Consider the following 72089-nt stretch of genomic DNA (forward strand, 5'->3'; position numbering starts at 1 on the left):
CCACCAAAATTGCAAATAAATTCATTAAAAATCCTACAATCTGATTTTCTGGAGAAAAAAAAACTCAATTTGTCTGTCATAGTTGACGTGTACCTATGATGAAAATTACAGGCCTCTCTCATCTTTGTAAGTGGGAGAACTTACACAATTGGTGGCTGACTAAATACTTTTTTCCCCCACTGTATACACTACCGTTCAAAAGTTTGGGGTCACTTAGAAATTTCATTTTTTCCCCCATGAAAACATACATGAAATGAGTTTGAATAGGAAATATAGCAACATGAATAGGAAATGTAGTCATTGACAAGGTTAGAAATAATGATTTTTAATTGAAATAATAATTGTGTCCTTCAAACTTTGCTTTCATCAAAGAATCCTCCATTTGCAGCAATTACAGACTTGCAGACCTTTGGCATTCTAGTTGTCAATTTGTTGAGGTAATCTGAAGAGATGTCACCCCATGCTTCCTGAAGCACCTCTCACAAGTTGGATTGGCTTGATGGGAACTTCTTACGTATCATACGGTAAAGCTGCTCCCACAACTGCTCAATAGGGTTGAGATCCGGTGACTGTGCTGGCCACTCCATTATAGACAGAATACCAGCTGACTGCTTCTTCCCTAACTAGTTATTGCATAGTTTAGAGCTGTGCTTTGGGTCATTGTCCTGTTGTAGGAGGAAATTGGCTCCAATCAAGCGCCGTCCACAGGGTATGGCATGGCATTGCAAAATGGAGTGATAGCCTTCCTTCTTCAAGATCCCTTTTACCCTGTACAAATCTCCCACTTTACCGCCACCAAAGCATCCCTAGACCATCACATTGCCTCCACCATGCTTGACAGATGGCATCAAGCACTCCTCCAGCATCTTTTCATTTGGTCTGCGTCTCACAAATGTTCTTCTATGTGATCCGAACATCTCAAACTTCGATTCATCTGTCTATAACACTTTTTTCCAATCTTCCTCTGTCCAGTGTCTGTGTTATTTTGCCCATCTTAATATTTTCTTTTTATTGGCCAGTCTGAGATATGGCTTTTTCTTTGCAACTCTGCCTAGAAGGTCAGTATCCCGGAGTCGCCTCTTCACTGTTGGCATTGAGACTGGTGTTTTGCGGTTACTATTTAATGAAGCTGCCAGTTGAGGACCTGTGAGGTGTCTGTTTCTCAAACTAGACACTCTAATGTATTTGTCCTCTTGCTCAATTGTGCACTGGGGCCTCCCACTCCTCTTTATATTCTGGTTAGAGCCAGTTTGCGCTGTTCTGTGAAGGGAGTAGTACACAGCGTTGTACGAGATCTTCAGTTTCTTGGCAATTTCTCGCATGGAATAGCCTTAATTTCTCAGAACAAGAATAGACTGACGCGTTTCAGAAGAAAGTTATTTGTTTCTGGCCATTTTGAGCCTGTAATCGAACCCACAATTGCTGATGCTCCAGATACTCAACTAGTCTCAAGAAGGCCAGTTTTATTGGTTCTTTCATCAGCACAACAGTTTTCAGCTGTGCTAACATAATTGCAAAAGGGTTTTCTAATGATCAATTAGCCTTTTTAAATGATAAACTTGGATTAGCAAACACAACGTGCCATTGGAACACAGGACTGATGGTTGTCGATAATCGGCCTCTGTACGCCTATGTAGATATTCCATTAAAAATCTGCCATTTCCAGCTACAATAGCCATTTACAACAGTAACAATGCATACACTATTTCTGAACAATTTGATGTTATTTTAATGGACAAAAAAATTGCTTTTCTTTCAAAACTTTCTAAGTGACCCCAAACTTTTGAACGGTAGTGTATATGTACAGTTGTGGTCAAAAGTTTTGAGAATAACACAAGTATTGATCTTCATAAAGTTTGCTGCTTCAGATGTTACTATGGTGTACTGAAGTATAATTACAAGCATTCCATAAGTGTCAAAGGCTTTTATTGACAATTACATTACGTTTATGCAAAGAGTCCCTTCTTTTTTCTTTTTTCAAGACCTCTGCAATCCGCCCTGGCATGCTGTCAATTAACTTCTGGGCCACATCCTGACTGATGGCAGCCCATTCTTGCATAATCAATGCTTGGAGTTTGTCAGAATTTGTTCTTGGATGGTTGGGAGAAGTTGCTCTCAGAAGTTGGAACCATTCTTTATTCATGACTGTGTTCTTAGGCAAAATTGTGAGTGAGCCCACTCCCTTGGTTGAGAAGCAACCCCACACATGAATGGTCTCAGGATGCTTTACTGTTGACATGTCACAGGACTGATGGTAGCACTCACCTTGTCTTCTCCGGACAAGGTGTTTTCCGGATGCCCAAAAAAATTGGAAAGGGGATTCATCAGAGAAAATGACTTTACCCCAGTCCTCAGCAGTCCAATCCCTGTACCTTTTGCAGAATATCAGTCTGTCCCTGATGTTTTCCCTGGAGAGAAGTGGCTTCTTTGCTGCCCTTCTTGACACCAGGCCATCCTCCAAAAGTCTTCGCCTCACTGTGCGTGCAGATGCACTCACACCTGCCTGCTGCCATTCCTGAACAATCTCTGCACTGGTGGTGCCCTGATCCCGCAGCTGAATCAACTTTAGGAGACGGTCCTGGCGCTTGCTGGACTTTCTTGGGCGCCCTGACGCCTTCTTCACAACAATTGAACCTCTCTCTTTGAAGTTCTTGATGATCCAATAAATGGTTGATTTAGGTGCAATCTTACTAGCAGCAATATCCTTGCCTGTGAAGCCCTTTTTGTGCAAAGCAATGATGACGGCACATGTTTCCTTGCAAGTAACCATGGTTAACAGAGGAAGAACAATGATTTCAAGCACCACCCGCCTTTTAAAGCTTCCAGTCTGTTATTCTAACTCAATCAGCATGACAGCGTGATCTCCAGCCTTGTCCTTGTCAACACTCTCACCTGTGTTAACGAGAGAATCACTAACATGATGGCAGCTGGTCCTTTTGTGGCAGGGCTGAAATGCAGTGGAATTGTTTTTTGGGGATTAAGTTCATTTTCATGGCAAAGAGGGACTTTGCAATTCATCTGATCACTCTTCATGACATTCTGGAGTATATGCAAATTGCCATCATCAAAACTGAGGCAGCAGACCACACAAATTTCTTCTTAACAAACTATAGTTTTGGCAAGTCGGTTAGGACATCTACTTTGTGCATGACACAAGTAATTTTTCCAACAATTGTTTACAGACAGATTATTTCACTTATAATTCACTGTATCACAATTCCATTGGGTCAGAAGTTTACATACACCAAGTTGACTGTGCCTTTAAACAGCTTGGAAAATTCCAGAAAATAATTTAAAAATAATTCATGGCTTTAGAAGCTTCTGATAGGCTAATTGACATCATTTGAGTCAATTGGAGGTGTACCTGTGGATGTATTTCAAGGCCTACCTTCAAACTCAGTGCCTCTTTGTTTGACAACATGGGAAAATCAAAAGAAATCAGCCAAGACCTCAGAAAAGGAATTGTAGACCTCCACAAGTCTGGTTCATCCTTGGGAGCAATTTCCAAATGCCTGAAGGTACCACGTTGATCTGTACAAACAATAGTACGCAAGTATAAACACCATGGGACCACGCAGCCGTCATACCGCTCAGGAAGGAGACGCGTTCTGTCTCCTAGAGATGAACGTACTTTGGTGCGAAAAGTGCAAATCAATACCAGAACAACAGCACAGGACCTTGTGAAGATGCTGGAGGAAACAGGTACAAAAGTATCTATATCCACAGTAAAACGAGTCCTGTATTGACATAACCTGAAAGGCCGCTCAGCAAGGAAGAAGCCACTGCTCCAAAACCGCCATAAAAAAGCCAGACTACAGTTTGCAACTGTACATGGGGACAAAGATCGTACTTTTTGGAGAAATGTCCTCTGGTCTGATGAAACAAAAATAGAACTGTTTGGCCATAATGACCATCGTCATGTTTGGAGGAAAAAGGGAGTTCCTTGCAAGCCGAAGAACACCATCCCAACCGTGAAGCACGGGGGTGGCAGCATCATGCTTTGGGGGTGCTTTGCTGCAGGAGGGACTGGTGCACTTCACAAAATGGATGGCATCATGAGGAAGGAAAATTATGTGGATATATTGAAGCAACATCTCAAGACATCACTCAGGAAGTTAAAGCTTGGTCGCAAATGGGTCTTCCAAATGGACAATGACCCCAAGTATACTTGGTGGCAAAATGGCTTAAGGACAACAAAGTCAAGGTATTGGAGTGGCCATCACAAAGCCCTGACCTCAATCCTATAGAAAATGTGTGGGCAGAACTGAAAAAGTGTGTGCGAGCAAGGAGGCCTACAAACCTGACTCAGTTACACCAGCTCTGTCAGGAGGAATGGGCCAAAATTCACCCAACTTATTGTGGGAAGCTTGTGGAAGGCTACCCGAAACGTTTGACCCAAGTTAAACAATTTAAAGGCAATGCTACCAAATACTAATTGAGTGTATGTAAACTTCTGACCCACTGGGAATGTGATTAAATAAATAAAAGCTTAAATAAATCATTCTCTCTACTATTATTCTGACATTTCACATTCTTAAAATAAAGTGGTGATCCTAACTGACCTAAGACAGGGAATTTTTACTAGGATTAAATGTCAGGAATTGTGAAATACTGAGTTTAAATGTATTTGGCTAAGGTGTATGTAAACATCCGACTTCAACTGTATATATATTTTTTAAAATATATTTTCCTTTATTATTTTCCCCTAACCCTACCATCCCTCCGCTAATTGGAGTAAACTAATGGACAACTCTTAGGCTTCTACTTCCAGCTTATACATACTATATACATTTTACCGAAACTGGTATACTTTTTTATTTATCACAAGTTTCTTTAGCCAATTTTGGTCTTTAATGCAAGGCTGACAGACAAGTTCCTTAGTTTCTCCCCCTTCCACTTGCCTCTTCCATTGTTGCGGTAATGCTGCAATTAGTTGGTTGTCATTTTGAGTAGAGCATACATTTCCATATATTTTTGTTAACTGCATGTGTGATATAACTCCACCAGTCCTATTTATGATATCATTTACAAAGATTATACCTTTTTTAAACATTTATTCCAAAAATATTTTTTTTTTTATCAATTAGTATATTTGAGTTTAACAATAGTATTTGTTGTAATATTTGTTCTGTCTTTTCTGCTGGATTAAACTGAACTCAGTGTTTGTGTTTATTCAAGGAGCCCGGAGCCTGGCAGCAGATTTCACTAGATTTTAGCTGATTACACTTCAGTGGAAGTGCTGCCGAACCAATGGCAGCCACAACGACATCCAACTATAATAGAGATTAAAATGAAAAAGCAGATCAGGAGAATCTAATTAATTTGACAGTGGAAAGATTGCGTATTTTGGGGGAGTTTGAGGGGCTATCGGAGCTCCTCTCCTCTGCATGCAGAATTTCTAAGAGTCTCAGTGAGGAAGATGTTCCTCCCTAAACAATGAGTTCCTCCAGGGATCATCTTCTCTCATTTAGCCTGGAAATACAATCAGCCTCCCATTCTCCACACGCAGAGATAATGCCATTTGCTTCCTGACGCTTTAATGCTAATCTTTTTATTGCAGCGAAACAGAGAGAGGGAAATTACCCCTGTGCTTCAGAGCGCTTATATTGAGGAACAGGCAGCTTTGTGGAGCGAGCTTTGATGAAAAAAATACTCACTTTGTGGTTTTTAATCATCTCAGAGTATTAACAAGCTTTCCTGATAAGAAAACAAATGAAATATAAAATCAGAGAATAAACAAATGCAATTATCTATGGAAATGAATGTTGAAGCTGTTCAGATCACTCCTATTACTCGGGGGAGGGGGATTTGTAAACACTTACAGTGAATATTGTTATTTTATCATGGTAGGTTATAGCTTGTTTTTTCCTGTGCATCCCAGATAGCAGAGTCTCCTCCCTCGGGGATTCGGACAAACTGCCAGTCTGGAGTGAAGATCTAAAATGTCAGATCACACTTTCAGAATCTTTGATGCTGTATCCTGTAAGAGGACATACTTTGTCCTGTGTGTGTGCCTGCGTGTGTTTCACTGTCCATCCAAAGTGTGCGTGCAAGCTTGGTTGTGGATGAGTGTATTACTGTGTTGTTGGAGGATTTTCCCCCTCTTCCATCTTAAGCCTTTGAAAAGCCTTATGTTACAGACTGCACAGCAGGACTGACAAAGTCACAATAAAATAATCAGTCTTTTAGTTTTTGTCCTTCAAAGCTGCATGAATATTACTGTTGACCAGGGGGGTGGATGTCATACACATGGATGTGCATTGTTTCACTCTCAGCCACTATGAATGATGTCACAGTTTTGCAGCACGGGCCCATTCCCCACAGGACATCCTTTGTTATAATGCGTAGTTTGGATATGAGTGTGTGCATGATACAACTGTTTGGAATTGAAAGAAATGCCTTTCAATTATAATGGCTCACTAGCCAGAGGCTTACAGTAGTGGGGTTAATCAGTCCAAATGACAGCTTGAGGTTTAGTCAAACCATAATAATGATTAAATATCTATTTGAATTATGGAATACTAAAACCCACATTGTCATGGGCTAAGACTAAAATTAATCAAATCTCACTGTAGAATGGGCTCATTTAATGCTAAACATCACACACATTATTGAATAAGTCATTTTAAAGGGGTTAATTAAGTAATTAGTGATCAGCATGATTCACCATTGTGAGCTGGTTTTGGGGAGATGGTGGAGGGAGAGCTGGAGAGACTGTGGTCCTGCCCAGCAACAGCCCCAGTAGGACCTCTGCGCTTCCTGTGAATTCACAGAGAGACAGAAACATAACCTCAATTCACAAGGAAACAGGATTTCCATATTTCCATATTCACATTTGGTGAACTACATCTCTTGTCCTCCTCAATGATAAGTCTGTTCTGTCTGAGGATGGCGAAGGAGAGCCAGTGTTTTCAGGCATTTGTACAATGTGTGAGTGACAAAGGCTGCGTGCTGGCTGGAGCAGGGGGCCATGGGGGCCAGGGACCAGGGCTGTGGCGGGTGAGGCTGGGCCAGGAGAGGCGCTCAGTGTGTAGGTGTGAGGAATGCATGGGCAGTTGGACAGCCCTGGTCTGGACAACACCAGCACAGTGGACCCAGTGTTCTGCTGCACAACAACGACAGAACCCACAGACCCCAGATGCAAGCCATGCAGACCCACTTGGACTGAAGGTCTATGGGCACACATATAGAACTCACCACAGAGCTGAGAGATGTGTCTGAATTATGTGCAGCGGGTGCAACTGTCTGTGCCTGCGGTTAATGACGTGTAGTCCACTGTTATATATTTTTTGTTTGAGATATTTAGCCACCACAGCAGTATTCTCTGGTCAGGTTTACAGGTCTATGTGTGTACCATCATTGAATGTCTTTCTTTGTGCCATGCAGTATTTTGACAGGTAGTTAACCTGTAACTCTGGGCTCAGGCCTTCTCTCCTGGGCCAGGGGGATTGATTAGTGGGCCCAAGTGGGGGGGTGGCTCATTAGCTGAGTAGTGAGAGGGGGAGGAGGGGAGGGAGTCTAATTGAAGTAATGTCTGACTCTGATGTGATGGTCTAATCTCTGTGTCTGAACTGGCTCTCTGTTTAATTGATAGCTGTGATCTCACCGAGGGTCGGACGAGAGAGACTGGGACTGTTGTACGGGTCCCATGAGACCATGTAAAACTTTGAACTTCACACGTGTGCGTGTGTGAATGAGTGCTGCGTATGTGTGTATTGAGCACCAGAAGTTTGTCTACTTCAGTGAAACAGCTCAATCACCATGGAGATGATACGACTCAGGACCTCTGGCTTTTGAAAGGCTATATGTCAATTAGAATGCAAAATTCTCAGATCACATTAAGTCGTGGTTGAATGTTTTTGATGTGACACCAGCCTTCTCCTCATGCCCCCTAATGCTGCTCTGCTCACTCCATTTGAGGCAGTTTGTGTTCTGAGTTGTGAAGAACGGTATACCGATACTAGAACATGAAAAATGGTCCGGTACTAGAATTTTTGTTTTGTTTTGTTTCTTTCGGTACTTCTGTCAAATGTGTCTCACGTCGTATACGGATTGAGAGGATCAAGTCTGTCCACTTTTGAAAAGGAAGCGAGAGGAAAGAGAAAATGCGAGAAGGGTGCAATTGCTGCCTGCAAATCGGGGCGTTCCTGCAAGTGGGCATTCCTGCATCTGCAAAAAAACCTCTTTATACTTCTATTGGTCCATTTTTAAGCTAGGACTCCGGTACACAAGCGGGAGGCAGGGACGCTCCTGTACAGTAGGTGGCGGTAATGCACCATAACGTTGGATGCCAACCGCCAATAAACCCCACAGAAGAAGAGGCGGGGGCGACAACGGTAACTAGCTAGGACAACGGTAGACAGCAGGCGTGGGGCAGGATAGGTAGCTAGCTAGCACACCGGTAGACTGTGTCCTTCACCCCTGAAAAACTAAAATACTTTTATTTATCTTTTGACCCACATTTAAATCGCACAGATAGACATTCAGGGGAAATCCAGAATATCAAAAGTGTCACACAAGCATGAAGATGGTGTGCTCGTGGGAGGGTGTTCATGCAGGAACCAATGGGATCACACACTATTAGAAAATGCAGACAGCATGGCTTCATCTAATGAAAACATCATACTGTACCTCCACTCCCGCAGCTTGTTGACAAAATTGGCTCCAGAAGCGAACTATGGGAATACTTTGCTTACAGAGCAGATGATGGGAGCCAGCCCACCGAAACAACTATGTAAAAAGTATTACAAAGCAGTGCAGTGCAAGGGATGTTTAGTTGCAAAACGACATTTTACACATGACATTTGCATTGTAATGTTATTCTACTAGCAACTAAATTTGAATAATTGTTTTTTGTTTTTTTCAAATATTTGTTTCCTTTATTATTTTCCTCTAACCCTACCATCCCTCCCTAATTGGAGTAAACTAATAGACAACAACACTTAGGTTTCTGCTTTCAGCTTATACATACTACATACATTTTACAATAGTTATTTTTGTTTGTTTTTAATCCCATTCTTCAGCTACCCTCAACCTCTCCCATCTATCTCTGAAGACCATCCAGTTTGATTTCTATTTGCCATATATTTTTAACTGTGCTGTTTCACAAAAGTTCTGAACCTATATACTGTACATTTTACAGACACAGTAGATTTTACATGAGTTATCTTGTTGTTTTTAGTCCCACCCTTCAGCTCCACTCAACCCCTCCCATCTATCACTTAACACCATCAATTTTTTATTTCTATTTGCCATATATTTTTGAACTGTGCTGTGATGTTTCACAAAAGTTCTGAGAATAGTTTTGTGACAATCACATAAACATATATTCAGCATGACATTCATGTGAGCATTATAATATGATTACAACCCAAAAGTAATGTGAAATGCACTCATAACTTAGCTATGACAGCAATATATTTAGACTACTTGCAGTTGTCTGGGCTTGCTAGCAGTAGCCACTAGCCAACCAGCAGCCCTGGGCGGCGCATTGCACCCTGGGAGTTGAAATGCACTCTTGGAATTGTACTATCACAGAGTTTCTAAACCCAGAGGCACAATATCGCGAGATTTCGGGAACGCTGCGAAACAGACCAAACAGACCAGGCCTGGGTTTGGGATTTGAGAAGTCAATGAGAAGTGAAAAATTCTTCCTTAGTTGTTAATTTTCTCGAAATCTAAAGGCACAACCTAGATTTGAGCCACTGTCTTAAGTAGTTGAACATGTTATAACTCCAACCTCGTGAAAGTGACAAACTGACACGTTTTCATTTTCCTCAAAAACAACTTTATATCCGAGAAGTGCCTTTGATTTGACGGCATGCACATGCGCAGTTCGGTGCGAGACAACCGTTAGACCCAATGACGTGCTTCTACACATGCGCTTAGCTAGCCAACGTCGCCATGACATCGCCTACAAGTGTGATCGTGGATTATTATTGGAGAAGCAGTTTCTGCCTATCTTCATACTGTAGTCTTTGGTAGTATGCTGTGTAAAATCCATTGTATTTCTATGGTGTCAGTGCTACCGTCTATTATCTATCCTGTTGGCTAGTCACTTTACCCCTACCTATATGTACATATCTACCTCAATATCTCGTACCGTTGCACATCAACTCGGTACTGGTACCCCATTTATATAGCCAAGCTATCATTGCTCATTGTGTATTTATTTCTCGTGTTACAATTTTTTATTTTCTATTATTAAAAAAATATATATATATATATCTTGCATTGTTGGGAAGGGCCCGCAAGTAAGCATTTCACTGTTAGTCCACACATGTTGTGTATGAAGCATGTGACACTAAAAATGTGATTTGATTTGATGGTGTGTAGATATAGAAGCTTCAGAAATTAGCTTGTCGTTTTGGAACTAAACTATTCATTAAATACATTCAGTTGTTTTCCTGTAATGAATAATGAATCATAGGTCTAATGCAGTGATTCTCAAACATCTCCTTGGGGACCCCCAGACGTTTCTGTCACGACTTCCGCCGAGGCTGCCTCCCCTCCTTGTTCGGGCAGGCTTCGGCGTTCGTCGTCACCGGCCTTCTAGCCACTGCCGCTCCATATATCATCATTCCATTTGTCTTGTCTTGTCTTGTATAAGTGTTCCCTCTGCCCCCCTTGTCCTTGTGGGTGATTGTTATTTGTGAGAGTAGTGTAGCTCGGTGGAGCTACTCTCCCTTTGTATTGCCGAGGTAGATATTTCCCCTGTGCCTGTATATTGTTGGAGTATCCCGTACCGTGTATTGCCAGGGTAGATAGTTTCCCCTGTGCCTGTTTTCGTGTGTCACTATCCAGCGCATTTGTGTACGACGGAATAAACTCTGTATTCAGTGATTTACCCTCCTGCGCCTGACTCCTTCTATCTCACTCATCACAGTTTCACAATGTTGTTGTAGCCCTGAACTAACTCACCTGATTCATCTAGTAAAGGGCTTGATGATTAGTTGACCATTTGAATCAGGTGTGCTAGCTGTGGTTAGTTAAAATACATGGAACAGAACAACTGGGGGTTCCCGAGGAGAGGTTTCAGAACCCCTGGTCTAATGAATGTCATTTGAACCGATATTATGGCCATACTGTAGATGAGCAAATGAAACCTGATATGTATCAATTTACATTTTAAAACAGTTTAGATGTTATTGAAAAATGTGTCTCAGATATGGTTTTTCATAAGGAACATTTAAGATGTTCTTCTGTTATTTAATATGGTGTTTTATTTTTGAAAAAATAGAATATAGAATAGAATATATTCTATTTGTTATTTTAGTTGTTCTACCAGTTATCAACATATTGTTCAATGTTTTAAAAAATAAAGCCCAGTGGTATTCTGTGATTAGCTAATACACTTTCTTTTTTTTGTTGTGGTATCGTTTCGGTATTGAGTATCATATTGGTTTTGAATATAATTTTGGTATCGAATATTGTGATACTAAATCTGGTATACAGTGGGGGAAAAAAGTATTTAGTCAGCCACCAATTGTGCAAGTTCTCCCACTTAAAAAGATGAGAGAGGCCTGTAATTTTCATCATAGGTACACGTAAACTATGACAGAAAAATTGAGAGAAAATAATCTAGAAAATCACATTGTAGGATTTTTAATGAATTTATTTGCAAATTATAGTGGAAAATAAGTATTTGGTCACCTACAAACAAGCAAGATTTCTGGCTCTCACAGACCTGTAACTTCTTCTTTAAGAGGCTCCTCTGTCCTCCACTCATTACCTGTATTAATGGCACCTGTTTGAACTTGTTATCAGTATAAAAGACACCTGTCCACAACCTCAAACAGTCACACTCCAAACTCCACTATGGCCAAGACCAAAGAGCTGTCAAAGGACACCAGAAACAAAATTGTAGACCTGCACCAGGCTGGGAAGCAGCTTGGTTTGAAGAAATCAACTGTGGGAGCAATTATTAGGAAATGAAAATTACAGGCCTCTCTCATCTTTTTAAGTGGGAGAACTTGCACAATTGGTGGCTGACTAAATACTTTTTTCCCCCACTGTACGTATCGAAGTCAATATTCTGGTTTCGTGACAATATTAGTTCTGATGCTTGACAGTAGTGCCTGCTACCTCAGTGGTTTGGCCCATGGGACAATGTCAGCTCAGTGTGAGAATAGCCCTGCTAGACAGTCACCTCTATTCTGTCTCCCACAGTCCTGCCAGCCTGCTGACATTTCTAGTGCTTTGTGTGGTGTTTTTGTTCTCCATAGTCTATGATTGTAGAATGTGCTCTTGCCCTTCATGCATTACACCACTTTGACTGTAGGCTATGTAGTGGTCTACCCATACCCCTAATTCTGAGGTCCTCTGTAGCTCAGCTGGTAGAGCACGGCGCTTGTAACGCCAAGGTAGTGGGTTCGATCCCCGGGACCACCCATACACAAAAAATTTATGCACGCATGACTGTAAGTCGCTTTGGATAAAAGCGTCTGCTAAATGGCATATTATTATTATTATTATGTAAGGAAAATGAGGCCCCTCCCTTTTCCACACCACACAGCCCCCACCTCCCTGATAACACTCTCTCTATCTCTTTCTCAATTCAATTCAATTCAAAGGGCTTTATTGGCATGGGAAACATATGTTAACATTGCCAAAGCAAAGCAAAAGTTCCAAAGGATAGAGACATTTCAAATGTCATATTATGGCTATATACAGTGTTGTAATGATGTGCAAATAGTTAAAGTACAAAAGGGAAAATAAATCAACATAAATATGGGTTGTATTTACAATGGTGTTTGTTCTTCACTGGTTGCCCTTTTCTTGTGGCAACAGGTCACAAGTCTTGCTGCTGTGATGGCACACTGTGGTATTTCACCCAATAGATATGGGAGTTTATCAAAATCAGATTTGTTTTTGAATTCTTTGTGGATCTGTGTAATCTGAGGAAAGTATGTGTCTCTAATATGGTCATACATTTGGCAGTAGGTAAGGAAGACTCTCTCTCTCTCGCTCTCTCACCTTCACATACCTCACTCATAACTATACCGTATCCCACTCAACTTTCTTTCTCATAACAAATTCTAGCCATTATTGATTGTATCAGTATACTGTATTATGCCACATGGAGGTGAGTCATGTTTGAGAGTTAGACATATCTGCATGGAGACTGAATGGTTCCATTGGAAGCCATTGGTGTTGACTTAGTTCTGGAATATTGATTAAGGAGTTGGCCTGTATTTGACCTCCTGACCTGCTCAATCTGGTTTAGATGGATGACTAAGTGTTGGATGTCATCCCTCATTGTTTGTTTGCCCTGAGCCGTGAACTCTACCTTAGATATGGACTTTACGCTTTTTTCAACAACCTTCAGATTTTTCCGATTACTTTAATGGCATCTTAACAGTCTTGTGAGATTTCCTTTGTGGAACTAGTTATGTTATATGCTTATACAGTTATTGTGTTATACTCTGATTTACCAAGTTAATTTCTCAAAGGACATCCCTTGTATGATATAAAAATATGATTTAGTCATTTATTTTGTGGTGTGGTTGTTGAGGTAGAGGCTGCGTGACCGACACTGAGATATTCTACCCAGTTGATATTATACTGAAAAAAGATATAAACGCAACATGCAACAATTTCAAAGATTACAGTTCATATGAGGAAACCAGTCAATTGAAATAAATTCATTAGGCCATAATCTATGGATTTCACATGACTGTGAATACAGATATGCATCTGTTGTTCACAGATACCTTAAAAAAAAGGTAGGGGCATGGATCAGAACACCAGTCAGTATCTGGTGTGACCACCATTTGCCTCATGCAGTGCGACACATCTCCTTCGCATAGAGTTGATCAGGCTGTTGATTGTGTCCTGTGGAACATTTTCAGCTTCCAGGAATTGTGTACAGATCCTTACGACATGGGGCCGAACATTATCATGCTAAAACATGAGGTGATGGCGGTGGATGAATGGCACGACAATGGGCCTCAGGATCTCGCACAGTATCTCTGTAAATTCAGATTGCCATCGATAAAATGCAATTGTGTTCATTGTCTGTAGCTTATGCCGGCCCATACCATAACCTCACCGCCACCATGGGGCACTCTGTTCACAACACTGACATCAGCAAACCACTCGCCCACACAATGCCATACACGTGGTCTGCGGTTGTGAGGCCGGTTGGACATACTGCCAAATTCTCTAAAACGACATTGGAGGCAGCTTATAGTAGAAAAATGAACACTAATTTCTCTGGCAACAGCTCTGGTGGACATTCCTGCAGTCAGCATGCCAATTGCAGGCTCCCTCAAAACTTGAGACATCTGTGGCATTGTGTGACTACACATTTTAGAGTGGCCTTCTATTGTCCCCAGCACAAGGTGCACCTGTGTAATGATCATGCTGTTTAATCAGCTTTGTGATGTGCCACATCTGTCAGGTGGATGGATTATCTTGGCAAAGGAGAAATGCTCACTAACGGGGATGTAAACACATTTGTGCACAACATTTGAGAGAAATAAGCTTAAATGTGAACATTTCTGGGATCTTTTATTTCAGCTCATGAAACATGGGACCAACACTTTACATGTTGCGTTTATATTTTAGTTCAGTGTAGCAAATGAAATGTAACCTTGGGGGACAATTAGGGGGTACTGGGAATGGATTTTAATGTGTGTGCTGTAGTACAACACACTGCCCATAAAACTGTTTAGACATGCATTATTAGATTGACTAACATGTAAGGCCAGAGTGTATAATGTGTTCATGTATCTGAGCAACAGTGGGAGACCGATGAGATGAAAGAGAAATAAGAATAGTTTTAGCGAGGAGGGAAATGCCAAGTGAGTCTATAGCCAGTGGGCAGATAATAAAAATAGAGATGAGATTGGTGAGGAGGAAAAGAGTGAGCCGAGGTGGCTGGGGGAGGTACAGTGGTTGAAAAAAGTATTTAGTCAGCCACCAATTGTGCAAGTTCTCCCACTTAAAAAGATGAGAGAGGCCTGTAATTTTCATCATAGGTACACGTCAACTATGACAGAGAAATTGAGAAAAAAAAATCCAGAAAATCACATTGTAGGATTTTTAATGATTTTATTTGCAAATTATGGTGGAAAATAAGTATTTGGTCACCTACAAACAAGCAAGATTTCTGGCTCTCACAGACCTGTAACTTCTTCATTAAGAGGCTCCTCTGTCCTCCACTCGTTACCTGTATTAATGGCACCTGTTTGAACTTGTTATCAGTATAAAAGACACCTGTCCACAACCTCAAACAGTCACACTCCAAACTCCACTATGGCCAAGACCAAAGAGCTGTCAAAGGACACCAGAAACAAAATTGTAGACCTGCACCAGGCTGGGAAGACTGAATCTGCAATAGGTAAGCAGCTTGGTTTGAAGAAATCAACTGTGGGAGCAATTATTAGGAAATGGAAGACATACAAGACCACTGATAATCTCCCTCGATCTGGGGCTCCACGCAAGATCTCACCCCGTGGGGTCAAAATGATCACAAGAACGGTGAGCAAAAATCCCAGAACCACACGGGGGGACCTAGTGAATGACCTGCAGAGAGCTGGGACCAAAGTAACAAAGCCTACCATCAGTAACACACTACGCCGCCAGGGACTCAAATCCTGCAGTGCCAGACGTGTCCCCCTGCTTAAGCCAGTACATGTCCAGGCCCGTCTGAAATTTGCTAGAGTGCATTTGGATGATCCAGAAGAGGATTGGGAGAATGTCATATGGTCAGATGAAACCAAAATAGAACTTTTTGGTAAAAACTCAACTCGTCGTGTTTGGAGGACAAAGAATGCTGAGTTGCATCCAAAGAACACCATACCTACTGTGAAGCATGGGGGTGGAAACATCATGCTTTGGGGCTGTTTTTCTGCAAAGGGACCAGGACGACTGATCCGTGTAAAGGAAAGAATGAATGGGGCCATGTATCGTGAGATTTTGAGTGAAAACCTCCTTCCATCAGCAAGGGCATTGAAGATGAAACGTGGCTGGGTCTTTCAGCATGACAATGATCCCAAACACACCGCCCGGGCAACGAAGGAGTGGCTTCGTAAGAAGCATTTCAAGGTCCTGGAGTGGCCTAGCCAGTCTCCAGATCTCAACCCCATAGAAAATCTTTGGATGGAGTTGAAAGTCCGTGTTGCCCAGCGACAGCCCCAAAACATCACTGCTCTAGAGGAGATCTGCATGGAGGAATGGGCCAAAATACCAGCAACAGTGTGTGAAAACCTTGTGAAGACTTACAGAAAACGTTTGACCTGTGTCATTGCCAACAAATGGTATATAACAAAGTATTGAGAAACTTTTGTTATTGACCAAATACTTATTTTCCACCATAATTTGCAAATAAATTCATAAAAAATCCTACAATGTGATTTTCTGGATTTTTTTTTCTCATTTTGTCTGTCATAGTTGACGTGTACCTATGATGAAAATTACAGGCCTCTCTCATCTTTTTAAGTGGGAGAACTTGCACAATTGGTGGCTGACTAAATACTTTTTTCCCCCACTGTATGTGTTCTGCTGGGGTAAAAAAAAAGAGAAAAACTGAGTGTCTGTATCCCTCCAAGGTCTGAGCACAGGCACTAAACATTCCACACAGCCAGGGGGAGAGAGAGGGCAAGATTCATTAACATAAGAAGAGGTCCTTCAACCAATCACAGCCTGGGATTGGGAACGTCGGGATTGTGCATTAACTGGGGGGTGTCAGATTACTGAGCATTCTTCCCTCCCTCCCTCCCCTGGCCAGAGACAGATACAGAGAGAGAGGGAGAGCGAGAGGGAGTCTGGAGAAAGAGCGAAGGACAGACACTGAGAGAGAGAGAAGTAAATGGGACAATCTCATTCTTGCACTCTGAGATCACAGTGCCAGAGAATGTGTTAGGATCTGCCCAAGTCCTTCTGCCTGGGAGAGAGACAACAGGGAACTTTAACTGGTGGCTAGACACAGGGGCTGTTTCCAGGGCCAAATCGCTGCCCTGTTACTCCTGTCTGGAGTCTGTCGGACGGACTCACACAAGAGGGCTGAAAATGAACTATCTGGTGAGTGTGTAATGTGTGTGTTTGCTGTTCCCATTGCTGTGTGAACACTTTGGTCAGGACATGCTAAATGCCCCAGATGGGAAAGAGTAGAGAGGAAGGGCAGGAGACAGGGAAGAAAAGGAAAAGAGTGGGGGGAACTTGAGTTAACATGTTTTCTGTGTATCTTACCTTTTGTTAGTTCTCAGCAGAACTTACTTTGTTTGCTGTGCTATGTGTCTCGGAATGTGTATTTTGTGTTGTGTATTTTAGGTAGATAGAAATGTTAAGTTAAAATTCTACACACAAAAGGAAATGTCTAATAAGGAGAATAGAACACAAGTAAACTCTCCTTGGTCTTTTTCATACTAGTTCCTGAACAAAGTTTAGTGTTCTTTGCTGATGTCCTGTATGGTTTGTAAAGGCCCCTCTTCTCTGAAAGGGGGAGAGTTGGAGGACTTAAGACGCTGTTAGAAGAAAGGGCTTTGGAACAGCCAGACAGGAGAAAGAGCCATGGAGCTCCGCTGCTCTTAGCTGGCTCTGCTGACTCAGGAGAAAGTTTAAAGATTAAGGATTTATGGGGAGAGAAGAGAGTGCAGTGGCCCGCTGCTGGAGTCTTGGCAGTACCGTTCGTTCCTTGCTATTGTTTGAAAGTGTTGGCATTCTGTAAGCTTGTAGTGCTGTAATTACACAGGGGTTTGGTATTTGGTTGATAGGGCCATACTGCATTTCTGTCTGAGAGGTTTCTGCTCTTTAGCAGCACTGGGGCCGACCCCCTGGAGAGGCCTGGGATAGTCCCCTTGTCTATTCACACACATTAGAATGCATCTAATTACAAAATCAACACCACTTGCATTACAATATATGTATTTTAGACTTTTCCTAGCTGTCTTTAATTAACAATGTCTGATTGGTGACTGTAATGAGGTTATGTAGATGGAAGGTTTAGCCTTCGTTTCTAAGAGATGTTTATTGCTCAGGCTGGCCTTAGTAATCATGGAAGCCATTTGAGAGAAGCTCAACTTGACAATGCAGTGAATGCCTTGTAACGTGCTAGCGAGCTATCGGCTTGCTATTTCAGAAGGAGGGGTTAATGAAGCCAGGAAGTGATGCTAGTTTATAAATCAGGGATTCCCAAACTTTTTTGGTCAGCGACCCCATTTTGATATAAAAAACAATTTGCGACCCCACCATGTAAAACAAGTTATGTAATCAACGGCCAATGTAAACTTTTTTAATTTGGGCTATGGCAACCTATTACAAATCAGTCTGATAGTATTTTTGACAGTATTTCAATCTGAAGACAGTATGGTTTGAAGTGACTGAAATGCATCAGAAAGGTATTGGGAAATTCAGAAGATCATCAGGCAATAATGTTGTATGATCTTTTGTGTAGAAAATAACATAATTGATTTAGTGCTTGGCCTTGTCCACTCAGTTCTAATGACTTGTGGGTAAAGTAGAGGGAAACAGGACGTACTGTATGTACGTGTTCCTGAGAATCTTATCTTTCAGTGATGGGGTCATAATATTTTGTAGCTTAAACCATTCAAAAGATAGAGCCACATTTGTAGGAAGAAAACAGAAACCGCTCTGTTTATTACATCCGCAGTCCCCTGTAGCTCAGTTGGTAGAGCATGGCGCTTGCAACGCCAGGGTTGTGGGTTTGTTTCCCACGGGGGGCCAGTATGAAAATGTATGCACTCACTAACTGTAAGGCGCTCTGGATAAGAGCGTCTGCTAAATGACTGAAATGTAAAATTCTATGGATATCCATTTCTAGTGGCTCCCGGAGGTTACTGACTTAACCCCGGTTCTATGAACCAAGCACACATTTTCTCTCATGACCCCATTTTCAAGTCAGGCGACCCCTAGTTTGGGAAACTCTGGTATAAATAAATGAAGTGGATTCCCACCATGCAGTAGTGACTGAGTGAGTAAGTGGGGGTGTCTGTGGGGGTCAAAGGAAGAGTGGCTCTCAGGTTTACTACAAAGAGCTCAACTGAGTAACTCCAGGCCCTTGCCTCTCGCCCCTGTCCCCTAGGCCTGACTCATTTCTGACTGACTCACAGCCCCCAGCCTGCCTGGGTGCAGGGTGGAATTCCCCCTGTCACCACCCTGGGAGGTCTGGCAGTGAAACCCCTCACGCAGTCAGTCAGTCCCTTCCCTCAGAGAGATTATAGGTGCCACACAGTCACTGAGCGTAGTAATACTCACCGGGATACCAAGCACCAGACTGTGACTCAGCCCAGGTGTAGCGGGAAGGTTGACACAAGGAGGGTCACTCCACACTGGTGAAACTGTCAGCTCTGACATGTATGCACAACCAACCGTGAGTCACAGGGTTTCAGATTTAGGTTAAAAACAGATTATTGGTACACACATACATGTAAAATACATACCAAACATGAACATGTGAAGATGTGAGTGAATCAAATACAGTGCATTCGGAAAGTATTCAGACCCCTTGACTTTTTCCACATTTTGTTATGTTACAGCCTTATTCTAAAATGGATTAAATGAAAGAAATGTCATCAATCTACACAAAATACCCCATAATGACAAAGTGAAAACAGGTTTTTAGAATTTTTTGTAAATGTATCAAAATATATATATATATATACCTTATTTACATAAGTATTCAGACCCTTTGCTATGAGACTCGAAATTGAGCTCAGGCACATCCTGTTTCCATTGATCATCCTTGAGATGTTTCTACAACTTGATTGGAGTCCACCTGTGGTAAATTCAATTGATTGGACATGATTTGGAAAGGCACACACCTGTCTATATAAGGTCCCACAGTTGACTGTGCAGGTTAGAGCAAAAACCAAGCCAGGAGGTTGAAGGAATTGTCCGTAGAGCTCCGAGACAGGATTGTGTCGAGGCACAGATCTGGGGAAGGGTACCAATACATTTCTTCAGCATTGAAGGTCCCCAAGAACACAGTGGCCTCCATCAAGTTTGGAACCACCAAGACTCTTCCTAGAGCTGGCCGCCCAGCTGAACTGAGCAATCGGTGGAGAAGAGCCTTGGTCAGGGAGCTGACCAAGAACCCGATGGTCACTCTGACAGAGCTCCAGAGTTCCTCTGTGGAGATGGGAGAACCTTCCAGAAGGACAACCATCTCTGCAGCACTCTACCAATCAGGCCTTTATGGTAGAGTGGCCAGACGGAAGCCACTCCTCAGTAAAAGGCACATGACAGCCCGCTTGGAGTTTGTCAAAAGGCACCTAAAGGACTCTCAGACCATGAGAAACAAGATTCTCTGGTCTGATGAAACCAAGATTGAACTCTTTGGCCTGAATGCCAAGCGTCACGTCTGGAGGAAACCTGGCAAGCGTGGTGGTGGCAGCATCATGCTGTGGGGATGTTTTTCAGCGGCAGGGACTGGGAGACTAGTCAGGATCGAAGGAAAGATGAACGGAGCAAAGGACAGAGAGATCCTTGATGAAAACCTGCTCCAGAGCGCTCAGGACCTCAGACTGGGGCGAAGGTTCACCTTCCAACAGGACAATGACCCTAAGCACACAGCCAAGACAACGCAGGAGCAGTGGTGGAAAAAGTACCCAATTGTCATACTTGAGTAAAAGTAAAGATACCTTAATAGAAGTAAAGTCAAAGTGAAAGTCACCCAATAAAATGCTACTTGAGTAAAAGTCTAAAAGTTTTAAACTTTAAATATACTTAAGTATCAAAAGTAAATGTAATTGCTAAAATGTAATTAAGTATCAAAAGTAAAGTAAAAGTACGAATAATTACAAATTCCTTATATTAAGCAAACCAGACGGTACAATTTTCTTGTTTTTTTAATTTACGGATAGCCAGGGGCACACTCCAACACTCAGACATAATTTACAAACAAAGCATTTGTGTTTAGTGAGTCCGCCAGATCAGAGGCAGTAGGGATGACCAGGGATGTTTTCTTGATACGTGTGTGAATTGAACCATTTTTTGTCCTGCTAAGCATTCAAAATATAATGAATACTTTTGGGTGTCAGGGAAAATGTATGGAGTAAAAAGTACATTCTTTTCTTTAGGAATGTAGTGAAGTAAAAGTAAAAGTTGTCAAAAATATAAATAGTAAAGTGAAGTACAGATACCCCCAAAAACGACTTACGTAGTACTTTAAAGTATTTTTACTTAAGTACTTTACACCACTGCGCAGGAGTGGCTTCGGGACAAGTCTCTGAATGTCCTTGAGTGGCCCAGCCAGAGCCCGGACTTGAACCCGATCAAACATCTCTGGAGAGACCTGAAAATAGCTGTGCAGCGACACTCCCCATCTAACCTGACAGAGGTTGAGAGGATCTGCAGAGAAGAATGGGAGCTTGTAACGTCATACCCAAGACTCGAGGCTGTAGTCACTGCCAAAGGTGCTTCAACAAAGTACTGAGTAAAGTGTCTGAATACTTATGTGAATGTTATATTTCAGGGGGGATTTTCTCTTTTTGCTTTGTCATTATGGGGTATTGTGTGTAAATTGATGAGGGGAAAAAAACGATTTTATCAATTTTAGAATAAGGCTGTAACATAACAAAATATGGAAAAATTCAAGTGGTCTGAATTCTTTCCGAATGCACAGCACAGTGTGCTATCACGCAAATAATTATGCTGAATTTGTTATTTTAGGTTCTTTGTCGTAAATGTGTCATCATGTAGATGCTAAACATTATAATTTCATGGTGTTTTTCAAAGAGCTTTACGTTGAAGCACTGCTACAGAGAAAACTACAGGTTTGAAACAGACCTTGGTTTGTGGCTGGCCTAATCTCTTAAACACAGTTCACCCAGGCCCTTCCTCAGCTAGCACTGACGGTATCTCTCTCTTCCCAGTTCAGCAGCAAACAACAGGGCCTGGGGGCACATGTTTTCTGCTGTAGTCAAACCCCACTCTCCCCAGGGCACCTGCTTTTGTGGGGGATAATTGGGCTTTACTGGGGGAATAGAGGCAGAGACGGAGGGCGTTTAGATAAGAACTTTGTTGCAGAGCAGAACACCTAGCTAGGCCTACACCAGGCAAAATGGATTCTGCACAAAGTGCTGGCTTTTCAGCTCTGTCTGATCTAGTTACCATAGCGCTGGGCTTTCTCCTCACACAGCCAGGTTGGTTTAATGCCCTCAGGGCAGTTGGATGAGCCAGAGAATGCTGTTGTCAAAGCTAACAGAACAGAACACATATCCACTGATCTGTTATCTAAACAGATTGACTGAGGTAGTTCTGTGAGGCACATGCAGATGATCTGAAAACCTGTGGAGCTATGCCACTTCTGCTTGATAGAATTTTCAAAATCCACCCTGAGCAGTAGGCCTATCCACATCTTGTCTTTGTATTTCCGTTCCCCTGAAATGTATCAGAGTGCTCCCTGAATTCCTGGCCTTGTCTCTCACACCTAACCACTGGAATGTTTGGCTGAGGACACAATGACGTTTCACGCTCTGGAAAATCATTGTATCTCCCCTGTATCCCCACTCAAGGCTGTCATTTTAGGATTTATTGTCGGGCATTGAGAGTTCTGTGCATGTTTTTACCATTGCGACTGCCTGTGTTTATGGATGAGAGGAAAAAGTGTTTTGGTATGTAGATAGGAGAAATCAGAACTGGGTGTCATTGTCCTTCCTCTCTCGCTCAGTGATTACAACAGTGGAACTGCTGTCAGCTTTGTGTGGCGTACAGGGTGGTGTTCCACCACACACTCACCCGTTAGCCTGTCACTCCAGCACTTTGTTGTAGCCTGTAGCTACAAGAATCAGAGATTTCTTTCTTACCGCTGTTGAAACTTGACAGGGAGAAGGGGTTGAAGCTCTTTGTGTGTTATTTGTCAATTTTTTTCCACCTTGAGAAGAGATTATTCATAATAGTGGCATACATTTTAGCATGCTTTAGTGTGAAGGTCTATTTGTGTGAAAACCTTTATTTGACTTGGCCTATATATTGTAGCTGTGACTGATAAGATTTGAAAGTATGCTATGTTGATTGCCACCTTATGAATGAGTCTTTAGAGCTAGTATGAATTTGTGTGTGTGTGTTTTGTGTAGCTTGTTGTAGAAGGGGTGTTTGACACCCATGGATTGTGAGGTAACTGGAGAGGTGTGTGTAGAGGTTGTGGAATGTTCCGATAAGTGGGAGACGGGTCTGGGCTCGCCCGGAGAATACCAAGGACATGGAGAGAGATCAAGGTGTTACACACCAACACATACACACATTCACTGGAATAGCAACATGAATTCTCAAAAACAGTCATAAAAAATGGAATTGACTGATATAGCCTATTTTCAACTAGGAGAGTGTTGTGTGAACATGTTTGTTCTGGGCCCTATTCAATGAGATCTTTGACCTCATCGAATTAAGATTAAGATCACTTTATTCGTCAATCGTACACAACATCCAACTGAAATGTGACGTCCACTTTTTCCCAACCCCTCTGAAACACATACATAGGTTGGAGATGTTGGAGCTGGGGTCTGCCACACGGGGTTCACGTGGAGCAGTTGTTGTGGGGTGTTAAATGCATTGCTCAAGGTCATACCGGCAGGTAATGGCATCTAGGATTTGATACCAGCAACCCTCTGGTTGCCAGCTCACTTCCCGCCAGATGTTTCCCGTCGGACCCCGGATTCGAACTGGCAACCATTATGCTATTTTATGTTATAGGTTATTTGTGTTATGTCTTGTCCTTCAGGATTATTTTCCATAGATTTTGGCATTAGCCTGCGGCTCGACCCTATTTGACTACTGTAGTTTATTGTTCACATTATTTGCCTACAAATGGTCCCATATGGGCCTCTCGCTGGCCTTTTTATGAGGTAGACCCTAATTGTTGCTTGCTACCTTGTGGGAAGACTCCAATACCTCAGCAGCAGCAGCACAGTGTGTCTGTGTGTGTCACAGCAGTGTCTGTCTCAGCTGATAAAGACCAAAACAAGATCCCCATTGGACTGACTGAGTCACATCTCTCCATTCACTCACTCTGGCCCTGTTTTTCTGCTTGACAGACAGACAGACAGACAGACAGACAGACAGGGAGTGTGTCTGATCCCTCTGTCTGATACTGAGTCTGCTACCTGTCAGTGAGTATGTCTTATACCACTGGCTTACACACAGGCCTAGCCAAGGCTTTGCTGTAATTGCAGTCTGTGTACTGCTGCTGTGAACATCTGAATAGTCAAAAGCTATGTGCTAGCATGCTACTTAGCCCCAGAGGAAGTTTACTTTTTGTAACCCAGTGGGATTGTTTGGCCAGGCTCAGGTGGCTAATGTGATTTAAGCAGCAGAGACAGCCTTGTTTTGTCTGCAGTGTCCATCTGTTTTAAACTAATAAAAACTTTGGATGACTGAGGGGGCGTTTGTTTAAAAGGGTGGGGGTTGGATGAGGAGAACAGAGAGACAGAAACAGCACAAAGGAGAAAGGGCAGAGTATTGTTTGCAAAAGACATTACTTATTGCTGTGATGCTTTGTAAGTCGAGGAGAGAGGGGGGTTCATTAAATGTCTGTGCCCAAGGTCCTGTGTCCGTGGGACAAATATACAGTCATGTACAAAACACAAATACACCCTCCTGTGACTTAACAAGTGTTTGTCCCACGGGGTCACGTAGAGGCAAAAGACAAAGGCCACCCTGCCCTCTACCTCTCATGCGCACAAACACACACACACACACACACACACACACACACACACACACACACACACACACACACACACACACACACACACACACACACACACATTCGCTTGCTGCCTTCCCCTTCACTGACCTGTCTGCACTGAGCGTGCTCAACCAGCTGCCACATTACTTCCTGCTCAGTGACTGTGTCTGAATGGACACTGCAGCCCCTTCCTTCCCTCTCCCAGACCAACTGCACCTCTTTTTCATCTCCCTCTCTTCCTGTGGATCTCTCTCCCTTTCCTTCATTTCTACCATCACTCTTTCCCTAGTTCTTACCCTAGCTTCTTCAGCTTTCTGTTAAGTGTATATGTGTAAGATCCCCTTTTAGCCGTGACCCTTTTAAATGCAAATCAATGAACTTTTAGGCCTCTGGATGATGAATATCCTTTTCTCTCTCTTCACCTCTTTCTTCTCCACTCTTTCTTTTGTGGAGTGATAATAGTGTTTGCCGTCAGACTTTGCCTGCTCCCGGCTCTAGGGGCATGGGGTCAGGCTTTGACCTGCCATTACCACAGGGACCTCCATGGTGATGTGTTAGCATAGTGACTTAGCTATACACAGAAAACTGCTGGCCCCCAGTTACTCACTGTTACCATTGTCAGGTTTCTACCCCAAACAAAGGAAATGGAGCACAGCACAGACAGAGCCACTAGGCTAGTATGGCCACCTGAACAACATTGTTGTTGGAACAACAGATTCAAATGAGCCCTTGCTGTTTTGACTAGGAAGCTGGAGGTTGGCAGACTAGAAACACATTGTGACCCAGCAGACTACTTTTAGTTTCTAGACATGATGATTTCTCCTCACCCTCAGCTGTGTCTGGGGAGGTGTGTACATCGTAAATGCAATTTATACTAGGGAGAGAGACTAGTAGTCATCTAGTTATTGACTCATACCCAATCAGAATGGCACATGAATCATTCTCTAAGCACTTCCTGTTTCTGTGGCCAGAGGGAGAAAAACAGGGAGATATTTGTGGGTGTTATACTGAGAGTTGGCAGGCAGGCAGGCCTTCAGCTAATGAAGGCAAAGTTCAAATCTTGTGATGTCATCAGTCCTCTCTGTCCACTCCCTCGCGCCAACAGGAAATGAACTTGTGACAGAGAGCAGCAGACAAAAGCATGGCCGTCAAAGGAATCTCTTTATTTTTTTCTGAAGGGAGAGATGGATGGAATAGATAAAGAGGACAAGCTGGAAAGGGAGAGTAAAGATAACATTTTAAGACTAGGCAATATGAGGCACCATGCTATCCGCATCACTACCTCATTGTCTCTTAAGCATATAGAATAATTTATACTCTCATTCAGGTAATTGATACCAAACATCCTCTCTAAAACCATTCAAATTTCACGTGGCTTTTTGAAGGTAGGGATTACTTAAAGCCATTTATCTGTCCATGTTGAGTAGAATCCGTTTATCCATTAACACCAGCTGATTTGATACATCCCTGGTGGGAAATGGAGAATCACTCTGGAGTCCTGAGAAAGCTCAGTGAGACTGAAGACTTAAGCTCTGCTTCAGTCAAGATGTTGCTGTGAGTAAAATTCATAGTATAATGAGCTCTTTCTACTAGTCTGAGGACCCCTCATTATTTCACTAGTCTATGTGTGTCAGTGTGTGTGTGTGTCAGTGTGTGTGTGTGACTATGTATGTGCCTCTGCCTGGTCAGCGTGTGTTGGGCCTGCATGGTGACATCGCAGACAGCTTCTGGCCACCAGAGCACCACTCAGGGGCTATTGTAGGGGGCTGTGTACGTGTGTGGCTCCGTCCGTCCAGAGCCTCTGATGGGTTGTGGATTCGGAGTAGCTGTTCCTCTCCCATTACAAGAAGGCCATTCATCAGACTGTGACCGGGAGATAGGCCCTGACTGTCCCTCCAATAGACCAGCACACAGCACTGCATTCATCACCACCCCAATCCATGAATACATATGACGCAGACAGCGATGCATCACATCACAGCAACCCTCACTCAGCACTGGGACAATTCTGATTCCTTACATTGACTACATATAGGGAACATCTGAACGTACATTAACATTGCCATTACTGTCTGGGTATCGTAATAGCACAATAATCACATCTATAATTGACCATATCTGGCACACAGAGAGTAGGCAACCCAGGGTCTGTTCTAATTGTCTCTATCTGGCAGTGGAAAAGGGAACCAGGGGTGATTGATATCTCGTCATGAGACTGAAGGAGCCGGGGTGGGGGATGGTACATTTCTTACCTGACTGGGATTCAGGCAGCACAAAGAATGACATTTTATTTATGGTATTGTGCACCTATGTGTGTGCGTGCATGCACGTATGTGTGTCAGGTCAGGGTGTGTTATAATGGGTTTTAGACGGGGGAACCTCTGCTTCCTGACAAGACGACACCATATTAATAACCACACTGTGAGCAGACACATACTATCTCCTGCCTTGAACCCCGCTCCCCACACCCTGTCAGGCTAGGCACAAACATCCTCATCCAAGTGATAAACAATCTGGGCTGGGGAGGGAGCGAGCCATGGGCAGGAGGGCGGGAGACAGAGCTGGAGCTCTCTGGGTACGTAAATTATCAGCCCTGTGTCCTGTGTGGCATTGCTCCTGGGTAGAGGCCTGGGTGCTGAATAGACAGATATATAGTGGCAAGGAACGAGAGGCCCCTCTGATTAAGGCAACATTGACTCTCACTCTCTCTTCCTCTCTTAATTAACACATAGACACCAAGGTGGACAACAGGAAGCCAGGCAATAAATCAGAAAGTGGAGGCGCCTCACAATGAACTAATCAGACTTAGTTAATTTAGCTTGGGGACATTGATGGAGGACTGTGTGTGACCTGTGGTCTAGTGAAGGGGGCCACTTGAAGGGGCCCTGTGTGTTTGTGTGATCTGGCCCCATGCCAGGCTTGTCTTACCACTCTGTACCAGTGCCAGGGGAGGGAGAGGAGGAGGTACCGGTCAGGGGCGCACTCCAAATATTGGTTTAGTTTGAAAGTGTCCCAGAGTGAGTGGGTGGCTGTGTTTGCTCTGGGAATGCAGATGGAGCCTGTGTTGTGTGCTGTTAGGTGTCAGCTGTGAATTATTTCACTGTCCTGGGAGGCCTTAAGTCTGGGGCGTCAGACTGCCCCAGCACTAGGGAATGTGACAGTCCAACATTATGGAAGCAGGAGTTCTTTCTCACTGAACGGTACTACAACAGTAGTAGTAGACACATCTTGTCTGTAAATGTTAAGGAATAATGAACTAACCCTCTCTTTCCTGTCTTCTGCAGAACGTGCTGGCCAAGGCCCTGTACGACAATGTGGCCGAGTCCCCAGACGAGCTGTCCTTCCGGAAGGGTGATATCATGACGGTACTGGAGCGGGACACCCAGGGTCTGGACGGCTGGTGGCTCTGCTCTCTGCATGGACGTCAGGGCATTGTCCCCGGCAACCGCCTCAAGATCCTGGTGGGCATGTATGACAAGGCAGGCCAGCAGCAGCAGCCTCCACTCCACCAGGCCTCCCAGGCTGGCCCTGCCCAGACCCTGAGCCCGAGCCAGCTGGCCTTTCCCATGCAGAGTGCCTACAGCAAGCCCTCCTCCCAATACACAGCCATGCACCCTGCCTTCTCTAACCCCGGGCCTGTCCCCGCCCTACCCGACAGCATCTACATGATGCCCCCCAACCATGGCAAGCCCTCCCCGTCAAGCCTGTACCAGATACCCACGGGCCCCCAAGCCCCACCCAAGGCCCCCATACTCGCCCAGAAGCAGTACCACGCCCCTGTCCAGGACATCTACCAGGTGCCTCCCTCCATGGGGCCAGCTCCTGTCCAGGACATCTACCAGGTGCCCCCCTCAGCAGGAGGGTCTGGTCCTGGGCAGGATATCTACCAGGTTCCCCCCTCACTGAACCAGACTCAGGACATCTACCAGATCCCCCCCTCCATAGAAAAGAGGAGCTGGGACTCCTCGAAACCGCTAGCAAAGGTAAGAAAAACTTTTTGAGACATATATTCACATAACACAACAAACACATTCCTCTAAAACCGTATAGACTGTCTTGTTAGACATTCAGGTTCAAAATAGCTGGTTTAGGCTCTCATTGTCATCTGACCTCATCCTGGTGGTTATATGTTTGGGATCTGAACATCTTCCTGTTATTGTTTCTCCCTCATGTCCTCCAGTCTGTCTATCTGTTCTCACTCTAAACAACAGCTCAAGGTTCCCTGTCATTTTCAAAGCCGCAGGAATGACCGGAAAGAAAACAGAGGATAGAACAATAAAATAAAACCCAAAAGAGATAGAGGGGGGATGGGGAGAGGAGAGGGGGACATACATTGGAATAAATAATGGGGTATTTAATAATTCAGGTATCTATCTCCTGGGGTTGGGTGAGTAAGTGTTTTGATCTGTTAGGCAGCAGGCAGCAGGCTGGAAGGGGAGGGGGGACTAGTACCAGCCAGGAAGTGTGGTAACAGTGCAGTGTGTTGTGACTGGTGTTCTCCAGGGAGTGCCCCCCAGGCCTGCCTTAGTGCACTCAGCCATGTGTGAGAGCAGCGCTGGGAAGTGAAGTGTGATGATGATAATGGAAGAGTGATGGGGCGGCAGCAGCAAGGTCCACCTGGTCCCTGCAGGAGGGGGCGTCGCACATGAGACACCTAACCGTCTTAGATGAGGCTGCTGCAGCCATAGAAAGGGAATTATATAATATATACAGTAACCTGAAAACGAGAGGAGGATAACAGCTGTAGAAAAAGAGAGTGACTGGTTGAAGACAAAACAAACAAACATTACGTTTTGTTTGAGGCGACATGAGCGACATCAGAGAAAGGCATCAATGGATCAAAGATGAGTTCAAGGCCAGGTCTCACAGAGTCACAGTGGAAAGGATCTATGAGGAGGAACATCATTTCCATGATATCTCCTGCCTGGTGATAAGACTATCAGAGGACTCCAACAGAGTTCACACTCCAGCCCAGAGCAGGGTGTTTCCAAATGTTCCATTGGATGATTCTAGAGTGATGCCTCAGTCTTTTGGAATGCTCTAACCGTCATCTACTGTATGTCATCACAACAGCAGGCAGTACAGGGAGTAGGGAGGAGAAGCAGCACTAGTAGGGAGGAGAAGCAGCACTAGTAGGGAGGAGAAGCAGCACTAGTAGGGAGGAGAAGCAGCACTAGTAGGGAGGAGAAGCAGCACTAGTAGGGAGGAGAAGCAGCACTAGTAGGGAGGAGAAGCAGCACTAGTAGGGAGGAGAAGCAGCACTAGTAGGGAGGAGAAGCAGCACTAGTAGGGAGGAGAAGCAGCACTAGTAGGGAGGAGAAGCAGCACTAGAAGGGAGGAGAAGCAGCACTAGTAGGGAGGAGAAGCAGCACTAGTAGGGAGGAGAAGCAGCACTAGTAGGGAGGAGAAGCAGCACTAGTAGGGAGGAGAAGCAGCACTAGTAGGGAGGAGAAGCAGCACTAGTAGGGAGGAGAAGCAGCACTAGTAGGGAGGAGAAGCAGCACTACAAAGGAAAATCCCCTATGGTTTTTATTTCACCACAGCCTCAAGTTAGTGGCACTGGCAGGATCTGACATGCTTAACATGATGGTCAAGTGGTAGTGATTTTTATCAAAGTAATTCTCACTGACGTGTTAGCTAATTTTGCTCTTAACGCTGTGGCGTGCAGGGTCTTTTATGCACGCATTTACCTTGTGAATGCCCTTAATTGTTATCACTTGTCCTTGTGCCCATACTGAACCCGGCCCCCATACTCCACCACTGCCAGTTTCTCATTACAAGATAAGGAGTTCCTGCTGAGAGAAGAGATGACAGACACCGAGCCAACACACACGCACACATGGATGCACACACACAAACACACACACAAAGCTCTCACATACAAACTGGGATGAACTCTAATTAGGGAGTGATGAAAAACCCAGACATTGTCTCAGCATCCTCTGCTGCTCAACTGGAGGAAGTAGAAACTAGTACATATACAAAGTTACAGCTACACAGAACCCTTAGCAAAGCATCTGAAAAGCAGGAAGCTTAACACACACTCAGAATCTCACTCTAACCCCATCTCCACAGTGTGATATTGTTATGCTGCTAGCTTGGTTTTGTCTTTTAATCTTGGTATGTTGTGGAGGCAGGCCCAACCCCCTCAGCCTTTTCCTCAGATGGACTGGCAACAGTTCAAATCAAATAAACTTTATTTACATTTTTCGTCACATGCTTCGTAAACAACAGGTGTGGACTAACAGTGAAATGCTTACTTCCCAACAATGCAGAGAGAAAGAAAATAGAGAAATAATAGAACATTTAAACACGTAATAATAGATACACAATGAGTAATGATAACTTGGCTATATACACAGGGTACCAGTACCTGATTCGATGTGCAGGGGTACGAGGTAATTGAGGTAGATATGTACATATAACTAGGAATAAAGTGACAGATAGTAAACAGTAGCAGCAGCAAATGTAATGAGTCAAAACAGTTAGTGCAAAAAGGGTCAATGCAGATAGTCCAGGTAGCTATTTGCTTAACTATTTAGACAACTATTTAGCAGTCTTATGGCTTGGAGGTAGAAGCTGTTGATGGAGGGTAATAGGTGGAGGGGTGAGGAGGGTGGTAAGAATTCCCATGTACAAGGAGCCTCCCCCAGACTAGTGCCTTTGAAGGGGAGTAGGGGGGTCCCTGATCCCAGTCAGCTATGCCAGCCAGGCCAGGTCTGGGTCTGGGGGATGGAGGACAGGGTGCAGGAGGTGAGAAAGGGTTGCGGAAGGGCAAGCAGCAGCTGGAACAACTGTGATTGGTTAGCAGGCCTTATATCAAAGAGGACGTCTGAGGAGGGGTGTGGCGGCACGCGCCCTTCAAAACCCTGGCACACTCCTCCAAGAGGCTGGAATTCCTCAGCCCCCCCCTCCCCTCCTCTTCTTTCGCTCAGTCCCCACTCTCCAACCGACTCAGTGTTTTTGAGTTTTCTACCTAATCCATTTATGCTGCATTGGTATGCCACCCAGCCGCCCAAAAACAACCCCCACCTCTCCTTCAAACCATGGCAACAGCTTAGCCCGGCCGGAGAAAGAAACAAGTAAACAATTCACAGCTGTCCCTCCGTCCTCTTCCCTTCTGAGAGGACAGACACAGAACCTGAGTGGCTTCAGTAAACACCCAGCTGCGTTCGAGCTGAAAACGCCACTGCACTCTGTGTCTCTGCAACCCAATTAATCAGAAAGTATATCTTTGATCAAAATGATGAGCTCTTAGCTATCGCCCTCAGTACCTTTAGCAGTGTTGCTATTAGAGGTCATGAACTTGCTCTTGTATGTCTATAGGAGAATCCACTGATTTACTCGTGATAACTGCTAAGATGATAGGGGCTTGATAGTTGCACCACTCAGAGTTCGACTGTAGGGAGGAATGACAGACACCCACTGGGAGTCGGGACTGGAGCTGCCACGTGATCTTTTAGAACCTCTCTCTCCTGCAACTGTCTATAAAGTATTCAAAGTACAGTGTGTGTCTGTGACTGACTGACATGTTCATGGCAGAGCTCATTGCTTTGTGTGAGGCAGACGGTTAGGGGAAAGGTGTAGGCAGGACGGCCTGTTTGAACCTGGGCTCCTTTGATTAGGCCCAGGTAGATAGATCAAGCCTTCTTATCACCTTCAGCCTCTAATGACCCTGGCCTGTTTGCAGGTGAGAGACGCTGTGATAAGGGGCAGGCAGCCCGGGGCTAACAGCACAAGCTCCTTTCCTCTCATCTGCTCTCCTCCCCTCTGCTCTGCTCTGGGGGGAAAGGTGGGAGATTGAGATTCTGCTGGTGGTTTTGTGGACTACCTGCTCTGAAAGTAAATGTGTAATCTCAGGAGTGTTCAAAAAGACCTGGTGGGCGCTCACCTGAAATGTGGGGAGGAGGAGATGGAGGAGGGGGCCTTATCTGCAGGAGCAGGCAGGCTTTTTGGGGGAGGGTCGTCGTTGAGTGAGGGAGGATAGGGGGGAGAGTGAGATGTGAGGGGAGAGAGAATGAAAGTGTGTGACCTCCTGCTGAAGAAATGGCTGCATGCTGCTGCCTGTAGGTATAACTCTCACTGAGCACTGGGACGTTATCTCCTCACCCATCTAGCACATAAATATACTAAATATGGTCTTACGTGTGTGTGAGCATGCACATGTGTAAGTGAACGCGCACGCACGCATGCATGTGTGAGAGGGAGAGGGAGAGGGAGAAAGAGAGAGTGAATGTGAGGAGGGAAAAGAGAGAGAGATACTGTAGTTGGATGTGCACGCCGAGGAGGCACTTTTCCGCTGACTGGAGCATCAGTCTAAAAGCAGTGCAGCAGCCGGTCCGGAGTTTAGAAGTGTGCTCATCCATAGAGAGGAGATGGGTGCTGTGTATTCCCGTTGTTGCCTCGCAGGCTTGTAATTTGTGGCCTTCTTTAGCTGTAACCCACACATTCCTATGTGCACTGCCTCTCTCTGTGCTTCACTCCCACACGGCCTCTGTAGCTTTGCTTCCTCTCAGCCTGGGAGCCAGAGCTCTTCTCTGCTCTGCCACACACTCTATCACGATCCCAATTCTTTTTAGGAGTCTCGTTTCTTTCTTTCTTCACTCCCCTTCTATATCTCTCCTCCTCCCACACCCTCCCTCACATTCTCTGTCTATGTAAGCGGAGAAGTCCTCCTAATAAAGAAAGCGCTCCTGTCTGATTGTGTGAATCTAGGCAGCGCTCTGCGGCACTCTGGGGTTCGTGTCTCCGTAGATTAAAACGGTATCTCTGGGCCTAATTGGTGCGCATTGAGTGCTTCTCTAAAAGGGACTCTTTGATTCGGCCCACATCACTGCACATGCCCGAGCAGAGAGAGGAAGGGAGGGAGGTGGAGAGATAGGGAGGCCTTGCCTCACGCTGCTCAAAGACAGTCGTTAGACTCCCTGCTACCCAGGCCTTTCCACTGCAATGTAATGTCATGTAGATCTGGAGCTGGGCAGTAATCACTCAGACTCGATAAGCATCTCTGCACAGTGCTCCACCATGCATTCAGAATACATTCTCAGAATGTTGTTGCACTGGGACTGTGACTGTGACAGTGTATAAATAGAGGCTCCAGATGTGAGCGTCCCTGCCCAGCTGTTCTGTGCTGTGCTCTGGGAAGAGAACACTGGGAGAGCGTCCCTCCCCAGCCTGAGCCCATGCTCCAGCAGCTGCAGTAGGGCTAGTATAGTAATGAATCTATGCTGGGATGCAGCTTTGATGGCTCTGCCTGTCCTCGGCTATGGCCTTCAATGGGGCCCAAGCTTTAGAAGCCCAACTTGAATTGTGTTTGGTTTGGGACAGAGTAGTACTGAAGTGGTTGGGTTAGTCTTCATAGGAACAGAGTTCGCTCTTCTTGTCCATGGCATCACCAAAGGGAACTGTGTGGGTATGTGGGAACCTCTCGTGGATGGTGACTGGTCAGGCATTTCTCTGTGAAGGGTGTTGGTGCATGAGGGTGAGTTGAGGACTGGTGAGCTGTGGGTACATGCCAGTACCCAGGGATGTAGGAGATAGAGGATGCCCATCTGGCTGCCACCTCACAGTGGTCCTTACTGTGGGCTCATTGGTCAGTAGCACTGAGGGATCTCTACAGTACAGCCTATCACTTCGGACCCAGGTGAATCTATATGTGAGTCACACACACTGCCTCTGTAGATGTGATGCAGTCTGAGTGAGGTCAGTGTGTGTGTGTGCGTACGGTGTGTGTGTGTTTTTAAAAGCCTTGTTTCTTGCCTGCCGGGTCTCCCCTCCATTACCTGCCGTGGACTCATTTTCTGCTCTGATAGTGTAGAGAAAGGGAGTATGGGAAAGAGGGAGAGGGAGGGAAGGGTAGAGTGAGAGAGTGCAGAGGGAATTACAGGGGACACAATGCCCTGAGCAGTGGGTGGGACCTTTTTGGGCTCTCATGTACAACTCCAGCCCTGTCCTGTTATTACCTCCCCACAAAGCCTACATCACATAGAGGTGAGGGAGGGGGGCGTCAATAGGGGGGTAACAAGGGACACAGGGACATGGATCTGCCCTCAGCATAAACAACAGGTCCCCACAAGCCTCTGTGTGCTCCAGTGGCCCTCATCAAAGGGATGGGATATCACAGGAACCAGGGACGCTCTTTGTTCTGGGCTGGGAGAGTCAAAACGCTGGAGAGAGAGAGGGGGGCCAGGTCGGAGCGGAGGGACACAGGGTTCAGTGTGTCCTCACACACACTGCATCTCCACTGTCAACTCGACACACACTCCTGACTCCCAAGTAGTCATTAGTGTGAGGATGTGTGTGTGATTGTGTCCATGTATGGGTGTTTGTTTGTGAGTGTGTGTATGTGGTGTGTGAGGTTGGACCTATTAGTGAGTAGTAAACCCATTGGTCTTGGCTTTAATAGGGGCTGGCTCTTTGATGTTTTCACGGTCCTCTCAGTAGGGTCAGGGATAAAAGGGACTAACCTTAATTAAGGAGACAGGAAATACATGAAGCTTGAAATGATGGGGACGAAATGCTACATTGGGCTATGTTCTAATGTCATTCATGTAAAAAAACATAGCCTAACAAATCAAATCTTATTTGTCACATGCTTCGTAAACAACATGTGTAGACTAACAGTGAAATGCTTACAACTGCTCATTGGTAGGCTAACAACATACAGTAGATGCAAACAACATACAAGCATTTCTGTTCCTACTTGACTCTCTCTATGTAATCATAGAAAGTAGAGATGAATAGATAGATATTGAAGGATTTTCCTGTTCTCTTCTGAACTGTGCTGTGACAGATACCCTGTCATTGCCTGGATACCTCTCTCACTGCGTTTCCACGGTAACACAGTCACGTCCATTCAAATGAATAGGTTCCAGAGACAGACCTAAGTGTTGTTGCCAGGAGATGCTGAAGAGAGATTGTGGCGTTTTATATGGGGACTGTAGATAAACACACAGAGAGAGACAGAGAGAAAAAAAATAGAGAGTTGCAGAGAGAGCAGTAGAGAGTGGTGCTCCCAGCCACTCACACCCTGCCCAGTCATGGCAGCTATGTGGGGCATGCATCCCAGGCCTGTGGGGCTGTTGAGGGGGTCTTTGCGGATTAGTGGTTGGGGGCTCCCTGTCTCCAGGAGCACTGTACCCCTGTCCTGCCAGGCCCACCAGGCTGACACAACCACTAATCCGCAAAGACCCCCTCAACAGCCCCACAGGCCTGGGATGCATGCCCCACATAGCTGCCATGACTGGGCAGGGTGTGAGTGGCTGGGAGCACCACTCTCTACTGCTCTCTCTGCAACTCTCTCTTTTTTTCTCACTGTCTCTCTCTGTTAATTAGGGCCTGATTAATCCTGCAGCCTGGACCAGGGAACCATGGATATGGGGCTGTAAATCTACCACCCTGCGTCAGCGTCTCAACCCCTCACACTGACTCCGCTACAGTCAGGCTTTACTTCTCTGCTCTGCTCCCATTGACTGCTGCTACTGCCGCTGGGAGGGATATCAGCTCTCATCTGGGTCACACACCAGCTGCTTTGAAAGTTTTAGGTTAAACAACCCTATGTCTGAGGGAGGATTAAGACCTTATTTAAGAGCATGCTCAGAATTGAAACCCTATGCCACTACTATATCTAGCTGAAGTGGTCAGTTTGAACCTTGTCACATACATTTATAAATGTGCAGTTTACCGCGTACATATAGGATAAAATTACTACCTTTCGGACAACTTCAAATGGCCCTTATTTGACCTTTCCTCTGTCCTGTAATCTATGCTCTGTGTCTGACCTGTACTGTGTCCAAGCCACACTGCCTCCCTCTCCGCCATCTTGGAGTGGGCGGTGGTGCAGATGAGTTCTCTCTTCTCTGGCAGCCACATCACTCTCCAGCTGAGGACCCAGGAGCTGAGTTGCCATGACACAGCTGCAGCCTGCCATGCCCTGTGCTGCGCTGGGATGGGAGCTGACATCACAGCTGATCATGCCTGTAACCTGTGCAGCTGTTAGGCAGAGGCTACACTCCCCAGTCCCTCAGCCATGTATGGGGAAAGATGAGGAAAATAACATTGAAAAGAGAGGCTTGGAGGGAATGTCATCATCTGCTGAACAATTTCATGATTCCTCCATGCCAGCAGGACACACAGTGCCCCCCGTCCCCCCTACACATCCCTCTATCCCCCCTCTACAAAAAATGGAATGTTCACAGATGGCCTCCCATCAGGCTGAGATGGAGGAGATGAGGGGGGGGTGGTCTGTGGAGGAATTTCCTGCAAGGTCGGCCACCTAATCCTCATGAAGAAAAAAAGATGTGTGACTTTAACTCTCCTCAGCGTTTGGACTTTGACCCTTTTTGTGCAATAGCACTCAGAGCTTTGTTATACATGAACTAGTCAGGGCACTGTGTTAACATTACAACACACTCACGCTGCATGTGGACTGAAATGGGCTGCCTCTGGGAGAGTAACAGAAACACACAGCAGTAGATTCAGACTGCATTTTCTGCCAAAACCTAAATCTCATTGAATTCTCATAATCATAGGTATGAAATCAGGATTATTAGGTTATTGGAAACACCTTATCTAAGGTGTTTGAATGTACTGTAGGTGTTTGAATGTGGTCATTTGTAGCTCAGTTGGTAGAGCATGGCGCTTGTAACACCAGGGTAGTGAGTTTGATTTCCGGGACCACCCATATGTAAAATGTATGCACGCAGTAAGTTGCTTTGGATAAAAGTGTCTGCTAAATGGCATATATTAGCACCAAAAAGTTCTTATGGTATGGATATTAAAGAAGCCATTAAACTCTGAGTTTCATTTTAAAACGTGATGTCCAACGTGGAATATTAACCTTAGTACTCTACCCTTTGTTCACTTGAAAGACCACTTCACAAGGGTCAGCAGACATTTTAATTGTCTTGCCTGTTGCAGGTGGACTGGCAAACCCTTGTGTTCTGAAACGATCTGAACAGACAGACATGGTGTAAGCTGGGTTAGGGGTCAGTGGACTGTGGGTGGTGGGGGGCTCTAGAATCTGTTCCTCTCCTCAGGGTGACCCCTGTTCCAACAGACAGACCTTATGGCCAGCTGCCAGCCCAGTGAAGCAGTGAGGGCTCAGGGCAGAGCGTCACCGCTCCCCATTGTTCCACAACCTCAATGGCTCCTCGTCTTTTAGTGACATCATCATTATGACCTGATAGAATGTTGTGACAGCTGGCTGCTGGGTGTTGCCCCCCTCCCATTGACAGAAGCCTTTCAACACTATTGATGAGGACTTGGCTAAGAGCCAAAGCCCATATGTGCCCCCCTGCCCTCCCCTCTCCAACACCTTCCTCATTGATAATTCACACTATTGATCACCATTAGTTATGCTCACGCAGTTCATGGCCTCAGAGGGATCTTCCATTAACGGAGACGAGGTTAAAGGCCAGCTGAGGAGGGCATTGATAGGGCTGGCTCGTCACCATGTGATGAATGACCAAAAACCAATAATGTTTTCCTCTAATCTCTTTAATAGCTTATGGAGGATCTGTCGATAAGAGCCAGGTTAAGTGATAGATATCTGACTCTCACTTACTGCTGTCAATAGTAGTGTGACGCTCCCAGGAACATAATGGTGTGTGTGATCCATATTTCTGTAGGCTGTTTACATTCATGTGAACCAGAAAAACCGGCCAGACAATACACAAGTCAAAATAATAATAATGAATAAACTTAGAATTACATGTTGTCAGTTGTGCTTGCATATCCCATCCCATCACCCGTATAGCACAAAGGAACGGGTATTTAGTTACTATGTTGTAGTAAAGCTAGGCGTTCTTTAGCTCAAGGGGAACATACAGTACATGTTATGATCTGATCTATATCTCAGTATGAGAGGAGAGGGAGTGTTTTGTGTTAGAGAAGGCTGCAGAGGAGGCTGTGCGATATTGTCCTAGGATGTGTTAGATGAAACACCTGCTGCGTTCTTTAAACGTGTGTGAAACTGGCTACCTCCGCGGAGAATGGGTTATCTGGAGAGACTAGGAATGGAAGGCAGGGAAAGGAGGAGAAAGAGATGGAGAAGGGGGGAGGAGGAGGGAGAGGGAGGGAGTTTGGTATAGGGAGAGATTCAAATATTACTTTGGTTCAGTTGATTTAATTTGTTCTGGGTTTTTTCCTTAGTCCTATTTCAGCTTATAGGCTGTCAGTTAAGAACATCTATTCTCTTTCTTTAGACACTGGTTCTGAATGAATGGAGAACTAAGGGAAGCATGTAGGGGAGGAGATGGAGGAAGGATACAGACAGGACACAGGAATGAGACATATTAACAGAGGCATATTGTCAGATTTATTTAATGGACAATGGCTTAATTACCCTTTTAGCTGGGCTGTCACCTTTCAAGTGGCAGGCAGCCTGACTGGGAGAGCAAATATTATTAGAGGATCCGGGAGAGTTGTGGCATTTCATTAGCAAGTAATGTGATTGGTTTCTTAAATGCCAGTCAAGCAGGCTACTGAGGTAACTTCCACAATGTAGAGCCAGAGAAGGGGAGCAGAATTAACCATTAGTAAAGGCTGGTGCGTGTGGGTGCGCGAGTGCGCATGCATATTTGTGTATGCAAGTGTTTATGTGTGTATTTGTTTCTGACTATCTAAAATTGACAATGGATTTATTTTAGTGAATGTGAATTCATATATCGATGACTAGTGGATCTTTATTGCTGCATTATAGGCTTGAGCGGTATCCAGATTGTCATACCTTCATACCGACCTTGTGCCATACAGGGATATTTGGTAATACCGGCACTGAACACAAGGGGCACTATTTTCAGACGCCACTTAGCCTCTGTAATCCGAAGGTTAGCAATGCTAACAAGTACACGTAAAGTCCCATATAGAATGCTAACTAAATGCTAACAAGCTTATTGCAAACATTTTATACAGTCTCTGACCTAAACTATTTGCAGGACAGACATCCCAGCTCATAAAGTTTTACAAGTAACTCAAAAATGCTACTCACAGTTTGCTGCACACAGAAAACAGATATTAGACAGCAAGACTCTTGATCCAGGAGGGGCTTCTCTGCTGTTAGGCTAACCACTTAGCTAGATAGCTAACTAGCTACTAAATTAGCAAACCAAATGCACAACTGCAGAGCATTTAGCACATTTTAGACAGTTAACTTAATAGTTATAAGATATCTAGCTGGCAAACATTTAGTTGTGAATTCCATACTGTAACTATACTGAACAAAAATATAAACGAAACATGCAACAATTTCAGTTCATATAAGGAAATCAGTCAATTGAAATAAATTAATTATTCCCTAATCTATGGATTTCACATGACTGGGTAGGGTTTCAGCCATCGGTGGGCCTAGTAGGGCATAGGCCCACCCACTGGGGAGCCAGGCCCAGCCAATCAGAATGAGTTTTTCCCCACAAAAGGGCTTTATTACAGACAGAAATACTCCTCAGTTTCATCAGCTGTTCGGGTGGCTGGTCTCAGACAATCCCACAGGTGAAGAAGCCGGATGTGGAGGTCATGAGCTGGCGTGGTTACACGTGGTCTACGGTTGTGAGGCCGGTTGAACGTACTGCCAAATTCTCTAAAACAACGTTGGAGGTGGCTTATGGTAGAGAAATTAACATAAAATTATCTGGCAACAGCCCAAGTAGACATTCCTGCAGTCAGCGTGCCAATTGCACGCTTCCTCAAAACTTGAGACATCTGTTGCATTGTGTTGTGTGACAAAACTATACATTTTAGAGTAACTGGGGACTAATGGTAAGCTTCATAATGAAAAATTATGTGGCAGGTGAAATGAAGAACGTGATCTTCTTTTTCTCCTAACGTATTGCACAAGTTGCTACAAATATTTATTAAAAAACTTCAAATAAATAGTTTCAACAGGATTGACGGTATTGCAAAATCATCCCATGGCTATTTCCAAATATATACGGTATACCGCCCAAGCTTACTGCATTATTGAGAGTGGATTGGTGCACACTCAATATCTGAAGAGCAGCTATCTCGCTCCCACATGCTTGGTTGCCATAGCCACTACGACTGGAGGTGGAATTCCAGAGTGGTGAGATTCTATGAGATTCTATTTGGTGCTATCGGTTGGTTCACTAGGCACCACCATCGTGTACCAGGAGGCTTAGTATAGTGTTCAGTATAGTTAGTATCAGTGAAGTTTTTGTATTGTATTGTATAGTGTTTTTTAGGGTGTCTTTGCCCCTGCCCTATGTCATTCCATTATTTTGTATGGGTTGTGGCTTGGCTGTATCTAATCCAGTGTCTTTCAGTCAGACTGGAGAGATCCACTTCCTCTGTCACTGTGTCATGCTAATCATGACCCTTCGACCCTGGTCCCCATCAGCTGAACACTAACATGCATCTGGATGTCATGTTCCTTTGTTGGCCAGGCTGAGATATTGACGGCCTGTAGGGAGCAGTCCCTCCCCTCCGCTCCCCTCGCTCCTCACTGTTGTGTCCAGAGGGGGTGTGGGGTGTCTGGCAGTGAGGGGGTCAGCTCAGGTCTAGAGAGAAGGGAGGATGGGACGAGGGGAACCTGTCAGAACTCTGTGAAGTTATCGCCTCTGAAACCCGTAGTGAGCCAGGCATGGCTGCTTCAGTGACGTCTAGAGATCTCCTCAGCTTGCGTCTCCATGTTTGGTTTTGACCTTGTCTGGCACTGAGAAGAGACAGGCTGGCAGACACGACCAGAACCACACATCCTCACTGTAGCCCAGGCTCCAGAGGAAAGGACCAGGGATCCTTTCAGTTTTTTTGGAAATGGGATTGACCGAGCTCGTGTGTGTGTGCTAGTTGACTCATAACCTGCAGTCCCGCGGTTATATCTGCGGGGGCGGGTTTAGGGTCATGAGATATTGTGTGGATGAAGGGCGGGTGGGTGGTGGGGGGTTGAATAAAGGGAAAACAATGCATAAATGTTTTTATACATGTATAAATCTTGTGCAATTCATACATTGAGGTTTTTCTGTCATATCTTTTTTTCTGCCATTAGTGCGTAAGCCTAGCTGTACTCGTGCCAAATACACGGGAACTGGGACAGAAAACGTCGATCCACTGAGGCAAAAACGACACAAAACAGAGAACAGTACAGTGCATTTTCTATATTTATCACATATAGTCGGGAGGTTGCGGACGGTTTATTAGCACTAGTGTGTATGTGTGTGTGTGTGACGGCATGCATGTGTGATTGGACTGTTATTTTCCTCTCCCATCAGTAGTGACGACAGCAGCAGTGTATCTGTAACTGGAGGTAGATAATCAGAGATTTCCCCAGTGCCCTGATTGGGAGAGAGACAACAACATTCCCTATCTGTGTGATTCCACAGCCCTGGCCTGCAGGGGATCAATAGCAGAGCCAGATTAAAGGAAGTGAGAGGAGAGGAGAAAGACACACACAAACACACACACACACACACACACACACACACACACACACAGCCAGAGGAGCTCAGATAGACTTCCAAAGAGCACTGATGCAGGGCAATATGTTGTGATGATATGGTCCTGATAAGAAGTGCTAATGATTTGATTCTCAATATCCTGTGATGTATTGAATACTAAGTTTGAGTACTAGTTTGGATGGATGCTATGCTCCAGTTACTGTCTCTGTATTGAGAGCAGCCAGTGTGCTGTTGTCAGTCTGTCTGTTTTCATTTCCCAGGCCCAGACGGTTGACATAACCCTGAGACTATAGTACTGTGGGTAAACAGGCAGACAATAGGACAGCCGTTGTTCCCATGCTGACCTGCCAAGACTTCCATTCTGTTTTACTGCTTCTGGGGTTAATCCAGACCCTGACTCTGTTACAGGCTGTGTTGGCTCCTCACTGTGGGTCAAGGGAATTTCATTAAGATTGAGTCTTGAGTGGATATAATGTGTTCACTACAGTAATCGTCTACGGCAGGGATCTTCAACTAGATTCAGCCGTGGGACAATCTTTTCTTGAGTGGTTGTTCAGAGGGTTGGAACATAATTACAAATAATTAGTAGACTTCAAATTGACCGCAAGAAGCCCAAACAGATATAATATTTGACTAAAACATAATCATTTCAAACCTTGCTTACATTTGTATACGATCACATACACTGAATGTACAAAACATTAGGAACACCTGCTCTTTCCATGACATAGACTGACGAGGTGAATCCAGGTGAAAGCTATGATCCCTTATTGATGTCACTTGTTAAATCCACTTCAATGAGTATAGACAGGTTAAAGAAGGATTTTTAAGCCTTGAGACAATTGAGACATGGATTGTGTATGTGTGCCATTCTGAGGGTGAATGGGCAAGACAAAATATTTAAGTGCCTTTGAACGGGGTATGGTAGTAGGTGCCAGGCGCAGCGGTTTGAGTGTGTCAAGAACTGCAACTCTGCTGGGTGTTTCACGCTCAACAGTTTTCCGTGTATATCAAGAATGGTCCACCACCCAAAAGACATCCAGCCAACTTGACACAACTATGGGAAGCACTGGAGTCCACATGGGCCAGCATCCCTGTGGAACGCTTTCCACACCTTGTAGATTCCATGCCCCAATGAATTGAGGCTGTTCTGAGGACTAAGGGGGTGGGGGGTTCAACTCAATATTAGGAAAGTATTTCTAATGTTTTGTACACTCAGCGTATATCTCTATTATGCGTAAGAATACTTTGGAACAGATTTCCAAAATTAAAATCCCTTGGAGCTGATTTGCTGGTGTTTTCACAGTCTTTTATATCCAACAAAAATGTACTTGGGGGGCCAAATACAATCCCCCGTGGGTGATAAAGTACATAGGACTTAAAGGGACAGGGAAAGGGGGATACCTAGTCAGTTGTACAACTGAATGCATTCAACTGAGTGGTGCAGTGGTCTAAGGCACTGCATCGCAGTGCTAGCTGTGCCACTAGAGATCCTGGTTCGAATCCAGGCTCTGTCGTAGCCAGCCGCGACTGGAAGACCCATGGGGCGGCGCACAATTGGTCCAGGGTAGGGGAGGGAATGGCCGGCAGGGATGTAGCTCAGTTGGTAGAGCATGGCGTTTGCAACACCAGGGTTGTGGGTTTGATTCCCACGGGGGGCCAGTATGAAAAAATAATGTATGCACTCACTAACTGTAAGTCGCTCTGGATAAGAGCGTCTGCTAAATGACTAAAACATTTTTAAAAACTGAAATGTGTCATCCGCATTTAACCCAACCCCTCAGAATCAGAGAGGTGCGGAGAAAGATGCATCAATTTGACAAAATACTGTAACAGACCATTTCACTAACCTCATGCCTCTCTCCCTTTGTCCCTCTCTTTCCGTCAGGTGGTGGTGCCGATGCGGGTGGGCCAGGTGTATGTGTATGACACAGGGAAGTCGGAGCAGGATGAGTATGACGTCCCTCCCAGACACATGCCTCCCTCCCAGCAGTCACAGGATATATATGACGTTCCCCCAACCCGCGCCCAGTACAACCAGCAGGTGAGGAGTCAGCTAGACTCTCTCTCGCTCTCTCTCGCTCTATCTCTCTCACCTGTATTTATGTTCAAATGCTGCACTCTCCCGCTTCTCTAGGATACAGTAACATACCCACATCCGGACACACATCACTGAAGATAAAATGTCTCATCTTCCATATCATCGGCAATTGAGCCACACTAGTTTTGACCTCTTATCCTTGACCACCCCAGTGATGGTGGTGTCCTGTGTATGAGATGGGCTGTGGTATTCATGTCCTCACTGTCCTGCCTCGCCACTTATTGTCTCCTATGTCACTGAAGTGATTTCATCCTCTTCACAAGATTGATGGCTATTTTCCCTCTCTGCTGCCTTAGACACACTTCCCAACTCAACTGGTCGTCTGTCTGCGAAGTATCTCACTTCTCATTAATATTTGATATATTGGGAATATTAAACCCCTCTCCTCCCTCTCTCTGTCTCTCTCTCTCACTCTCTGTGTGTGTTTAAACCCATGGCGGCTCTGTGATTCCACATCTATTTTTAGAGGAGGTCATACATTACTAGCAGGGGAAGTAGATATTTCATTGTCTGGAGGCGTTAGAAAAAGGTTGTATTTTTCCACAAAGCACAGTGAGCAGCATGTCCTGAGCTGCATGCACTCTGGATCTGAAGGTGAACCCACTTTCTGTGTCGTTCGTCCTCTCACACACACACACACACACACACACACACACACACACACACACACACACACACACACACACACACACACACACACACACAGGCTCCTGGAGCAGATAGAGAAACACACAGCCATTCTCTCTACTGACAGCATCTATTCCCAAAACAAGTCACATGCATTCAGGCACAACATAACAGGACAAACGGCTGCAAGACATGGTAAAAGAGAGGGAAAGAGAACCAGCTGGAGGGAGGAGAGAATGAGGGAAAGAGAAGAAAAGCTGTTTGACGGCGTCAGAAAGAGTATAGTGCTGGGCCTGGAGGGATATCATTGCATTCAAGCACAGATAGCAGGCCTAAGATCAATCAGCGGGTTCAGTGGACAATCCAATGGGCCCTGTCTTTGTTTTTCTGCTGAGAGGAGTAACACAACCATCTCATTTTCACTCCAACCTGTCTGCGATCAGATCAGTGTACCCGCTGAATACCAACTCCAAACAAATTGCATCGCCTGAATTCAAGATTCTGACAAAGTGTTTTGGCAAGGTGCCCAATGGTTTGTGGAGGTGGATTTGGTATTCATACTGTAGTCCCTCTTGCCTCCACTCTCTGTCACTCTAATTCCCCAAAGGCCTGGAGAACAGATTGTATCACATTGTTTGTGCAGAATTATAATTGCTAATCTGTTTGTTTGGGGACAGTCACATGGCGAGAGATGGGAGTGCAATTTGCTGTATGTTATTAGGGGTTCAGGAGTGGATGGAGGAGTTGGCTTGTCAGTCTGCTGCTGTTTGCAGTCAGGTCGTAGAGAAACGGGGATGAAGTTGAGTCTTAGATTCCACATACTGTGTTCCTCCTCATTGACAAGCAGCTAGCAGATAATCCTGCCTCAGCATCATAAACTTTAGAGAGGGTCCCTTGTCAGACCCTGGAAGTAGATTGGGTTGTGTGTTTGCGAATGTGCATGTGTCGCACATGGTGCATCAATCTGATGTTTAGGATCAACAAAGATCTGTTTAATACAGCCAATAACCTAAAAGCTGTAGCTTTAAACTGCCCTCTAAAACTCATTACCAAGCTCTTTGACTTGGTGACTTCCATCATCACCTATATATACTGAATACAAATATAAGCGCAATGTGTAAAGTGTTGGTCCCATGTTTCATGAGCTGAAATAAAATATCCCCGAAATGTTCCATGCACACAAAAAGTTTATTTCTCAAAAATGTTGTGCAGAAATGTGTTTACATCCCTGTTAGTGAGCATTTCTCATTTGCCAAGATAATCTATCCACCTGACAGGTGTGGCATATCAAGAAGCTGATTAAACTGCATGTTCATTACAAAGGTTCACCTTGTGCTGGGGACAATAAAAGGCCACTTTAAAATGTGCAGTTTTACAAAATGCCACAGATGTCTCAAGTTTTGAGAGAGCGTGCAATTGGCATGCTGACTGAAGGAATGTCTACCAGAGCTGTTGCCAGAGAATTGAATGTTAATTTCTCTACCATAAGCTGCCTCCAATGTCGTTTGAGAGAATTTGACAGTACGTCCAACAGGCCTCACAACCACAGACCATGAATAACCACGCCAGCCCAGGACCTCCACATCCGACTTCTTCACCTGCGGGATGGTCTGAGACCAGCCACCAGGACAGCTGATGAAACTGTGGGTTTGCATAACCGAAGAATGTCTGCACAAACTGTCAGAAACCTTCTCAGGGAAGCTCATCTGTGTGCTCGTCACCCTCACCAGGGTCTTGTCTTGACTGCAGTTCGGCGTCGTAACTGACTTCAGTGGGCTAGTGCTCACCTTCTATGGCCACTAGCACGCTGACGAAATGTGCTCTTCACAGATTAATCCTGGTTTCAACTGTTCCGTGCAGATGGCAGACAGTGTGTATGGCGTTGTGTGGGCAAGCAGTTTGCTGATGTCAATGTTGTGAACAGAGTGCCCCATGGTGGCGTTGGGGTTATGGTATGGGCAGGCATAAGCTACGGACAACGAACAGAATAGCATTTTATCGATGACAATTTGAATGCACAGATATACTGTGATGAGATCCTGAGGCCCATTGTCGTGCCATTCATCCGCTGCCATCACCTCCTGTTTCAGCCTGATAATGTACGGCCCCATGTCGCAAGGATCTGTACACAATTCCTAGAAGCTGAAAATGTCCCAGTTCTTCCATGGCCTGCATACTCACCAGACATGTCACCCATTGAGCATGTTTGGGATGCTCTGGATCGACGTGTACGACAGCGTGTTACAGTTCCTGCCAGAGAATGTGAGCGGAGTTGAGCACCGCTCCGGCGCGCCACGTCCTTTCCAACCGCTCCGCTAAAAACTGCTCCGCGCTCACAGGAAAAAAAACTGCTGCTCCAAATTTGCTCCATTCATTAAAATCACAATTGAACCAACACCCATCTATTTGTGTGACTACCTGGACCTACCATTTGGTTTTGAAGTATTCAAACCAAACCATATGATTTGAATTAAAAGTATTTGAATAAACATAAAAAGGTGAATGTAAGAAGCGCACATCATTTCAAATAGGCTACATGTCATATTAAACAGCATGTAAACACTCTAAATAGGTCAGGAGCCAGACAGGGAGCCTAAGAAGGAACAAAAATGAATTATTTAGGCTATATTATTTCAAGGCTATAGCCTACAAAGAAATACATTGTGAAACATTTGCGAGCGTGACATAATAGGTTGGTAGGGACATGAAGCACTCAGCATTTAAACAACATTTCGTTGTATTAAATCATTATAGTCTTTAAATTGCGCATATAGGCTGTGACTTAATTAGAATTAAATACAAATTAAATGAAAAATGACTTAGTGCCTTTGAAATCATTTTTAGAAACACGAGTTTGGCCAGTCTGTGGCGTCAGGCTCATGCGAAGGTGCCTGGAGAGCAGGCCAGCAGTGGAGAATAACCCTTCCACACTTGCAGAGCCACTGGGGATGCTTAACACCCTTTTGGCCACTCTTGCCAGGCTGGGCAGAAATAGTTGTTTTTACATTTTTCTATAGGTAGGCCTAAAGGTTTTTAGGCAAAATAACCCAATCAAAACGGAAAGCTCCTTGAACGTGGGAATATGCCAGGCCTATTGGGTCAAAATCAATTATGGCCTATTGTATAGATAATAGAACAAAAATGAACGAAACGTTTAATTGATCTGATTTTTTATTTATAAATACTTTGCTACAATGACACACTTAGTTATCTACCCTGCTCCTTCCTTTCTTTTAGCATGTGCATGTAGTAAGTACACCATCATGCTTTCAGGATACGTGTCTTTTCAGATTCCACAATGATTCTTTAGTTGTGGACACAACACCACCACACTCCCTCTCTTGCTCTTGGTCCTCATCTTTGTAAGTCACCTTGATTTTGCACCTGTGTGTTTTATCAGTTTTTTATGAAAATATTTAGGTAACTCCTTGACAGTAGCTAAAGCAAGGGGCTATAGCAGCGCACAAGTAGACTACAAATGCATGCTGGGCCGGACAGGCCCTGAGCTCGTGAAGTGAACGCTACAGGAGCGCTACTGGAGCGACATTAGAGCGGGTGAGAAGGCCGACGCTCCAGTCTTTGGGAATCTCGCTCCGCGTTCCAGTCAAATTGGGCACGCTCCGCTCCTCACTCCGCTCCAGCTCCATTCCGCTCACATACTCTGGTTCCCGACAATATCCATCAACTTCGCACAGCCATTGAAGAGGAGTGGGAAAACATTCCACAGTCCACCAGATACTGACTGGTTTTCTGATCCATGCCTTTTTTTAAAGGTATCTGTGACCAACAGATGCATATCTGTATTCCCAGTCATGTGAAATCCATAGATTAGGGCCTAATGAATTTATTTAATTCACTGATTTCCTTATATGAACTGTAACTCAGTAAAATCTTAGAAATTGTTGCATTTTTTTGTTCAGCGTAGTTGTGAAATACTCTATTAATCAAAGCTGTAAAAGTAGTGTGCACAATAACAGACCTTTCATGGGCTGGAGAGAGAGAGAGACAGGACTGTGGCTGCTGCAGGGCGGTGTGTTCCAGAAGTTTACTCACACAAGACTGACAGCAAAGTTAATTCCCTTGCTGCCGCTCCAGGCTGAAGTGCATTGTGGGATTGTATTGAATTTAACAGTGCCTTAGAAAAGTGGTTAGGCAATAGGCATCCTCTCAACACAAATTCTGCAGCATTGTTGCAGTAATATCTCGACATTGTTTTTAATGTTGAATTTTGTGGGCATCACACACATATCCTTATAGTTTTCATACTTTGCCTGGTTACCCATCAACATTGCTCCGGCCAATTGACGTTTTTTCTCCATGATGAGTCTGGATTTGCCTCCCTCCCCGATGATTTCTAGAATGAGAACACATTTTGACTGTTCTGATTGGTCCCAGAAACTGATGGATTGGGCCAGAGCCGGCTTACATGATGACATAATCAACTTTGAAACTCTGATTGGTTAGATTTGTTAGAGACCATCCAATCGCTGATGAATTTGTTTTGTATAGTGCCCCTCATTTTGAAGTCACACAACGACTTTAGGATGGCAGTTTCAGACTGAATGTATGTAGCGATCGATAGAGCAGCGGAAATAAATTCAGGGTGAGTCGTCAGGCAAGGCACAACTGTCAGAACAGAGTTAGCACTGAGGTTAAGGTCTCAGCTGCATAAGAGATTTTCTTCAGTTGTTTCCAACTTTGGTCATGCTCCAGTCAGTCCAGCTCCCTGTGTGCGTGTCAGGGCCAGTCCCAGACAGGATGTGTGTCCTCTGTGTAGGAGTGGGATAGATGGTCCACATATTGCGTGTATCAGCACCCTCACTGACCCACTCTCAGCCTGCAGCCTCAATAATGCCCCCCTCCCCCTTGTACAACATTATTTAGGAAAGGTAGCAGAGAGAAGAGGGCCCCAGGGAGAGACGGGATTAGAGGACACAGTGGGCAGAGTGTCTGGGTCCCTCCCACCCTTCCCACCTCCTACACAGTAAACTGGATTCATCCAAAATGCCCTCAGAAGCTTGATTTAATTTGTTCCTCCCTTATTTAATATGCTCATCAATTGAGTCTGGTGCAGCTGTAACTGAGCTCTTATTGCTGATTGTATATTTATGTGTATGTGTATATGTGTGCACGTCTGAAAATGTGTGTGTATATCTCTGATAATGTGTATGTAAATCGATCTTTATTGCTTGGGGTGTGTGTTTTATCTCACTGTGCAATGTATTCCCCCCCCAGGTGTATGACACGCCTCCCATGGTGGTGAAAGGCCCCCCCAGTGGTCAAGACATCTATGACACGCCCCCCAGTGTGGACAAGAGCCAACTGCACGCCCAGCAAATGGTGAGGCTGCAGCTGCTGCACCAATAAGACGTCCTCTCTGTCTGTTATTGTAGTAGAGGAGGGACACAGTGGGAGACTCATCAATCCCAGTGTGCTTTACCATCTGTACTTGATAGGTGGTGTCTTAAAGTAACCACCCCTCCTTATCATGAGTCAGAATGTGTGTTTGACATCATTATGATGTCCTATGGCAGTGAGGGTAAGTAAAGTGTGTGTGTTTGACGTTGCCTCTCCCTCCCTCCCTCCCAGGTGTACGACTTCCCACCCTCCGTCAGTAAGGATGTTCCAGACGCTCCTATCAGGGACAGGGAGGAGACCTATGACGTGCCCCCCCACTTTGCCAAGCTGAAGAGTATGGAGAGCCAGAACCAGGGCTATCTGATCCCCGGGGGGCCTGAGCCCCCCATCCCTGAAGACGTGTACGATGTCCCTCCCCCCCTCGCCGGAAAGCGCCACCCAGATGCCCAACATGCCCCCCTGGGTCAGGAGATCTACGACATCCCCGCCAGTCTGAGGAAGGGTGGACCCCACGACCCCCAGGATGTGTACGATTTCCCCCGCGAGCGGCCTGCAGGCGAGGACTCCATCTATGACATCCCCCCTCAGGTGGTGCGAGACGCGGGCGCCACAGAGGAGCTGACGGTCAGCTTCAAACGCCTGTCTGCCTCCAGCACGGGCAGCACCCGCAGCAACCTGTCCACCTCCTCTCTGGACATGGTGCCAGTCAGGGAGTCGGTGGTGCCCAGCCAGGCTGGCCCGGGGAAGCTGTTGATCCTGGACCTAGATCAGGCCATGGAGCGCCTGTCCCGCCTGCAGCAGGGGGTGGAGGGCTCTGTCTCCCTCATCATGTCCTTCATCAGTGGGAACTGGCGCAGCCCAACCCAGATGGAGGCCAACCTTCCATCCATCAGGCAGGCGGTGGACAGGATGAGGGTGGCCGTCAGGGACCTGCTGGAGTTTGCCAGGGGGGCCGTGGCCAACTCTGCCCAGGCCACTGACCGCACGTTACAGGCCAAGCTGGGCAAGCAGGTGCAGAAGATGGAGGAGGCCTTCCAGGGCCTGGTCAAGTACAGCCAGGCTCTGGATGCTGTGGCCTGGGCCCCCTCTGCCCTGATGGCGCCCTCGGCAGGCAGCAGTGGGGATGACCTGGACCGGCTGGTCATGTGTGCCCGGGGCGTGCCTGACGACACCAAACAGCTAGCCTCCTTTCTCCATGGCAACGCCTCGCTGCTCTTCAAAAGGACAAACAAGCAGCAGCAGCTCCCTCTTCCCCCCGTCCCCCACGCCGCTGATCTCATGGGTCAGATAACCAACAACAACATCTCAGCCTATCAGATGGGAGACGGTAGAGCCAACATCCAGTCCCGCCCCCTACCGTCCCCGCCCAAGCTCACGGCCGAGGAGGAGACCCCTGACCGGCCGTACGAGACCACAGAGGAGGGCTGGATGGAGGACTATGACTATGTGCATTTACAGGTAAAACCTCCTCATATGAAACCACAGCACAGATCATCACACATGCGTTTATGTCCTCAATTATCAGTAGAGAATTAGTTTGGTGTATGTTAGTATTCTGAATCAACAGCACCGGTACTTTCTCATAACGATATTGTGGTTTGGAACAATCAGCAGCACTCTACATTAGCCCATGGATTATGTTAAGCATGTCGAGCCATGGTGTCGGTCTGTGTTCAATGATACTCTGGTGTGTGAGATGAGAGAGAAGATAGACTCCAGGTGTATCTCCATTTCCACACCACAGCCAGCAGACTAATCAATGGCCCATACAAGGCTTCCCCATGTGGGCTACACATACTCCCCTAGCGCACTGCTTCAGGTGTCATTATCAATCACCATTACTGCATGTGCAAGCGTGTTTCTCTACATACCCATCATACATCATCACTTTCTCTGTTCATTGCTGCTGTTGTTGCCCTCATGTGCAGCAGTATTCTTGTGAAAATGCAAGAGGAACAGATGATGTTAAGACAATATTATATTATTGTGGGCGGCAGGTAGCCTTGCGGTAAGAGTTTTGGGCCAGTAACCGAAAGGTTGCAAGTTTGAACCCCGACGCCGACAAGGTGAAACATCTGTCGATGTGCCCTTGAGCAAGGTACTTAATTGCTCCAGGGATAACAATTCACTCATACATATTAATACACACTTGTTCATGTGTGAAATAGGACAAATATAAGCACTCACCAAATTATTATTATCTAAAAAACATTTATATATTAAATGTTTCAGTGCTTTATGTGTGTGTAGCACACTAACATACAAACCCTGAATTCATGTCACCTACCCTCAGAGTAGTGGCAGAGCTGCAGTGAGTGGTCTGGTTTGAATTGAGCTCATACTGCCACCTGCTGATTAGGAGAATTATCACACATTGTGTCAGACGGATCATTTTATATGGGTAATCCTCCCTTAAACCAGTAGAATTAAAATTCCATCCCAGCATTGTCTGAGCGTGTTTGTGTCTATGTGCTTGGAGCAGTAAGTACGATTACTTTTCTTTCTGTCCTTTGATTTCCAGGGTAAGGAGGAGTTTGAGAAGAATCAGAGGCAATTATTAGAGAAAGGGACCAGACACAACAAAACCACACTGGAACAGCAGCAGGTGAGGATCTGTGGGTCTGTCAGTGAGCGAGTGGATGTGTAAATGGCTGCGTTTAGACAGGCAGCCCAATTCTGATATTTGTTCTACTAATTGGTATTTTGACCAATCATATAAGGGCCGGTTTCCCAAAAGCATCTTAAGGCTAAGTTCATCTTAGAACAATAGGATCCAATGGTTCTAACGATGAACTTAGCCTTAAGATGCTTTTGGGAAACCGGGCCCAGATCTTTTCACATCAGATCTTTTTCAGATCTGATCTGATTGGTCAAAAGACCAATTGGTGAAAAAAAGATCAGAATTGGGCTGCCTCTCTAAATGCAGCCTTTGTGAGTAATAAGGGAGTGTTTGGAAGGACATTATATGTGACTGTAGTGTTACATTGGTGTTTTAGAGGCTGAGGGTTCAGTCAGTTCATATGGGATGTTTACAGATCAGGCAGATATTTATTTACTCTCTCTGTGTTCCCATCTACTGCAGCTGAAACAGTTTGAGCGACTGGAGCAAGAAGTCAGCCGGCCAATCAACAACGATATCTCAGGCTGGACTCCGCCTCCCCACTACCCAACGGCCCAGCGGAGCAAGCTGAGCATGGGCGACCGGCAGCTGCTGCTCTTCTACTCGGAGCAGTGTGAGGCCAACGTCACCACCCTCACCAACGCCATCGACGCCTTCTACTCCTCCATCAACAACAACCAGCCGCCCAAGATCTTTGTGGCCCACAGCAAGTTTGTCATCCTCAGTGCACACAAGCTGGTGTTCATCGGGGACACACTCTCGCGGCAGGCCAAGTCCCCAGAGGTGCGGGCACATGTGGCCCAGCATAGTAACATGCTGTGTGACAAACTCAAGGACATCGTGGTGAGCACCAAGACTGCAGCGCTGCAGTACCCGTCCCCCGGTGCGGCGCGCGACATGACCGAGAGGGTGCGGGAGCTGGCCGGCTGCACACAGCAGTTCCGCATGGCTCTGGGCAAGCTGGTGGCCATGTGAGCCTCCTGTCCTGAGACACTGATATGGGGAGTCCACACTGGGACACACGGCACCCACCCAGTGGGCCACTGTCACAGACACATGGACCCTTCTTCCTCCTCTTGTGCTTTTCATTTTAAAATAGGACAACTATCTGACTGGGCTGGGCCATTGGTTGTAAATTAATCATTGTAAATATTTAAGTTACTATTAGCCAGAAAAAAAGTGAAAGAAAATGAACTTCCACTATATATATATATATATGTTTTTGAGACCTTATGGAAAACATGATGTAGTTTTTAGACAATGGCCATTATGATTATTGCTATACTGTAATTATTGCTTTGCTTATTATAATTCTTATCATTATTGTTATAATGCGTTGATTAAGGATGTTTAAATTTCAAACACAATGTATGTAGTACTTAATGCTGTTTTTCATCCCAGATTATCAAATATGGTGGATTTTGTAAAAGTAATGTACTTGTCAGGTGAGCTGGAGGATATGTTGACAGAAAATGAATAGCTTTCCTTGGAGCTGTCAAAGGAGGCTGGGGATAGTGTTGTGAGTGCAAGGCATTCTGGGTAGGGGCTGGGAGGGAGAGGTTTCCCTGACAGTTAATAACATTCTCAGATATACTGCTGTCATGGGACAGAAATCATGTGAGTAGCTCTACATGCTAATTAAAATGCCCCAATTAGAAGACTGTCTTATAATATCATCTCTTTCTTTGAGATAGAAGTAAGAATGAAAAGAACAAACCTGATTTGGAGGTAAAAAATCTGAGGCTCAAAAAAATATGAATTGATGTTGTTTTTTTTGTCAGCATTTCAACTTCCCTTGTTCTTCAAAAGCACACAGCTTTATCCGTCTGTCTGCTGCTCCTAGAGTGCTTGTTGTATCCACCATACTCTCCCAGACTCTCTCATAGTCCTGCATGCTCGCTGTGATCTAAAATGGGTTGGTTTGGACTCCTCTGTGGCTCCACTGTTCTAGAAGTCGCCTGTGTTCCAGACCAGGCTCTCTGCTCACCTCATACAGGAATAACTGTGCTTTCCCTCCCCCTAGCACTTCCTGGACAGCACCGCTGCACCCTGCAGGCCAGGGAAACCCGCCATGGGGGTAAAGGTGTGAGAAGTGCATTTGTTTCATTAGCATACACTCAACACCCTTGTAAATTGATGAGCAAATTAGGGAGTGGTCATTTGTGAGCTCCATCTCTGCATTTTACCAAATGGATGTGTACACACACACACACACACACACACACACACACACACACACATACAAGATATTGATGGTAATGTCTGTTTGCCTAACAGTAACTATTCTTGACACTATTCAAATGACTTCGCAGCAGCTGTATCATATCCCCACTTCCAATAGCTGTACCAGAGGTATGTGAGTTAGCTTGGCCAGTGGGTGTGTTTTACTAGTTCTTGAGTCCTGGAGACATCTCCACATGAAGCAGAGGAATCTGCTGCCACTCCAGTTTCCATTGTCCAGTTTTCTAAAACCTGATTGGCATATTGTACTATAAAGCACTGCAACATGTTGTTGTGGATATAGGTGAAACTCCTATCAAGTAAAAATAATTCATTGAAAACAAAGCTGACTGGTATTTGTGGTAATGTTATTCTGGTCTCAAATCGGTGTTTTAAGATTTGAAATATATATGTTAAGGACATTGCATAACTGGAAAATATATGTTTAATATATTTTCATTAAAAAATAAACTTCAAACCTACTCTCTCTTTAAGAAGCTATGTGCTGTGAGTGAAATTGCATATACTAGAAATGCTTACAGTTGTTTAATTGGAAGGTAATTGTACACCAGTAACTTGTACAACACCAACTCCTGAGAGAGATCTGATTTCCTTGTCAAGTGTTTTTCTTTCCTCCCTGGGGCTCTGTATGCTGGACCGCCGTGATTATATATATATATAATTTTTTTGTACCCCCTTTTTCGTAATATCCAATTGCGATCTTGTCTCATCGCTGCAACTCCCCAACGGGTTCGGGAGAGGCGAAGGTCAAATCATGCGTCCTCCAAAACATGACCCGCCAAACCGCGCTTCTTAACACCCGCCCGCTTAACCCGGAAGCCAGCTGCACCAATGTGTCAGAGGAAACACCGTTCAACTGATGACCGAAGTCAGCCTGCAAGCGCCCGGCCCACCACGAGTCGCTGGAGCACGATGAGCCAAGTAAAGGCCCCCCCCCGGCCAAACCCTCCCCTAACCCGATTGTGCGCAGCCCTATGGGACTCCTGGTCACGGCCGGTTGTGACACAGCCTGGGATCAAACCCGGGTCTGTAGTGCCGCCTCAAGCACTGCGATGCAGTGCCTTAGACTGCTGCGCCACTCGGGAGGCCCCAGACCACAGTGATTCTAGCTCCGTTTATACTTGGTTCTAAGGTCCTTTGTCCTGATCTTGTCCACATTCTGATTGTGTCCACATTTTTAGACAGGTGTAGATTATTAAAATAATCATTGTGATCTGATTGTGATCAGGTCTTCCTGACAACCTTCTGAGGTAGTCAGACAGGCATTGTGTCTGGATATCTTACAAGTATAGATGGATCTGGACAGTGAAACCATTTAAACCATCATTATCCCACCCTCTAAATCATTGACAGGTGGCACCATTGACTTATGGCATCAATATGTCTTAAAATAAATAAATACATATTATTTTGAAAGAATATGTGTCAAATAATTTGCATACAGGGAAGGACCAGGAAATCAGGTCACAATATGGACACAGTGGATGGATATGAGACACATATATATGAAAGTGTGGGCACAATCAGAATGTGGACAAGATCAGGACAAAGGACGCATGTTAGCGGCAGGTATAAACGAGGCTTCTGTGACACTATAGAAACTAAATTGTTAATATCTTAAATGTAGAACTAAGGTCTAGATTCAATCAGATCAAGCGTGATCCTCCATTTACATCGTGATGTATTTCATTATGTCGTACTTCAACTTCATACAATCTCGTTCCGCTACTGGACCGAGAGCATAGGATAGGGTTTCACAACTCAAGACAAGGTGGAGGAGAGCCTAGTCTCTCGTCAGAGATCGCATTTATTTTGGGAGATGGCAAAACTATGACCTTTTCATTCGACAGGATAAACATATTGTTTTAGTTGATAATAAAACAGTACGTTTAGTTACTTTTTCCTCAACTTGTTTCTATAACTTTCTAGCAAGTTAACGTATAGAGCAGCTAGCTAGCTAAAAGCTAGGCTATACTGTATCTAGCGACCTCCACCAAATAATTATAATCAAAAACAATCATCACAATAAAATAGGAGGCAACGGTCAAAGTATAATTGTCTTAACAGCCATAGTGTATTATTTTTAACATACTGTAACGACCCTGGGTTTATAAGCGCGGATATCGACTTTGCCACGCGAGCCTGCTTTTGGGGCATAGTCGATGGCGCGCTGGACTTCGGGCGAGAAGGTTGAGGGTTCGACACCTGCTCCCTGTCTCTTTCATTACACTGGTGTCAGAAGTGATCGGACCTTGCATCTACGAACGTGCGTGTGCTTGGCGGTTGAGCGCTTTCCTGTAAAACGTTGAGTTGTAAACTAGCGCGAGGACGCGCACTTTAAAAGGAGGTTGTGCAACGACCCTGGGTTTATATGGGCGGATATCGACTCTGCCATGCTAGCATGCTTTTGGGGCACAGTCGACGGCGCGCTGGATTTAGGGCTAGAATGATGAGGGTTCGAGACCTGCTCCCTGCCTGTTTCAATACATTACTATGAAAATAGTACTCACTTAGGGTGGCTTGCACCAACATGGTTTAAATTAATCTAGGATTAGAGCTAATCTAGATTTTGTAAATCTAGGGTTATAATTAATCAGAGATGTGTTGCACCACTTAATTTTGAATCTGGATCAGTAAATGTATGATTAACGGCTTTAAACTATGATTAGTGACATGTGAGTTGAAACGAAGTAGCTAGCCTACTTGACAAAAGAGGCCACACAGTTGCTGTTCCTTGATAAAACAATAACAATGTAACGTTAGAACTACTGCAACTCCATCGTGAAAGGTTCTCATGGGTTGGCTGATTTGAAATAAAATCTGTTATTTACCAGTACTAGACAGAAAACTAATTCGTTAGCTAACGTTAGCTACTGTAGCTAGCTAGTTTATAAACCAAGCTAGGTGGCATAAAATATAATTTATTATTGTCATTACTTAACGTTATTTAGTCATTTATTATTTGTCTGCTAGCCACCTGATCATGGCAGGTCAAAGAAGTTCAAATTTCTCCGCTAATGAAAAAAACCTATTGTCGGAGCTGATGGAGGAATTTAGTAACGTACTGGAGAATAAAAAGACTGTCAAAAAGAAGGAAGACACCTGGGCCATTTTACGCGACAGATTTAATGGATCGACATGGATTAAAGAGAAGAGGGACCCAAATCGGATGAAGGCGTGCTGGAAAAATTTAAAAGCGAAAGCCAAAAATGATGCGGCAGAGGAGAGGCAGGGGCTATTTCAGACCAGAGGGGGGCCTCAGTCCAAGGGAATTGATCCTTTCTCCCTGAAGATATGCGAGATGATTCCCCAGCAGTTTGCCCGTCTCCTTAACCTACATTTTACATTACATTTTAGTCATTTAGCAGACGCTCTTATCCAGAGCGACTTACAGTTAGGAATCGAACCCCCCGTGGGAATCGAACCCACAACCCAGGCGTTGCAAAACACCATGCTCTACCAACTGAGCTACATCCCTGCCGGCCATTTCCTCTCCTACCCTGGACGACGCTGGGCCAATTGTGCGCCGCCCCATGGGTCTCCCGGTCGCGGCAGGCTATGACAGAGCCTGGTTTCGAACCAGGATCTCTAGTGGCACAGCTAGCACTGCGATGCAGTGCCTTAGACTGGCTAAAGTGCCTGCCTCGAAAATATCTCCAAAACGACAAGGGCTATCAACATAATCTTGGTAGCAAAAGAAAGGTAACACGTGAGATGTATCTTGAAGTGAAATAATTAATGTGGGTATTACTGTGTCAGAGTACATGAAGCTAGAACACAGCATAAATTGGGAGGTTTTGATTCCGCCTGAAAGTAACTTCAGGTTTTATAGGGAATAATTTATTGGACTTATGCAGCTGCAGCCCCTAAACACTATGGGACCATAGCCCAATATCTGATGAGTACTTATGTGAAGTTTGATGCCAATAAAGTAAAGTAAACCAAAATTGTAGGGGTTTTAGTTGAAGTATGTTTAGGCGGATTACCAAATGGAGACATTTGGGTAGATTTGGGCACCATCAGTGCCATTTCACTTTTATCAGGTACCAGACAGCAAAAGGCATTTAATTTCACTAACATATCACTATATGTGTACATTCCATCAAAATACAACTGTTTTGATGTTGTTTCCCATGTTCTCCCAGACCTCTATACGTGTTCCCATTAAAATAAACCATACAATGGGAAAGTTTGACTTCAAACTGAGCAGATTTATTAGGAACTATAAACAACAAATTTAAAAACAAAAATTACACACATCCCAAAACTATAAACAATGATATGGTGTCCTTGGGTGGGTTGTCACACAAAATGTAGACCCTTTTTTCTCTTCTCTATTATGCCACCTATCTTCTTCTTCCTCCCCGACTCTTGGAGTGGCAAGCCTACCTCCACCACGCTGACTTGGATGCGCTGACTTTGAGAAAGCTTTTCCTTTTCTTTTGGGTTGAGGGCTCTTTACAGGGGACTCGGTGTCCGATGAAGACCGTGGCCGAGGAGGGGAGCAGAAGTGCGTTGTCTAGACAAGTGGCCAGGCTGAGGAAGAGGAGGCTCTGCCTGAGGAAGGGGAAGCTGTGGCTGAGGAGGCAGATGCTCTGGCTGTGGCTCATACCCCTATAATCATCTTCACTGTACAAACAAGACAAAAGAGAAAAGAAAATCATGACTAAAACACACTTGTATTCATTCATTGACAAATCTGACTCAAAACAGTCAGATATATAAAATAAATAGTTAGAACTATGAGAATGTTGACTAAAGTGATAAGTCAGTGACAAGAAATAATACACATAGCATTCTATTGTAAGTAAATTTGCGCATGGGCCTCTAAGCTAAACTAGCGCTAACTTACGTTGAGCTTCAGTTACTCAAATAGATATTTTAGAATGTATGTTTTGTACTCATACAATACATTAGTAATAGTAGTATTAGAAGTAATAAATAACAATGGGATTACATACTCTTCTGATGCTTGAGTAGGGCCGGACTCGATAACCTTAGTTCTCGTCGTTAGGGTCTGGTTCGTCCAGTCTAAGCAGGTCCACATCATCTGATTCAGAGTTGATAAGTTGCGTCAATTCAAATCTGGTATTGGAACAAAAAGAGGTCAATACACGTTTTCTAAAATAGACTAGTATTTTAATTAATGCAAAACACTAGAATGGTAAATATGATGTTCGTATATACGGGTCCACTGAAATACCACACAGGGCAGTCAGAGAACTGGTCCATTGTTATGAGTTCTTCTTTACATACTCTGACAGAGATAGTTCCTGCTCCCTGCTGGCCTATCAGAGTAGAGACTGAGCGTGGTTTAGACTTACTCAGCCTATCGTTGGCGCACAGGCTGGTCCCAGCCCCTTGGCGTTTCACTGTTGCCAGGTGTTCGTTGTTTTGCAACTTGTCCAAGTCAGCACTTTTGCAGTACACATGTCCTTGAGCGTTCTAACAAAAAGGCAGTGTTTGTGTCTGTGTGAGACACAAGCCTTATCTCCCCCTACTCCCTAACAGCTCCTCACATGAATCACAGCTTGTTATGTTAAACAGTCTATATCAGTACAGCCAAAAACATATTATGTTTAATCATTAATGCTTTCTTATTAAGCTAACAGCACATCTAAAATATAAGAGAATAATTTCCCACAGAGTCAATGGGGATACATGGAGTCCAACTTTCATCTGTTACAATTAATAACGCCTCTGTAACTGTATATTTGTTACTAGAGCCTGACATATTTGAATAAACTTTGCGTTTTCCCTCCGAAATTCTAGTGTTGTTGTGCGCTCTGCGTAACCGTGCGTAACGCAGCAAGTCAACTAATATGAGACAATGAGGCGCGCACTTGGATATTTCAACAACCGGTTGGTCGATTTTGACATGTGACCCCTCTATCGAAAGCTCTGGATCAGTAGAATTAAATGAGCACAAAGACAAACCACGGGGATTGCATCATATATCCAGAAGATGGCGACAAAACAGTGCCTGTTGTGATTGAACCAAACTACTGACTTCATCTTCAAACACATTGTTGGCCATGTAAAACGATGGAAACTCATTGAAATCGACTCGGAATGAGAGAGAGACCATAGAGCAGGGTTCTTCAATTCCGGTCCTGGAGGGCCGAAACACTTCTGTTTTTTATTTCTACCTGGTAGTTAATTGCACTCACCTGGTGTCCCAGGTCTGAATTAGCCCCTGATTAGAAGGAGAGGATGAAAAACAGAGGTGTTTCGGCCCTCCAGGACCGGAATTGAAGAACCCTGCCATAGAGTATTTTTTCAAGTGGTTTTATTCGATCAGACACTACTTTTGGTAACAGAAACAACAAAGGTAAGACGCAGTTTGTTGTTGTGATAAAAAAAATGGACGTTTGTTATTGACGTTCTTTGATTAATAGTTTAGTGAGTGTTGGTCATAGAGGAACACGGCTATCACTGTTGGAATCTGTGAGGTAGCAGCTTTTGAATGGTGTATCGTTTGTGTAGATAGGTTGAGAAAAATACTGTAACGACCCGGTATTGTGTTCTGTGTTTGTGGGTGTGTTATCGTTCTCATGGGTGCTAGCAGGGGTTAAATATGCCAGGACAGATGGAAAGGTTGGGGGGGGTATGATGGGTAATCCCGCAGGGTTTTGGAATGCTTAAATAGGGGTTACGGTCTCATCTCTCTCTCTTCTGTTCGGGACCCTTGACTTGACATGTTATATTTGTGTACGTTCGAGGTTTAGCGGCGTGGGCTGTGGCCTGAACAATAGCCCATTCAGGAATAAACTTGTGTTCTGCCTGTACACCTGGTGCCCGTCTCTCTTTTACTTTATGACCCAGCTGGGTCATTACAATACGTTATCTGTCTACGAATATACGGGCATGCACGGTTTCAAAATACAGTACTGGTTTTGCTATATGCTTATATATTTGCTTGGAGTCTGAATATTATTTCATTTGGGCAACAACAGTTTAGCTAGATTCACAGTTGAGACGCTTCTCGTTCCAGTAGTGTATAACATTCAGGTATTCACACATGTTTAAAAACCCTACTATGCCATTGTTTGAGATTGCGGGAGGAGTACCCCGGATATGGGGAACCTCGTGATGAAGAGGTCTCCTTAACCCCTATGATGACTACGGACAACTCGACCCACCAATATTTAGTAAGCATAAATAACTGGTAAATATAAATGACTATAATGCACGTTAAAACGAACGTTAATGCTACTTCACTACAATGTTACCGTTATCAGGCCCATTACAGTATGTTGCATAACATCATCATTCGTACCAAGGCTGGGCATATCATAAGCCCCAATTCAATTGTTGTACGTAAATAGCCTACTAATAATGAGTCATTTTTTTCCCCTTTCCTTTAGTTGAGCTGACACCCTGTGCCGTGGAGAAACAGCAGTGCCTGGATCTTGCACCAGCAGCAAAAACACCAGACAGGCCAAGCAAACGCCCCAGAACGGACATGAACCAAGCTCATATTGATGTTTTGGAGCTGGAGAGAGAGAAATCTACTGCAGATTGAGATCCTGAATTTACAAAAAGAGCTACTGCAAATTCAGAAACAGAAACTCCTTCAGGGAAACAAATGCCCACTGTGTAAATAATGCTGATATTTTTATTTATTTAAGCAATTATTTATTAAAACAATGCTTTCCCAAGCAATTTGGTGTCCTCCAGTCTTGTCCCCACTCGTGTGTTATGGTGCTTCCAGTTCCACCCTGTATGGTACTGAGAATAACAAAGTCTAAATAATACATTTGAATACAGATAGCCTAATTAGGAATTGTATGTGTCGATCAAAATATAATATTGCTTTTTACATGTTACCAATGTTACATTATATACACCTTAGGCTGCAAAATGGTTCTCAATCAAGGTTCTCCTCACAGCATTCCCAATTGCATTGGCAGCATGTTGCACCTGGCCATCTTCTGCATTCTCCTCAGGTAGGTCCTCCTCAGCCTCCTCGGGGAGCTCGTCTCCTTGTCTCTTGCCAAAGTTATACAGAACTGCCACTGCAATAATGATTGTCAGTGTAGTGCCCATCTTCGTGTGGAGCCCCTCCTTTAGGCACGGGAATCTTTTTTTCCTCACTCCAAAAACTCTATGAGACCTCTTTCCAGGATATGAGAGGTGTTGTATTCTCTCTTTTCAAGTGTCTGGGGGTTTAAAAGAGGAGTCATAAGGTACCCACGACAGGCATATCCATTGCCACCTATTAGGTGGCCTTCATATGCCACTCTTTCCAGCATTGCACACAGACGACTATTGTCAAAGATTCTGCTGTCATGGGTGGATCCCATGGCAGGTTAGAATTAATCTCCAATCTAAATTTATGTTCATTTTCTTTTTTAATTGAGCAACAGGCTTAAAATTAATCTAGGTTTAAAGTGAAAACTAAACTTAGATTAGAGGAAGTATTTAATTTAACTAGGATTAATTTAAAACCTAGGTTTAACATTTGGTGCAACAAGATTAATAGATAAACCTTGATTTAACCCAGTTTAAGAGTTAATCCATGTTGGTGCAACCCACCCTTATAGTTTAAGAACCCCTGCTCTAATGGAACTGAATCTCTGCTACTCGCATAAGGATCATAACTCATGCTTATGGTTTGACAGATACAGTCCAGCTCTTAACGCTTAACAAAAATACCTGTTAATTTCACACTTAGGGGTATGATGAGTCTATACCAGGGGTATTCAAACGGGAGTCTGGGGCCCCATAGGGGGATTTCTTTATTATGAATATCGCTAGTAACAAGAGAATACATACCTACAATAGAAAAGAGCAAATTACACTCATTGGAGCTAATTACACTCACTGGAGTATCTGACATAGGCTTTGAAAAAGCACCTGTGCATAGGCTACCAGTGCAGCAAGTGCTGCTGGCTGCTGGTAAGCTTTCTTGACTTGTACATACAGTGGGGGAAAAAAGCATTTAGTCAGCCACCAATTGTGCAAGTTCTCCCACTTAAAAAGATGAGAGAGGCCTGTAATTTTCATCATAGGTACACGTCAACTATGACAGACAAAATGAGAAAATGTTTTCCAGAAAATCACATTGTAGGATTTTTAATTAATTTATTTGCAAATTATGGTGGAAAATAAGTATTTGGTCACCTACAAACAAGCAAGATTTCTGGCTCTCACAGACCTGTAACTTCTTCTTTAAGAGGCTCCTCTGTCCTCCACTCGTTACCTGTATTAATGGCACCTGTTTGAACTTGTTATCAGTATAAAAGACACCTGTCCACAACCTCAAACAGTCACACTCCAAACTCCACTATGGCCAAGACCATGGAGCTGTCAAAGGACACCAGAAACAAAATTGTAGACCTGCACCAGGCTGGGAAGACTGAATCTGCAATAGGTAAGCAGCTTGGTTTGAAGAAATCAACTGTGGGAGCAATTATTAGGAAATGGAAGACATACAAGACCACTGATAATCTCCCTCGATCTGGGGCTCCACGCAAGATCTCACCCCGTGGGGTCAAAATGATCACAAGAACAGTGAGCAAAAATCCCAGAACCACACGGGGGGACCTAGTGAATGACCTGCAGAGAGCTGGGACCAAAGTAACAATGCCTACCATCAGTAACACACTACGCCGCCAGGGACTCAAATCCTGCAGTGCCAGACGTGTCCCCCTGCTTAAGCCAGTACATGTCCAGGCCCGTCTGAAGTTTGCTAGAGTGCATTTGGATGATCCAGAAGAGGATTGGGAGAATGTCATATGGTCAGATGAAACCAAAATATAACTTTTTGGTAAAAACTCAACTCGTCGTGTTTGGAGGACAAAGAATGCTGAGTTGCATCCAAAGAACACCATACCTACTGTGAAGCATGGGGGTGGAAACATCATGCTTTGGGGCTGTTTTTCTGCAAAGGGACCAGGACGACTGATCCGTGTAAAGGAAAGAATGAATGGGGCCATGTATCGTGAGATTTTGAGTGAAAACCTCCTTCCATCAGCAAGGGCATTGAAGATGGAACGTGGCTGGGTCTATGATCCCAAACACACCGCCCGGGCATGAAGGAGTGGCTTCGTAAGAAGCATTTCAAGGTCCTGGAGTGGCCTAGCCAGTCTCCAGATCTCAACCCCATAGAAAATCTTTGGAGGGAGTTGAAAGTCCGTGGTGCCCAGCGACAGCCCCAAAACATCACTGCTCTAGAGGAGATCTGCATGGAGGAATGGGCCAAAATACCAGCAACAGTGTGTGAAAACCTTGTGAAGTCTTACAGAAAACGTTTGACCTGTGTCATTGCCCACAAAGGGTATATAACAAAGTATTGAGAAACTTTTGTTATTGACCAAATACTTATTTTCCACCATAATTTGCAAATAAATTCATAAAAAATCCTACAATGTGATTTTCTGGAGAGAAAAAATTCTCATTTTGTCTGTCATAGTTTACGTGTACCTTTGATGAAAATTACAGGCCTCTCTCATCTTTTTAAGTGGGAGAACTTGCACAATTGGTGGCTGACTAAATACTTTTTTCCCCCACTGTACATTTTTGCCAACACATGGCTAACCTTTATTTAACCAGCTAAACAGCTGCTCTTAGTGAACATATGTTTGGAGTTACCTTTCTAGCTAATAGGCTTTGTTAGAGTTTATAATTCCTCTTCCAATTATTATGTAGGGAGGTCAAAATAATGACAAACTATCTACCAAATGTATTAATTTTAAAATGTTGATTACTTCTCCTTGCCATTATCATTCACCAGATGATGAGACAAGACGTGGAGAAATGTCTTTGTTAACGTATGATGGGGGTCCCTGGTTCGCCGGTTTGCCTGGGAGGGGGTCACAGGGAAAGAAAAGGTTGAAGACCCCTGGTCTATACCGATGCAGCAATATTAACCATGAATCCATTCTACTATGAAGCCACTTGATGGCAGTGTTTAGTTGTGTTTTATCTTCATGTGGCCTTATGAATTTCAGTCTATTATTACACAGCGGCGACCCTGCCTGATTATTCTTAACACACTGACTTTATCAATGTTACTGTATCTTGAGAGATTATTGAGTATAGCCACAGCTAGTGCAAAGGAAGGTGGGCATAATTTCGCACACACACACACTTTGTATGCAAATGAAATCATCAGATAAAACAACAGGCCATACCACAAAAGGCAAATGTATAACAAACAAATAGCTGTTTACTTCTTCTACATGTACAGTAGGTCAAGCCACCATAGGCAATGTTTTATTAGCAATTCCTTTCACCATAAAATAAATCAAATAACTGCACAATGCAGCAGCATTGTTCAATGATAATTACATCCATCATTAATTAAAACATAAAACAAAGATGCTACAAAGGTGGATTGTTTCTCTACACAGTTAGAAAGGACAGAGGATACAATATTATAATATGCACTTTATTCAAAGCCTTGATATGTTGTTTTTTTCTTCATATAAAAACAGTTATTTGGTCAATTCATAATCAGGTACCTGATACCAATTTAGCGTCAAACATTTAATTCAGCAAATCAATGAGTTGTAATGAAAAGATAAGACATTCACATTGTGAAATATACAGGAGGCCTATTTTATACCACACAGAATTGTAACGTTTTGCTCTGAATATTTTTTAACCACCAAGTGTTGCTGACTGACAGCGGTGAAGATTTGGTGTTTCAATGGAAACTGTGAAGCTCAAGCTTTTGAGAGACAGAGAGCTATAAATGTCACAGACAAACCACACTGTACATTTGACAAGCGATCACAAAATACTACCCATCAAATAAATATAGACAAATCAAACATGCTTTGAGCACAGAAACAGACTTAAGGAGAGGGCATGCAGAGAAATTAGGATCATCCACTATTCAACTTTGATTCATTCGGATTCTGGTTTCAAATCAAATCAAATTGTATTTGCCACACGTGCCGAATACAACAGGTGTAGACATTACAGTGAAATGCTTACTTACAAGCCATTAACCAACAATGCAGTTTTTAAGAAAATAACAAAACAATTACAAATGTTAGGTAAAAAATAGCTAAGTAAAAAAAATACAAAAATAATAATTAAAGAGCAGCAGTGAAATAAAATAACACTGCAAATAGTCCAGGTAGCCATGATTAGCTGTTCAGGAGTCTTATGGCTTGGGGGTAGAAGCTGTTAAGAAGATTTTTTGACCTAGACTTGGCGCTCCGGGTGGTTTATGTTTTAATTAATGATGGATGTAATTATCATTGAACAATGCTGCTGCATTGTGCAGTTATTTGATTTATTTTATGGTGAAAGGAATTGCTAATAAAACATTGCCTATGGTGGCTTGACCTACTGTACATGTAGAAGAAGTAAACAGCTATTTGTTTGTTATACATTTGCCTTTTGTGGTATGGCCTGTTGTTTTATCTGATGATTTCATTTGCATACAAAGTGTGTGTGTGTGCGAAATTATGCCCACCTTCCTTTGCACTAGCTGTGGCTATACTCAATAATCTCTCAAGATACAGTAACATTGATAAAGTCAGTGCTTGCCGTGCGGTAGCAGAGAGAACAGTCTATGACTAGGGTGGCTGGAGTCTTTGATAATTTTTAGGGCCTTCCTCTGACACCGCCTGGTATAGAGGTCCTGGATGGCAGGAAGCTGGCCCCAGTGATGTACTGGGCCGTACGCACTACCCTCTGTAGTGCCTTGCGGTCAGAGGCCGAGCAGTTGCCATACCAGGCGGTGATGCAACCAGTAAGGATGCTCTCGATGATGCAGCTGTAGAACTTTTTGAGGATCTGAGGATCCATGCCAAATCTTTTCAGTCTCCTGAGGGGGAATAGGCTTTATCGTGCCCTCTTCACAACTGTCTTGGTGTGTTTGGACCATGATAGTTTGTTGGTGATGTGGACACCAAGGAACTTGAAGCTCTCAACCTGTTCCACTACAGCCCCGTCGATGAGAATGGGGGCGTGTTCAGTCCTCTTTTTTTCCCCTGTAGTCCACAATCATCTCCTTTGTCTTGATCACGCTGAGGGAGAGGTTGTTATCCTGGCTCCATACGGCCAGGTCTCTGACCTCCTCCCTATAGGCTGTCTCATCGTTGTTGGTGATCAGGCCTACCACTGTTGTGTCGTCGGCAAACTTAATGATGGTGTTGGAGTCGTGCCTGGCAGGTTATCTTAGTGTCCTTGGGCACGGGGACTATGGTGGTCTGCTTGAAACAGGTTGGTATTACCGACTCAGTCAGGGACATGTTGAAAATGTCAGTGAAGACACTTGCCAATTGGTCAGCGCATGCTCAGAGTACACGTCCTGGTAATCCATCTGGCCCTGTAGCCTTGTGAATGTTGACCTGCTTAAAAGTCTTACTCACATCGAGAGCGTGATCACATAGTCATCCGGAACAGCTGATTATCTCATGCATGCTTCAGTGTTGCTTGCCTCGAAGCGAGCATAGAAGTGATTTAGCTCGTCTGGTAGGCTTGTGTCACTGGGCAGCTCGCCGCTGTGCTTCCCTTTGTAGTCTGTAATAATTTTCAAGCCCTGCCACATCCGACGAGCGTCAGAGCCGGTGTAGTACGATTCAATCTTAGTCCTGTATTGACTCTTTGCCTGTTTGATGGATCTTCGGAGGGCATAGCGGGATTTCTTATAAGCGTCCGGGTTAGAGTCCCGCTCCTTGAAAGCGGCAGCTGTACCCTGTAGCTCAGTGCGGATGTTGCCTGTAATCCATGGCTTCTGGTTGGGGTATGTACGGTCACTGTGGGGACGACGTCATCGATGCACTTATTGATGAAGCCAGTGACTGATGTGGTAAACTCCTCAATGCTATCGGAAGAATCCCTGAACATATTCCAGTCTGTGCTAGCAAAACAGTCCTGGAGCTTAGCATCTGCGTCATCTTACCTCTTCCTTATTAACCGAGTCACTGGTGCTTCCTGCTTTAGTTTTTGCTTATAAGCAGGAATCAGGTGGATAGAGTTATGGTCAGATTTGCCAAATGGAGGGCGAGGGAGAGCTTTGTACGCGTCTGTGGCTTGTGTAAAACACAATGATGTAGCTAAGTATTTTAAAAGAAACCACAAAATGTATCCTTACATTCTTCTAATCATAAGATAATTATTGGTTAGTAATAAAAACATTCATTTATAACATATGTTACGTTCCCCAGCAAGAAAACCAAAAATTGTCGCTCAAACAGAAAGGAGAAGTAACAAAGAGTCACTGAAAACAACATAAACTAAACAGGTGGGGTTTTAGGAGGGGTTCTGAAAGACACTCATGGGTGTGTCCACTGAAAGTTCAAAGTAATGTCAATGTTACAACCAAAATGCAAACAAGTATTCTGCCAAAGAACTTGTTTTATCACCTGCCTGATTGCACTACACCACTGTGTTGGCCCCACACAAAGATACTGCAGTGCTCACACTAATCTGACAAGTTGTATTGGAACCCAGACGCGAAGTTGCATTCATGGGGTTGGTTTGATTCTGATTCTGTGGCTTAATTCTGTTTTGCCTTTCATACACAAAGGCATACAAGAAGGGGTTCAAACAGCTGTTGATTAAGACCAGAGCCTTGGCAATATCCCCAACCATCCACCTAAAGGATTTAATGTTGTCGTAGTCCCCCGGATGAGACGTTCTGACTAAAGTAGTTGCAATATCTACCACATTGATGATATTTACAGGCATCCAGAATATAAAGAAGGTCACTAAAATGCTGGTCACTAGATTTGTCATTGTCCGATGCCTTGAGACAGCCTTTTGATGTATTGAGCATTCCTCTTCTGTGCCCACTGGCTTGGTCTTATTCACTTCAAACCTCTTCTGGAAACAAAAGTAACATGTGGCCAGGATGGAGAAAGGGATGACAAACCCAAAAATAGTCTCCATCAGAAGAACTGACACTTTCTCCCAATTCGACCTTGTACTCCTTTGGCACCTCAGCCGTCCCCTCTTGAGCTCAACCCCTCGAGTGAAGATGATGGGGAAGGCGAGGACACACACCAGTACCCAGAGGCCCACCAGCATCTTATTATGTCGCTTCTTGAGGTGTAGCTCCTTGGAAGTATTGCTCACTGTGTTTCTAGTCTTATCCTTCACAATGCAGTGCCGGTGCACACCTATCAAGGTGACATTCAGAGCACTGCCATACAAACAGCAGTACAGGCCATAGGTGGAGAGGCCACACATCCAAGGACCAAGGGTCCATTCATAGGTCAGTACATAGATGACCAGAGGGATGGTGCTGAGGGACAAAATGTCTGAGACAGCTAGGCTCAGGATCAACTTCAGAGAGAAGCTCTCGTTCTCCTTCAGCTTCCCGTGCTTTATTTTTTTAGCAATGGTGATGATCACTGCTATATTGCAAGGCAGTCCCACTAGGTAGCACAGCCCCAGAATCAAGCAAGGGGCTAGAACATTATAGTCCCTGGAGGTATGGCTGGAGGTGAGGTTGCAGTCCAAGATGGTGGTACAGTTGGAAGTAAGGTTCCCATCAAAGGTGGAGGAGGAAGAAAAGTTGGTCGGCTGCATGGTGAAATGGCTTTGTGTTAGTACTCCACAGCAGAGTGAAAAGAAACAGAAGTAGTAGCTCAGGAAAATAATTTGGTTCATGTTTTGAATGAGTATGACGACATCTACTCCTCCCCCCACACGCACTTGGTTCACCAACCAAATGTTAGCCTACTTGGCACCTTTTCAAAAAATATTCTATACATTGTGTATCACCTGAAGCATTTTATATAATTTAGCATTTGTAAAGAAGATGCATATTTGAGGGCAACAGTGGTAGATAGATTACAGGGAAGGAAACTGTCCTCATACTAAAAATGTTTTGTAGAAAATAAACAATCTGTGGACATTGTCTATCCATTTTGCTTGCTTATTGATATTATGGTCAGTAGTTGCCTGACAAAACTGTGATCCTGGAGGTTAGAAGCTCTGCTCTACTCCATTCCCAATGCTCTGAATATACTGGACAGTTATAGCTAGTTCTGTTTTAACCTTGTCTTGAGCAGTGTGTAGGCTATTCAATTTTTACAATGCTATCTTGTAGGGCCAGCACCTGAGACATATGAGATACTGTATATATATCCATGCCCACCTAACTCTCTGGCCACCATCAATATGACCAAATTCAAAACCTTGGCACCATTCATTTTATTTTTACTTCTACCATTCTTTCTCAGCATATGACCCATTACCAGCATCATGAATTAAGGTTTTGACTACTCATTGGAGATGTTAAAACCAATGACCACAACTGTTGTGTAAGTTGTTGGCACAAATGATGCACTGGCAGTACAAGTCTTGCATTCAATATAAGTCTAGACATGCAGTCATTTATGGCCACTAAGATGAAAGTTGCCATATGAACAATATGCTTAATTGACAAATTAACATTCTATACATCACTATTGAATAGCCATATGGTGATAATTTGGAATAGACAAACTTCTGTAATTTGTTTAGACTGGTGTAATAGCTACGCTATCACTGGTATTGAAACAGCAATATGACAATCTGATCAGTATATTAAAGAAAAATGTTTCTTAGTTTCATGTTTTAAAGCCATCTTTAATTGAAAATAAAAGAACTCCTTGGTAATTCATTAAAAAGTAAAGAAAGACAATGACAAGAAAGTATGTTACAACGACTAAAAACACACGGTTTTATTTTCTTAACACATCTACACAAACATACAAATTCAACTTTTGTGTGAATACAAAAATGTTTCATGTCACAAAGTTATAGTTCTGTAAGAATAAAAAAGTTGACAGAAAAAGATTAATAACATCATCTTATTTTCTATACAGATCAATATTCAAATGTGTAGTACTACTGTGTACTCTGTTTAAAGGTAGGTGTAGTGAAATCCAGCTTGCCCCTTTTCCTCTGCCCAGACTGAACTCACAGAGACAGTCCCTGCTCACCACACTCAGGTTGTAGGGACTTAATTGTAAATTAAGTTGAACCTGCAAGAAAAATAAAGTTTGTATTGTGAATATACCAAATAATCTATAAACAATGCACATGTCTGTCCATCTTCAAGTTTACTGAATTGAATTTTGTCTTATGAAGTACAGTATTTCATATTATGGTGAATATACAGGAGTA

The 72089-nt window shown here is 44.2% G+C and overlaps 2 protein-coding genes across 2 annotated transcripts in view; one reads left to right on the forward strand and one right to left on the reverse strand.

Moving 5' to 3' along the window:
* Positions 1-16739: 16739 nt before the first annotated feature.
* Positions 16740-54506, forward strand: LOC311134774 (breast cancer anti-estrogen resistance protein 1-like). The gene is made up of 7 exons (XM_084168554.1): positions 16740-17025; positions 27934-28632; positions 43949-44104; positions 50024-50128; positions 50378-51604; positions 52668-52751; positions 53229-54506. Exons 1-7 carry the CDS (start codon positions 17014-17016, stop codon positions 53739-53741), a joined length of 2796 nt encoding a protein of 931 aa, XP_084024680.1. The 5' UTR covers positions 16740-17013; the 3' UTR covers positions 53742-54506.
* A 17109-nt stretch (positions 54507-71615) lies between these two features.
* The window catches only part of LOC311134917 (cleavage and polyadenylation specificity factor subunit 5-like), a 6164-nt gene continuing 5690 nt past the window's right edge, over positions 71616-72089 (reverse strand). Inside the window, exon 7 of the mRNA XM_084168683.1 lies at positions 71616-71947. Coding sequence (XP_084024809.1) covers positions 71926-71947 — 22 coding nt within the window. The 3' untranslated portion in view covers positions 71616-71925. The remainder of the gene's footprint in view (positions 71948-72089) is intronic.

This window comes from Coregonus lavaretus, assembly GCF_964263955.1.
Source record: "Coregonus lavaretus genome assembly, chromosome: 9".
Taxonomy (NCBI): Eukaryota; Metazoa; Chordata; class Actinopteri; order Salmoniformes; family Salmonidae; genus Coregonus; species Coregonus lavaretus.

What these genes read in the sequence shown, in the direction of transcription:
- LOC311134774 (XM_084168554.1), top strand. An exon ending in GCGCCCAGTACAACCAGCAG is followed by an intron (nt 44,105 to 50,023) that starts GTGAGGAGTCAG and finishes TTCCCCCCCCAG; the next exon opens with GTGTATGACACGCCTCCCAT. An exon ending in ATGACTATGTGCATTTACAG is followed by an intron (nt 51,605 to 52,667) that starts GTAAAACCTCCT and finishes TTTGATTTCCAG; the next exon opens with GGTAAGGAGGAGTTTGAGAA.